The 72089-nt window shown below is 42.9% G+C and overlaps 1 pseudogene; it reads left to right on the forward strand.

Moving 5' to 3' along the window:
* The first annotated feature begins 6824 nt into the window (after nucleotides 1-6824).
* Nucleotides 6825-44062, forward strand: LOC123405121 (annotated as a pseudogene).
* The last annotated feature ends 28027 nt before the right edge of the window (nucleotides 44063-72089 follow it).

Here is a 72089-nt window from a genome sequence, read left to right on the forward strand (position 1 = left end):
CACCCCTGCAGGGTTATGATCTATTCGAATAGCCGCGTCCGCGGATATGGACTACTTGGAGACATATGTTGTTCATAGATAACTTCAATGGCTACTCATAAAATTGTCAAGATAAGCGTGAGTGTCGTGGACGGCATTTCCGTATGGAGACGGAATGATTCCACGATAGTGTATTGTTGTGGTGTTAGTGGACTCGTGTGCGAGAAATCAAGTTGTCAAAACTAATTTCAAAATGCAAGTTGTCTAGCCACGAGTGAAATGCTGGCTTTCCGCATGAAACCCCACAATACTCTTTGATACCTTGCATGAGTAGTTAGTTCTCCTAAAGTCTTGCTGAGTACCTTCGTACTCATGTTTGCTTAATAAATATTGCAGAGGTTGCTAATGACCCCAATGGAGGGTTCTTCGTAGACATCGACGACGACGAGTAGCTGGTGTCCCAGCTACGATCTGGCCCTACGTCGGCTCTGTAGTATAGTCAGGCCATGTGCCTTCTAGTTGCACTGTCTGTACCCAGACAGTTTACAACTCTTCCGCTGGCTTGTATTTGTATGACTACTATTATGGGTCGAGAGACCTTAATGTGTAATATTATGTGTGTGGCTCTTCCGAGCCTCTTGAATAAAGGTTGTATGTTTATGGTTATGTTGTGATGCCATCGATGTATCTATACATATCGGTATGCCATGCGTACGTGTGTCGTACTTGATATGTATGGGGTTCGATTACCTAGTCGTGAATTTTGGTAGCACTCCTTACAAGGAAATGCCCCTTTGTGATCCAACGAGCCTTGGTAGTTCGCTACTGCTCCGGACACATCGGTTGACCGGCATGTGTCCTTCTTAGCTATTGTGTCTGTCCCCTTTTGGGGAAATGTCACGCGATGTAATGGAGTCCCTGTAGCCTGTTCGCTGATGACCGACACCTGCTTTGTTGGGTCATGTATGCCTGTCCTTGTGCGGTACTGCCACTTTGGTTTATGACTAGTCATGTCGATCCGAGTTCTTTGACATGGGATTGCTAGCGACACTTTCGCATACGTGAGTCAAAAGACGCAAACGGTCCTGGCTAAGGTAAGGCTGCAGCCGTGGAGTTAACCGTGCGTGAGACCACAAAGGGATGCGATGTGTTACAGACTGGATTCCTATGGCTTAGGATCGGGGTCCCGACATAATTCTACCTAAAGGTTCTTGATGGTATAAACTACAAGATGCAAGTTTAGGGAACACACTTTAATATTGGTGAGACCAAGCACATCACACTACAAGAAAAACACTCATTTATGACAATAAATAGTGAGGGGGTTTTAATTGGTCATAGATCTATGACCAAATTTCAAAACTAGGTAATCGAGAGTCTGCGAGGGTCCAGACTCCATAATATCATGACCATTGGTGCCCATAAGGTCATAATCTTATTACAAAAATGGTCATTAAGCTTACTATCATTCTTGATGATCTTATTCTCAACTCGTCATGACCAAATTACAAGGTCATAATCCACTCGCTGGAGTTGACTAGATGACACATCGACAATTGTATCTATGTGTCGAGCATACTTGTCAATTTTTCCTATGTTTCGACAGCAAAGTACAAGTGTAGTAATGTATCCTAACTGGGTGATGAGGCCCACATATCACATGAGGGCCAAAATATAAAAGATTTCGTTTCTATTTGCTTTTGGGATGTGAATTTATTGTCATTATTGGGTTATCAGAGATGTCATACACGTCGAGGTTTTACTATAAGAAAAATGGACCGTGAATTCGTTGCTATACCATATATTGATTTGGTTTATTTGGTTACTTTTTTTATGAAAATGAAAAAGGGATGAAAAAAGGGAAAACAAATAGGTGAAGCTTGGGAGTTTGGATGAAGGGGTGGTGGGAGAAAACATAGTTTAAGATAAAACCTTAGGGTCTTTTTAAATAGTGTGGAGAAAGACATATACATATAGACATTCTTTTAATATTGAAACATTTTCAATCTTTTGAGTTTTCAAAATTGTTCAATACTTCTATTAAATTTTGTGATGTTTACTATGATTATTGAATCCAAATAAAACGATGCCCTTGACCTCATCACTTGTGCGCGCGAGGGCGGTTATGGGTCGAGGGACATGACGGCCAACTGTTGACGCTCTGAATTTTGTCAAAAAAGGTCATAATATGATACTAATGACGATTTTTTGACCAAAATGGTGGGTCATTATCGACCATATTTTTTGTAGTGGCACATAAAGTTTTTGGTATGTTTAACCACTAGCACCAAGATCACACAAAGCATTGCATTCATATTTATTTTTATAGTAGGTTCCTGATGACCCACAAGTATATGGGGTCAATTGTAGCATTTTTGATAAGTAAGAGTGTCGAATCCAATGAGGAGCAGAAGGAAATGACAAGTGGTTTTCAGCAAGGTAATGTGTGCAAGTGCTAAAATTGTAAGTAGCAGAGTAGTTTGATAGCAAGAAAATTTGTAACGAGCAAGTAACAAGAGTAGTAACAAAAGTGCAGAAAGGTTGCACAATCCTTTTGAGGGAAAGGATAGGCCAAAACGGTCTCTTATGATAAGCAAAGTGTTCTTGAGGGTACACGGGAATTTCATGTAGTCACTTTCATCATGTTGGCTTAATTTTTGTTCGCTACTTTGATAATTTGGTATGTGGGTGGACCGTTGCTTAGATGCTGTTCTTACTTGAACAAACCTCCTAATTATGATTAACCCTCTCGCAAGCATCCGCAACTACGAGAAAAGTACTAAGAATAAATTCTAACCATAGAATTAATCTTGTGGATCCAATCGGTCCCTTACGGAATAGCGCACCAATTAGGCTTTAAGCTTCTGTCATTCTCGCAACCCATCATCTAATAACTACTCCACAATGCACTCCCTTAGGCCCAAATATGGTGAAGTGTCATGTAGTCGACGTTCACATGACACCACTAAGGGAATCAGAACATACATATCATCAAAATATCGAACACATATCAAGTCACATGATTACTTGCAACATGATTTTTACCGTGACCTCAAGAACAAAAGTAACTACTCACAATTGATAATCATGCTTTGGATCAGAGGGGTATTAAATAGCATAATGGATCTGAACATATAATCTTCCACCTAATAAACCATATAGTAATCGACTACAAGATGTAATCAACACTACTAGTCACCCACAAGCACCAATCTATAGTTCCGGTATAAAGATAGAACACAAGATATGAACGAGGGTTTGAGAGGAGTTGTTGTGTTGAAGATGTTGATGAAGATAGCCCTCCCCAAGATGGGAGAGTTGTTGGTGATGATGAAGAAGATAATTTCCCCCTCCGGCAGGGAAGTTCCCCCGGCGGAATCGCTCTGCCGGAGGGCAAACGTGCTACTGCCCAAGTTCTTCCTCGAGACTGCAGCGCTTCTGTCAGGACCCCGATCCTAAGCCATAGGAATCCAACCTGTAACACATCGGATCTCTTTGCGGTCTCAAACACGGTTATCCCCACGGCTGCAGCCTTACCTTAGCCGGGACCGTTTGCGCCTTTTGACTCACGTATGCAATTGTGTCGCTAGCAATCCAATGACAAATAACCCGGATCAACATGTCTAGTCAAAAACCAAAGCGGCAGTTCTGCACAGGGACATGCATACTTGACCTAGCAAAGCAGGTGTCGATCACCAGCGAATGTAGACGAGTCGTAGCAAGCTACAAGGACTCCATTACATCGCGTGACATTTCCCCAAAGGGACAGACACATCAGCTAAGAAGGACACATGCCGGTCAAGCAATGTGTCCGGAGCAGTAGCCAACTACCATGGCTCGTTGGAATCAGAAAGGGGCATTTCGCTGTAAGGAGTGCTACTAAAGCCTACGGCTAGGTATTCGAACCCATACATATCAAGTACAACACACGTACGCATGGCATACCGATATGTATATATACATCGATGGCATCACAACATAACCATAAACATACAAAATTTATTTAGAAGGATCGAAAGAGCCACACACATAATATTACAAGGTAGGGGTCTCACGACCCATCATCACAAGTCATACACACAATTCTAACAAGCCAGCGGAAGATTTAAGACTGTTTGAATACAGACAGAGGGAAAGATAAAGGCACATGGCCTAACTATCTACAGACCCATCCTAGGGCCAGATCGTAACTGGGATACCAGCTACTCGTCGTCGTCGATGTCTAGGTAGAACCCTCCATTAGGGTCATTAACAACCTCTGCAACAATTTAATTAGCAAACGTCAGTTCAAAAGTACTCAGCAAGACTTTAGGAAATCTATCTACTCATGCAATGTATCAATAAGGAGTTGTGGGGTTTCATGCGGAAAGACAACATTGGACTCATGGCTAGACAACTTGCATTTTTAAATAGTTTTGACAACTTTGATTTCTCGCACACGAGTGCACTAACACCACAACAATACTCCATCGTGGAATCATTCCGCCCCCCAACGAAAATGCCATCCACGACACTCACGCTTATCTTGGCAATTTTATGAGTAGCCATTATAGTTATCTATGAACAACATATCCTTCCAAGTAGTCCATATCCGCGGACGCGGCTGTTCGAATAGATCATAACCCTACAGGGGTGTACTTCTTCACACATGCTCTCGCCACTTATCGCCATGTGCACGTCATGCACCTCAGCAACCTTGAAGCGGAAGCCCTGCGAGGGAGTCAGCCACGAACGTTAACCATGCTAATACTTAGTCCAGGTCTATCGCCTATCTGAGGGTAACCCGCATGAAAGTCCGTCCGAGGTTTCCGCCATGGCCCCAAACGATGTGCATAGGGTTCCCAAGCCCACCATCCGGGTGCCACTTGGTACACCGTGCCACTGCCTACTGCATCATAGCCCACCCCTAAGGTCAGCGCTACGCACGGCCTCCAGCATGACTATAAACACCAGAAACTACTTGCAACTCCTGGACCGAGTACTAAGCGATTAATAAGTCGAGCGGGGTCATATTTCAGGGCCCATCATGTGGTAGTATCTCGTCTTGGATTACATACATGGAACTCAGTTCCTAAGGACGGTTCCAATGAAACAACCCGCCATGTACTCCTACATAGCCTTTCGTCGGTACCTTTACCAAATCAGATTCAACACACCACCTTTAATAACTGAACACATTCTCACGATCCTGTTCATCACCCAGATGACAGACCATACTCAACTCTAAGCACAGCATGCATAGCAGGATAAGGCACATCATGGCTCAAGCATCTACCAGGTATGCTCGGTTGCAAGGTTCAGCTATTTACTGTGACAAGGACAGGTCATGCAAAGGAAGTGGGTACAACTAATGTGATAGAAGCAGTGAAAGCATTTCGACCTAATGCAAGAAACAAGAGCAGGAGCGAGAACATGGGTTTTATCGGGATGATCAAAATGGTTGCTTGCCTTGTTGCTCAGCAGAGGGGTGATATCCGTGAGTCGGATAATCAGACGTATCCGAAGGGGCGGAGCCTACCGGAATAACAACAATCAATCAATATCAAACATATGCAACAAAATGATGCATGAAATGCAATGTAGCATGGTTTAAGATGAACAACAGAACCGTATGGGGTGATCTTGATTTGAAATCATAATTCAAATATCATTTGAATTACAATTTATTACATTCTTTTAATTGATTTGACCTTATGTTGTTTCATAACTTTGTTTTTCATGCATGAAAATATCACCATTGGATTCCTTGAATATTTCTGACCCATTTACATATATTATTTGTCAAATTTGGAGTTATATTCAATTTTCTATGAATTTCCAAAGTTTTGAACTTATTCTGGAATTATTTTTAAACAGAAAAAGCTTTATTGCATCAGCATGACATCAGCAGGTCCAACTCGCCGTTGAAAGTCAAACCTGACCAGTGGGACCTACTGGTTAGTGAATCTGGCCAGTTTTTAGTTTAAATTTCACTTAATAGATTAATTATCAGGGATGGACCCACATGTCAGTGACTGTTTCAGTTTTTATTTAATTAATAATTTTTAATAATGCTAAACTTAATTAACCAGGGGCTGGCCCCACCTGTCATAGGCTTAGGGGGGATAGATCCACCGACGGAGAGGTCGTTCTCGCCGTCGGTGAGCCTCCGGCGACCACCAGAACGGCGGAGGGGCTCGGAAATGCCTCTCCGATGACCAAACTTCACGCGGAGAGCACCAGACGAATGACACTTCACCCGTGGCTCCATTTTTTGCATGTAGTCGGGGATGAAATCGCCGGAGATGATGCCGGCGACGAGCTTCGCGGCGGCCGAAGCTCGGGCATCATCGGGGTCATTGAAACAGGGGGCATCACGCGTGGGGCTAGGATCCTACAACACCTACGTGACGCACTGAAGCCATTAGTGCCCTCAGATGGACCAGCCGATCACCGGAGAGCTACCGGCGACGAGGTCCCGTGGAGGATCTCGTCGGTCTCCGGTGGAGTCGGGCTCTTTGGGGAAAGAACCCTAAGCTCACGAGGAGTGCATAGGCGTCGAGAGTGGGCTCGGGGATGGCCTGAGGAGGGAGAACGACGGTGGTGAAGCTCCGATGACCCGAGGAAGAAGACGACGGCTTCACAGTGTTCCAGGGCTTCTCGTCATCGAGTGACTAGCTGGAGAGCTTCAGGGGGTCACGGCGATGCTGATGCACGGCTCAGGTGAGAGGGAGAGGGACATGAGCGACGACGAGCTCAAGCTTGAGCTTGCGGTCATGGCGGTCGAGAGGGGGAGAGAGTACAGAGCGAATGGGGAGGGGATGAGCTCGGGGAGGCCTCGGGAGCTTATCCCCGACCACGCCAGCATGACGAGGCGGCCAGGCAGGCACGCAACTGCGTGGGCGTGCCGGATCGAGCGGTGGCCACCTCCTGCTCCGCCTGGCAGGAGGAAGACGACATTTAAGGTGGGCTGGGCTTTAGGTGAGTGTCAGGTAAGTCTTTTTCAGTTCTTCCCTTTTCTGTTTTCTGCTTTATTCTTTCTGTTATTTGTTTTGTTTTATTTTTGGCTCCAAACTATTCCTAAAATAGTTTGAATAATACTAGAGTGTTAGTTGGAATATTTCCAACCACTCATAAAGTTTTCAACATTTTTGGAAACTTTAAATTATTTGAAATTAAATCTATAATTGATTTCAGTAGCTTTTAACTTAAATTTAAAATGCCAAAAGTGGTTTTAAAATAAGTTTCATCTCTGATATCTTGTTTTTATATTTATCAGAAAAGATGAACTTTTCTTAATGCCATTTTGGGTTCATTGATTTGACATAAATTTTGAAATGCTTTTGAATGAGGGGTTGCTAGGGTTTTGCTTTGGTTTCCTTGCTTTGCTTTTGGGTTTTCATTTTATTTTCTTGGATGCATTGAAACAAAACATGAGCACAAGTTACTAAACCCTAATAGGGACCAGGGAGGTGACAACTCACCCCCACTCAAAAGAATCTCGTCCCGAGATTTGGAAGTCGTTGGGAAAAGCACGGGATACTCAAGTCGGAGACGATCCTCTCTTTCCCATGTTGCCTAATTTTCGGAATTATTTGACCATCGAACTTTAAGAAACTTGAGGTTTCGACGTCGAGTGGTACTCTCAGCTTGATCAAGAATACGCACAGGGTATTGTCGGTATGAAAGGTTATCTTGGAGATCAAGCATTTCGTGGTCCACTTCACGGATAGGATCCAAAAAGCAAAGCCTCAGTTGCGAGACGTGGAATACATCATGAACCTTGGAAAGATGCGGAGGAAGTTCCAACTGGGAGGCAACTTCTCCTCATTTGGCAAGAATGCGAAAAGGACCAATTTAACGAGGAGCCAACTTGCCCTTGATACCGAATCGATGGGTACCCTTCAAAGGTGTAACCCGAAGGTAGGCCTTCTCGTCAACTTCAAAGGTCACAACCTTATGATGACGATCATATTGGCTCTTTTGACGAGACTGGGCTGTCTTCAAGTGTTCACGAATAATGCGAACCTGCTGTTCTGCATCCTGGATCGTATCCGGGCCAAAGAGTTGCCTCTCTCCGGTTTCTGACCAATTAAGAGGTGTTTGACATCTTCGTCCATAGCGAACTTCAAAAGGAGCTTTGCTCAAGCTTGATTGATAACTATTGTTATAAGCAAATTCAGCGACTGGAAGGCACTTCTCCCAATTCATACCGAACGATATAACACAAGCTCGGAGCATATCTTCTAGGACTTGATTCACTCTTTCTACTTGACCACTTGATTGAGGATGGAAAGCAGTGCTAAAAGATAAGTGAGTCCCCATAGCATTCTGAAAACTATCCCAGAAGCGAGAAGTAAAGATACTTCCACGGTCTGAGTTAATCTCCAGAGGAACACCATGAAGAGACACTATTTGAGAGATATATAACTCTGCTAGCTGGCTAGCTGTTATACTCCACTAACTGGAAGAAAATGAGCTACTTTGGAAAGACGGTCAATGACCACAAAGATAGCATTATTTCCTTTCTTGGTTTTGGGAAATCCGGTGATGAAATCCATACTGACTTTATCCCATTTCCATTCGGGAATAGCTAAAGGTTGAAGGGTGCCACCAGGCCTTTGATGTTGTGCCTTAACTCGACGACAAACGTCGCAGTTAGCAACAAACTCAGCAATATCTCTCTCTGTCCTAGTCCACCAAAACATCTGGCGTAGGTCCTGATACATCTTAGTACTACCAGGATGAATGGTGAGAGGAGAATCATGAGCTTCCTTAAGGATTAACTGCCTTAGATGTGGATTCTTAGGAACCACTAAATGATTCTGGAAGAACACAACACCTTGATCATTCATGGAGAATTCATTAGCGTTTCCGCTAATAATATTCTCCATGATCCGTGATATATCCTTATCACGCTTCTGGCTAGCTATGATTTGATCCTTAAGATTACGCTTCGCCACCAGGGTAGAAAGGAATCCTTGAGGAACAATATGAAGATTTAACTTCCGAAATTCCTCATAGAGACGTGGTTGACCTCGTTGTAGCATCAAGTTGTTACAATAAGACTTAGGACTTAGTACATCAGCCATAACATTGGCCTTCCCCGGGGGGTAAGTTATCCCTAAGTCGTAATCCGTGATCAACTCAACCCACCGTCTTTGCCTGAGATTCAAATCCGGCTGGGTGAAGATATATTTCAGACTTTGGTGATCAGTGAAAATTTTGCAATGATTACCAAGAAGGTAATGTCGCCAGGTTTTAAGTGCATGGACTACAGTTGCAAGCTCATGATCATGTGTGGGATAATTATCCTCATGTGAATGCAACTTTCGAGATGCGTATGCAATCACATGACGATATTGCATGATAATGCAACCTAATCCTTGTCGCGAGGCGTCGCAGTAGATAACAAAGTCCTTAGAGAAATCTGGTGGTAACAACACAGGTGCGAAAGTCAGGCGTCTTTTCAGTTCCTGAAAACTATGCTCACACTGTGGTGTCCACTCGAACTTCTTATCTATCTTGAGGATTTCAGTTAGAGGCTTTGGAACCTTGGAGAAATTCTCGACAAAGCGGCGACACTAGCTCGCTAGACCAAGAAAACTCCTAACTTGCTTAACCGATTTAGGTTGAGTCCAATCAAGGACATCTGGAACTCTCTCGGGATTGACAGCAATACCCTTACCAGAGATTACGTGACCTAGATAGGTCATTTCTGGTAACCAAAATCCACATTTTTAAAACTTGGCATAAAGGCGATGCTCTCAAAGATTCATCAATACTAGCCTTAGATGATCGGCATGTTCTTGTTTGTTCTTCGAGTAGATGAGAATATCTTCGAGGTATACTACGAAGAATTTATCCAAATACTCCATGAAGATTGAATTCATCAAGCGAGAGAAAGTGGCTGGGGCATTGCTTAAACCGAAGGACATGACAGTGTACTCGTATTGTCCATAACGAGTGACAAAAGCCATTTTTGGAATGTCCCCGTTCTTGATCTTGATTTGATGGTATCCCAACCTCAGAACCATTTTTGAGAAGACTGAGGATCCAACGAGCTGATCATACAGATCGTTGATCCTGGGGAGAGGATATTTGTTCTTTATGGTGACCAGATTAACTGGTCGTTAATCTACAACCATCCGGTCCGTTCCGTCTATCTTCTTGACGAAGAGGACGGGACAAGCCCAAGGAGAAGAGCTAGGACGAACGAAACGTTTATTCAAGGCCTCATCTAGTTGCTTCTTAAGTTCGGCTAGCTCCAGGGGTGCCATCTTATAAGGCCTTCTGGCTATTGGAACAGTTCCCGGAACAAGATCTATCACAAACTCTACATCTCTGTCACGTGGAATTCCTGGCAGTTCCTCTGGAAAAACATCCGGGAAGTGACGGACTACCGAATGTCTTCAAGTTCCGGAAGAGGGTTGGCATTAAGGGAATAGAGTTGGCATTTGGCAACTCGAGTAGAGACATTGCCTGTCTCACCCAAGGGATGGGTAAGCTGAACATTTCTAGAATGAGTATCAATCTTGGCATAGTGAGCTGACATCCAGTCCATACCCAAGATGATATTGATATCCGAAGATTTCAAGGCTATCAAGGATGCTAGAAAAACAAGCCTGTCTACTAGAATTTCATTGTCATAGGTTATCCTGGAGGTTTTCCACTTACTACCAGGGGCTTGGACAACCCATGGGATTGACATATGATAGAAAGACATGTTATGCAACTGTGCATAACTTTCTGAAATGAAGGAATGAGATGACCTAGTGTCAAAAAGAACAGACGATGGGTGATGATTAACAAGGAGCGTACCCAGCATGACGTCGGGATCCTCTGCAGCTTCTTCTGCTGAAACATAGTTTACACGACCACGTGCAGGAGTTGGCTTCACATAGTAAGCTTTGCCCAACTTGCCTTGCCCAACGGACTTTCCGGGTTGCTTGGCACCCACATTCCGAGGACACTCTCGGGAGTAGTGCCCTGGTTCTCCACACTTGTAACAGATCACCTGATTCGCACGTGGTGCAGCATTGCTAGCTGGACCACCATAGGTTTTTGCTAGAGGGTTGGTCTAATTCGTCTGAGGTGCCACATCGGATGGCCTCAGAGCGTATCTTGGCGGCAGAGAACTATTTGGAACCCACAACCTACATTTTGGGAACGCGGAACCAGATGATGAGCCAAAGTCATGGGAGTGCTTCTTTGTGGCTTCATAGTTGGTATGACCAGTCTCGGCACTAATTGCCTTGTTGACCAGGGCTTGGAAGCTTGTACATTCGTGGAGGCACAAATCACGACGAAGCTCAGGGCTTAGACCCTTACGGAATCTTGCTTGCTTCTTGGCATCAGTAGACACCTACTCTGTTGCATAGTGGGCGAGGTTACCGAACTCGCGGCTATAGGCATCCACGGTCAACTTCCCCTGGGTGAATGCACAAAACTCCTCTCTCTTTCTGTCCATCAGGCCCTCTGGAATATGGTGCAGACGGAAGGATGCACTAAAGTCTACCCATGTGGCTGCTGGTTCAGCAGGACGCGTAGTTTCAAAGTTCTCCCACCACAGATTGGCAGGTCCTTCCAGAAAGTACGCCGCAAAGGTCACCTTGTCGGCCTCAGAAACATTTGCAGAGCGAATCTTGCGTCATATACTGCACAACCAATCATCAGCGTCGAGGGGATCGACGGATTGATGGAACTTTGGAGGATTCAGCTTCACAAAGTCATTGAGGGACACTGCAGCATTCCTAGGCCGACGAGCCATATTTTGCTCAATACACTCTAAGAGATGGTTGGTCTCCCTTTTGTTTCTCTCTGCCTCAAGCATAACTTCCGCCAGAGAGGGCGGGTGAGGTAGTTCCTCCTGCGACGCTTGACTACCCTCGCCTTGCTCATGAGCAGGGGCACGGTTCAACCTGGTGAACATCATCCTGGCAAACAAACTCACAGCTTAGACCAATATCAAAATCAATACTAACTATGGACTAACAATGCACTGAACACATGGAATGCGGAAATGAATATCTGAACAACATGGTAACAAGCAACTGCTATATATACACCATGGTTCATACACACCATTACATAGTTCAGTACAACCTTAACCAAAGAGCAAACTACTGAAAACATGAAACTACTCATCAGAGGCTTCCAAGCTTCCTATACATTATTTATCTATGCCTCTGGAAGTCATTTCACGACACAAGCATATTTCACAAGTCACACAGGACTGCGAAAGTACAGCTACTATCTTATTATCCTTCCACTCGCGGTTCAGGCATCCGCATAGAACATCTCATAAAGATTGCCTCCATGGCCTGGAAGCTCAACCATCGGATCAGGAAATACTCCAGTTTGAGACCCCTGGGATCCATGAGGACACGGGTGTGGCCTCGGTCCCCTGACTGGTGGTAGTAGAGGTCCCCGAAGAGAGGTGACTCCTCCTATAGCAGGCCAGTCAGCATGAGCCGGAAGATGGGTTCTAATAGGGTTCAGCATCTCCGTATCTCCATACCCTGTCTGGACTACAGGTGCCAGCTGCGTCAAAGCCGTCCATAGACGGGCACGTGTAGCATAGAGCTCCATACGAAGGGCACGAGCATCCTTGTCTCTATTCTCTAGCATCTCAACAGTGGACTGCAGCAGCAGATCCTCCATAGAGGAATCAAAGTAGACCCCACTAAGGTATCCTTCTTAACCTGGCTGAGAGGCAGGAACATAGCAGAACTCTGAATTCTGCAGCAGTGCATGTCTAGCCCTCATGATGGTCAGCATTGAATAGGCATCATCTTGTACTGCCATGTCAATAGTGAGGCCCAATCCGTAGGACCAATGGATCGGCTCCTCAGCTCCAGGGTAATCTGGGAATACGCTAACAGTGCAGAGGGGTACTGACTCTGATTAAAATCTCGGTACTGCTCCTCCACTGTGTACTCTGGGTACCAGCGGTAACCGGGTACTGACCTCATCCTCACTAGCATGGCCGTATGACACGGCACATCAATGCACCTAGTCAGACGAACCACCTGACGAGAAGGACGGCCAGGCATCTGAAAATAGAGAGTAATGCAAAAGCATTAGAGCTCTGAAGACAAAATTGGGCAGCATAACGACTGTAAATGCTCAAAAACAATTTTGAGAGAACCCATAAAAATAGGATAGCATAATCACTCAACTATCAAGTTCAATTCTCTGATCATCCAAACTTACTTCCTTTTCCTTGGGATAAAAGAAACCCGAAGTAACTCTCGACCCGTTGTCCTATATATAATCTACCGATCAGAAACACGAGCCTAAGAGAAGATAAGTAACCTAGTCCTTAATCCGCGTAGAAAAGGCGAGGATGACCATAATAGAATAACTTGAGAAGAGAAGCAAGAGTCTTACGTTCCCTTCCACAAACAATTCCCTTATATATAACTAAAGCAATTCTAGACTCAACTTCGACTAGTTTGGCTTGGTAATCCTACAGTCAGTCAGGCTCTGATACCAACGCTGTCGGGACCCCGATCCTAAGCCATAGGAATCCAGCCTGTAACAAATCGCATCTCTTTGCGGTCTCACGCACGGTTATCCCCACGGCTGCAGCCTTAACTTAGCCGGGACCGATTGCGCCTTTTGACTCACGTATGCAATTCTGTCACTAGCAATCCAATGACAAAGAACCCGGATCGACATGTCTAGTCATAAACCAAAGGGGTAGTTCCGCACACGGACATGCATACATGACCGAGCAAAGTAGGTGTCGATCCCCAGCGAATGTAGACAGGTCGTAGCAAGCTACAAGGACTCCATTACATCGCGTGACATTTCCCCAAAGGGACAGACACAACAGCTAAGAAGGACACATGCCGGTCAAGCAATGTGTCCGGAGCAGTAGCAAACTACCATGGCTCATTGGAATCACAAAGGGGCATTTCCCTGTAAGCAGTGCTACTAAAGCCTACGGCTAGGTATTCGAACCCCATACATATCAAGAACAACACATGTACGCATGGCATACCGATATGTATAGATACATCGATGGCATCACAACATAACCATAAACATACAAACTTTATTTAGAAGGCTCAGAAGAGCCACACACATAATATTACAAGATAGGGGTCTCACGACCCATCATCACAAGTCATACACACAATTCTAACAAGCCAGCGGAAGATTTAAAACTGTCTGAGTAGAAACAGAGGGAAAGATAAAGGCACATGGCCTGACTATCTACAGACCCATCATAGGGCCAGATCGTAGCTGGGATACCAGCTACTCGTCGTCGTCGATGTCTAGGTAGAACCCTCCACTAGGGTCATTAACAACCTCTGCAACAATTTAATTAGCAAGACTTTAGGAAATCTATCTACTCATGCAATGTATCAATAAGGAGTTGTGGGGTTCATGCGGAAAGCCAACATTTGACTCATGGCTAGACAACTTGCATTTTTAAATGGTTTTGACAACTTTGATTTCTCGCACACGAGTCCACTAACACCACAACAATACTCCATCGTGGAATCATTCTGTCCCCCTATGGAGATGCCGTCGACGACACTCATGCTTATCTTGGCAATTTTATGAGTAGCCATTATAGTTATCTATGAACAACATATGCTTCCAAGTAGTCCATATCAGCGGACGCGACTATTCGAATAGATCATAACCCTACAGGGGTGTACTTCTTCACACACGCTCTCGCCACTTATCGCCATGTGCACGTCATGCACCTAGGCAACCTTCAAGCGGAAGCCCAGCGAGGGAGTCGGCAAGGACCGTTAACCACGCTAATACTTAGTCCAGGTCTATCGCCTATCTGAGGGTAACCCGCACAGAAGTCCGGTCGAGGTTTCCACCACGGCCCCAAACGATGTGCGCAGGGTTCCTAAGCCCACCATCTGGGTGCCACTTGGTACACCGTGCCAATGCCTACCGCATCATAGCCCACCCCTAAGGTCAGCGCTACGCACGGCCTCCAGCATGACTATAAACACCAGAAACTACTTGCAACTCCTGGACCGAGTACTAAGCGATTAATAAGTCGAGCGGGGTCATATTTCAGGGCTCAGCATGTGGTAGTATCTCGTCTTAGATTACATACACGGAACTCAGTTCCTAAGGACAGTTCCAATGAAACAACCCGCCATGTACTCCTACATAGCCTTTCACCGATACCTTTACCAAATCAGATTCAACACACCACCTTTAATAACGGAACACATTCTCACGATCATGTTCATCACCCAGATGACAGACCATACTCAACTCTAAGCATAACATGCATAGCAGGATAAGGCACATCATGGCTCAAGCATCTACCAGGTATGCTCGGTTGCAAGGTTCAGCTATTTACTGTGACAAGGACAGGTCATGCAAAGGAAGTGGGTTATCCTAACGTGATAAAAGCAGTGAAACCATTTTGACCTAATGCAAGAAACAAGAGCAGTAGTGAGAACATGGGATTTATCGGGGTGATCAAAATTGTTGCTTGCCTTGTTGCTCAGCAAGGAGGTGATATCCGTCAGTCGGATAATCAGACGTATCCGGGGGGGCGGAGGCTACCGTAATAACAACAATCAATCAATATCAAACATATGCAACAAAATGATGCATGAAATGCAATGTAGCATGGTTTGAGATGAACAATAGAACCCTTTGGGGTAATCTTGCTTTGAAATCATAATTCAAATATCATTTGAATTATAATTTATTACATTCTTTTAATTGATTTGAACTGATGTTGTTTCATAACTTTGTTTTTTTGCATGAAAATAGCACCATTGGATTCCTTGAATTTTGTGATCCATTTACATATATTATTTTTCAAATTTGGAGTTATATTCAATTTTCTATGAATTTCCAAAGTTTTGAACTTATTCTGGAATTATTTTTAAACACAAAAAGCTTTATTGCATCAGCATGACATCAGCAGGTCCAACTGGCCGTTGAAAGTCAAACCTGACCAGTGGGACCCACTGGTCAGTGACTCTGGCCAGTTTTTAGTTCAAATTTCACTTAATAGATTAATTATCAGGGTTGGACCCACATGTCAGTGACTGTTTAAGTTCTTTATTTAATTAATTACTTTTATTAATCCTAAACTTAATTAACCAGGGGCTGGCCCCACCTGTCAAAGGCTCAGGGGATAGATCCACCAACGGCGAGGTCGTTCTCGCCAGCGGTTAGCCTCCGGTGACCACCAGAACGGTAGACGGGCTCAGAAATGCCTCTCCGATGACCAAACTTCACGCGGAGAGCACCAGACGAACGACAATTCACCCACGGATCCATTTTTGCACGTAGCCGGGGATGAAATGGCCGGAGATGAGCTTGGCAGCGGCCGAAGCTCGGGCATCATCGGGGTCATCGAAACAGGGGGGATCACGTGCGGGGCTAGGCTCCTACAACACCTACGCGACTCACTGAAGCCATTGGTGGCCTCAAATGGACCAGCCGATCACCGGAGAGCTACCGTCTACGAGGTCCCGCGGCGGATCTCGTCGGGCTCCAGTGGAATCGAGGTCTAGAGGAAGGGATCGAGGGAGAAATCCTAGGGATTAGAACCCTGAGCTCACGAGGAGTGCAGAGGCGTTGAGAGTGAACTCGGGGATGGCCTGAGGAGGGAGAACGACGGCGACGAAGCTCCGGTGACCCGAGGAAGAAGACGACGGCTTCACAGCGTTCCAGGGCTTCTCGGTGTCGAGCGACAAGCTGGAGAGCTTCAAGGGGTCACGGCGATGCTGATGCACGGCTCAGGTGAGAGGGAGAGGGACATGAGCGACGGCGATCTCAAGCTGGAGCTTGCGGTCATGGCGGCCGAGAGGGGGAGAGAGAAAGAGCAAATGGGGAGGGGATGAGCTCGGGAAGGCCTCGGGGAGCTTATCCCCGACCACGCCAGCGCGACGAGGCGGCCAGGCAGGCACGCAGCTACGTGGGCGCGCCGGATCAAGCGGCGGCCACCTCCTGCTCCGACTAGCAGGAGGAAGACGACAGTTAAGGTGGGCTGGGCTTCAGGTGAGCGTGAGGTAAGTCTTTTTCATTTCTTCCCTTTTCTGTTTTCTGCTTTATTCTTTCTGTTATTTGTTTTGTTTTATTTTTGGCTCCAAACTATTCCTAAAATAGTTTGAATAATACTAGAGTGTTAGTTGGAATATTTCCAACCAGTCATAAAGTTTTCAACATTTTTGGAAACTTTAAATTATTTGAAATCAAATATATAATTGATTTTAGTAGCTTTTAACTTAAATTAAAATGCCAAAAGTGGTTTTAAAATAAGTTTCATCTCTGATATCTTGTTTTCTATATTTATAAGAAAATATGAAGTTTTCTTAATGCCATTTTGGTTTCATTGATTTGACATCAATTTTGAAATGCTTTTGAATGAGGGGTTGCTAGGGTTTTGCTTTGGTTTCCTTTCATTTCATTTTCTTGGATGCATTGAAAGCAAACATGAGCACAAGTTACTAAACCCTAACAGGGAACAAGGATGTGACAGCTTCGTCTCGAATGTCCTCTCCTCCCTTTTTCTAGGTCAAAATGACTTATATACCAGAAGAGGGGCACCGGAGGTTGGATTAGGTTAGAACAACCCACCGGGCACGCCTGGGCTCCCTGGCTCGCCCAGGTGGGTTGTGCCCACCTGGTGGGCCCCCTCTGGTACTTATTTGCTCCAATATTCATAAAATATTCCGTAAAAAATCCTCGTAAAGTTTCAGCTCATTTGGAATTGTGCAGAATAGGTAGCGTGACGTAGCTTTTTCAGGTCCGGATTTCCAGCTGCCAGAATTCTCCCCCTTTGTGTATACCTTTCATATTACAAGAGAAAAGGCATTAGACTTACTCCAGAAAGCATTATTGTTAAATAAAACAACATAAATAACATTAGGTAAACATGATGCAAAATGGACGTATCAACTCCACCAGGCTTTGACCTCGCTTGTCCTCAAGCGAAAACCGAAATCGAGAAACATGCTTAGAGAGAGAGGTGTCGACAAAAACAAAAATATGGACATAGCAGCATCATGTAACTTATTATAACAGCAAAAAAACTTTTATCATAGGCTTCTCATGAACAAGTGACAATTCATCACAACACCGAAGTATAATTCATAAACTCTATTGGAAACCAACAAACTATGTTCTCAGTCAACTTTCACTACAGGAATCACCTTCTTTGCCGTCCGCCATCACAGACGGCAAAGACAATATCCCGGACGGCAAAGACAATACCACAGATGGCAAAGATTGCCACGGCCGGCAAAATTTCTGCGTCAGCCTACGACGGCATAGGACCTTCTTTGGCGTCTGCCCGCGCAAGGCGGACGGCAAAGCTCTTTGCTGTCAGCTTTCCTCAACAGCTGTCGGCAAAGCTCTTGAGACGGCAGCCGACACCCGTTGCCTCCGTTAGGGGTTAACGGAGCCTTTGCCGTCTGCCTCCCTGTCCATCTTTGCCGTCTGCCTCCCCGTCCATCTTTGTCGTCTGCCTTCTCCTCCCCTCCCCTCCCCCACCATCTTTGCCGTCTGCCTCCACGTCCATCTTTGCCGTTTGCCGGGTCCTCTCCTCCCCCTCTCTCCACTCTTTGCCGTCTGCCTCCTCCTCCCCCCTCCTCTGTTCCCTCTTCTTTGTCGTCTGCCCCCTGGAGGCTGACGGCAAAGAGACTATATGGCCAGCTGCTACTGCCCAGGTTGCACAGCTGGGCGACGGCAAAGAGCCTATATTGTCACATTTTTGTTTATTTTTTCTATTTCACATCACATATACATATAATTCATAGCACATATATGGTAAATAGGTCACAACACATATATGATATACATATAAAGCTCATCAATGCCATTTGTTCATCAACGTACATCCCATATATCATAAGAACCAACACATACAAAGTTTCATCCATATATACATACATATAGTTGCACATATATTGTTCATCCATATATACATATACATATAGTTCCACATTGTTCATCAACTCAAATAAAAACAAAAACTAAAGCACTCCAACGCCAGCTTCCATGCATGTAGTACATCCAATCTACAAAATGGGAATAAGAAAGTCAGAAGAAGAAGAAGAAGAACATATATATGACAAATAAGCTAAATTTAAGAAGAAAGAGAAGAATCAAGAAGAGACCAAGGAGAATAAAAACAAGAAGGAGGAGGAGGAGGAGTGGAAGGGGAAGGAGAAGGAGAAGGAGGAGGAGAAGAAGAAAAAAGAAGAGAAGAAGAAGGAGAAGAAGGAGGAGAAGAAGGAGAGAAGAAGAAGGAGAAGAAGGAGGGCTCCTTCTCCTTCTTCTCCTCCTTCTCCTTCTTCTTCTCTTCTTCTCCTCCTCCTTCTTCTTCTCCTTCTCCTTCTCTTCTTCTTCTCTTCTTCTTCTTCTTCTTCTTCATTCTCCTTCTTTTTGAGCTAAATGGGCTAATTATGTCATTTTAGAGGAAAACAAGCTAAGTATATAATATTCATGAGCTAACCAAGGTTCTTATGCCATTTTGAGCTTATTATGGTATTTTGGAGCTAAATGGGCTAATTATGTCATTGTTGGGTTAATTAAAGCAAGGATAATTTGAAAGAGAAGAAAGAGGAGGATGAGGAGAAGAAGAAGAAATCAAGAAGAAGGAGGAGGAGGAGGAGAAGGAGGAGGAGGAGAAGGACTAGAAGGTCCTTGGCCTTCTCCTCCTCCTCCTCCTCCTCCTTCTCCTTCTTCTCCTCTTCTTCTTCTCTTCTTCTTCTTCTATCTTTTCATTTTGCCTATTTCTTCTCCTCTTCTCCTCTTGTTGGAGCTAAATTACCTAATTATGTGTTTTTTGAGCTAAATGTTCCAATTATGGAATTTTAGAGGAAAACAAGCTAAGTATATAATATGCATGAGCTAACCAAGGTTCTTGTGCCATTTTGAGCTTATTATGGTATTTTGGAGCTAAATGGGCTAATTATGTCATTGTTGGGTTAATTAAAGCAAGGATAATATGAAACAGGAGAAGAAAGAGGAGGAGGAGGAGAAGAAGAAGAAATCAAGAAGAAGGAGGAGGAGGAGGAGAAGGATAGAATGTCCTTGGCCTTCTCCTCCTCCTCCTCCTCCTCCTCCTCCTCCTTCTCCTTCTTCTCTTCTTCTTCTTCTTCTTTCTTTTCATTTTTCCTATTTCTTCTCCTCTTGTTGGAGCTAAATTACCTAATTATGTCTTCTTGGAGCTAAATGGGATAATTATCTCATTTTAGAGGAAAACAAGCTAAGTTTGGAGGAGAAACTTACCGTAGTGGTCATCAAGGAGGAGAAACACCACGGTTGCTCGCGCCGGCTTCGTTTGGAGACGGTTGCCCTCGAGAAGGGTCGTGCGATGTCGCTCGGGAGTTATTCTGCAGAAAAGATATTTTGCAATGTCTCAGTTAGCATGATGACACTCAATTATTAATACTAGTTTATAATGAAACTCACCGTGCCAATCGAAGAGAAGACAGGCATCGGCGGAGGGACTTGACCGCTCTTCTCGCACATACCCTGAAGAGTGGGTCGTATTAGTTAGTATTGAAACAGACATTACACACATGATTTGGCTAATGTGGAAAAAAACATACCACAAAAAGCTCGTACAGGGCCCGTTGACCCGCCTCATTCCGGCCCCTCTCCTCCTCAAGCAATCGTGCCGTGGTCTGGTCCCACTCATAAAGAGCAGCCTGAAGAGCAGCCTGGTTTGCCAATCTCTCTTTCTCAAGAGCAGCCTGGTTTGCCGCTCTCTCTTTCTGAAGAGCAGCCTGAAAAACCATTCCTCGTTACCACAGTAATGATCTATGGTGACACACATAATGAAATGGATGAAAGTGTTCTTAGTCCGTACAACTATCCTCGATGGCAAGTTCGACTCGCCGTTGACGAGGCGTTATCTCAGGACATCTGCTCGATTGGCGCGCCTTGATCTCTGGAAGAGTGAGTGGACAATGTATTATCCCATCTCCAATGGCTATCGAGCCATGGGGCCTCCTGCCACCAGATATCATCACCAGCTCTGGATCCAAAGGTTCCTGGCTAGGGTTAAAGTCATCCCCTTTCGTAGCCTTCCCCGCGTACCTGTATGCCACGAGCTTCTGGTGGGATGATATGTTGGTGAAGTTACTGGGATCATCCAGGTCAGACTCACAGAATGCCTTCGCCTTCTTGTACGAGGCAGTATGGGCCATGCCATAAAGGTCGTACAAGTGTGGCATCTCAGTCTTATTGTGATGCGCCTAAAAGAGAGGAACAAAATATTAGCATCAAGAATGAATTGCATGAATCATGAAGAAAATCACATACCCAGTTTTGTCCAAACTGAAGTAAGTTGGCACTGCCTTGATGGTGTGGCACACCAACCATTTGGCTACGCCGATCCTTCGCATTCTCGGGGACGGCTCGCCACCTGCCTGTGCACCACTCATCAACCAACGCCTCCCAACAATCCATCTTATCCGCACACCATCTCGGGGGCACCTGTAAGTTATTAGAAAGAATTTTCAGTGCTACGCCTATGACTGAAATAAAGAAAACTACATAGAAGGACTTAAGAGTAGGTAATTACCTTCATGTATTGCTCCTTCTTCAGAAACATTCCACGGCAATCCTTCTTCTCCTTCTTAATACCACGTGTGGCATAGTAATCTCGAGTAGCCTGCGGTCGAGCCTCGTGGCGCAAGTTCTATAGTAACCGCCTACGCTCGACCTCGAGAACCCTGGCCGCCTCCTCCTCATATCCATCCTCATACCTATAGAAGGTCTGCAATCAAAAGTGAAAACACCGATTAGTACAATAATTAGGTATATTGTTAATTTTAGATTTTGTAAAAGGATAATTTACCCAAAAGCTCTTGATCACCATCTCGGCCCTCGTATGGCACAATACACCATCTATAATCTCCTCCGGCAGGGCCTGCGCAGCCTGGTAGTACTCCCAGGTAAATCCTAGTGTAGGAACCTGAACCTCACCAGGAAACATGACAAACCCCGGGAAATTTGTCCGGCAAAGCACACCAAGGACGGAGTTCGGCCTGCGGACTCCAAGAGGGTGTACCCATCCCCTGCAGTATGATAAGGTCAGTGCATTAGATATTTGAACAAACTTGAAGGCAAAAGCTAAAAAAGGGTAAATGTACTTACCTATCTCCTTCAGGTTTAATCACCGGCCTCTGCTCGCGGGTAGCTGGGGCGACCGGGAGACGTGTACTACCACGCTTGTACACGGTGGCCCCGTCCACCTGCACATCGCCCTCACTATGCGTGAGCTCATCCGGCCAAGGCACCCGGACCCTCGGTCCAATCCGGCAACTCGGTACGATCCGGCCAAGGCTCCAATCCGGGCCTCTCCACGTCGGGTGAATCCTCCGGAACCGTAGTCTCCTCCGGCTGCTCCTGGGCCGAATGCACCTCGACCCGAGGCAGCTCCTGGACCGGAGTCTCATGGGACAAATGCCCGTGAACACCAGGCTCCTGGACCGGAGTCCCCGTAGCCTCCTCCGCAAACGGGTCGACCATACTAGTCCTATGCTCGGGTGAATGAGCTAGTGGTGGTGGCGAGGACGGCTCAACAGTCCTCCTGGATCTTCCGCGGCCACCACCTCTCCCTGTACCCTTCCCCTTCCTCCCTACCCGACCAGCACCTCTCCCATTAGGCAATGCCGCCGACGAAGAAGAACCCCCGGCTGATGTCGAAAGACCGTCTACCAAGGCTCTACGGAGAGATAGGGGTGGAAGGGAAGTACCACCCCTCGTGCGGGACGCCTGGGAAGAACCCGTCGAGCGCTCTGGACCCGCGCCCACCATCTTTCAACACCTGCCATGATAAAGATTAAAATAAATTAGTACAACATAAAAAATTGAATGACTGACATGAATAATAATATGTACATGAATAATAAAGATTAAAATATATATAATTTAAGTTGTGAATCTTACAAACTAATAATCATCATCAATAAATGCATCATCATCATCACTATCACGCATGTCTACATGAATGACGTGCTCATCGGGTTCAACGGCGTGAAGTTGTGAAAGGCCTTCCTATAATCGTTGAAGCATTGACAGGTCATCCGCATCAGTAACTTCTACGAGTTCCAGGTCTTCCGGTTCCGGCTCAGGGCTAGAGTCGGATTCATTGTCGCTGTCTACTTCCATGTTCTTGGATGAAGCACGGCGGTTCTTGAAACGTTTCTTGGAAAGACGTGCTTCTTGGAAGAATTCTCCATCATATGTGTCTGGGTTAATGTGAGGTTCATAATCCGGTTCATTTGGGAGAGGTGGTCTGACATGTGGCAGCACTTCATAAACAACATACCAACCTTCCAGATTCTTATCCGTTTGGCATGCCCATGGTAGATAGAAAACTTGGGTCGCCTGTTGAGCCGTAATATAGACATCGGGAACATCTAAATGGGTGTTTAGATTGATTTCGACTAGTCCTATATGTTCATGAGTCCTTCTAGTCTTTTTTGGCTGGAACCAATAACATTTGAAGACTACGACGTTCGGTGGGTTTTCACCATAGAATTGAAGTTCATAAATTGCTTCAACTCTTCCATAATACTCGATAACACCTTCGCCGATAGCAGAGACACCACAATTTGTAGATTTCTGGTCGGGCATGGATAGCTCTTTGCCAAAGGTACGAAAGAGATACCCGTTGATGTTGTATTTCTCAAATGAACGGACATTATGGTCAAAACCATTAGCGACTTGTCTCAATTCGGCGTCCATAGACTCTGGATTAGCCTACAAGTTTAATACGAAACGGTTGTTGCATTAGCCGCAAGTTAGGCCAAGAATGAAATGGTCCATTATTGATAATTACCGTTTGTTTGAACCAAGAGATGAAACCGGGATAGCCGCCTCCTGTCTTTGACAGAAGCTCATACTCTTCGACGGAATCATTTTCGATCACCGCTCCATCCGAGAATTTGACGACGTAACGGCTGTTTGAAATATCCGGGAATAAGAGTAGTTCAAATGAATTAGAAGTTACGGGAAAATGTGCCGAGAACTCACTCGATGTACGGCCGCACTTCTGTTAGGTTGTTGAAGATATACAACGAAATGTTCCGCCATTCTTCGATATCCAACGTTATTGGTTTCGAAGCACCGGCTGGTGCGAGCTTCCCTTTGAATAGGCTGAGGATGGACCCACCTTTTTTAGGGTCTCCATCATTGTGCCGAGGCTTCGGATTATGCAAATGATGATTTTTGGCTTCGTAGTGTGCTGTCACAAAGTGTGCCACCTCCTCAGTAATGAATGCCTCAGCCATCGATGCTTCAATTCTACGCTTATTTTTACATTTAGCTCGAAGGGTCTTCTGCATCCTCTCAGTTGCATAGCACCAACGATCTTGCACGGGCCCACCCAATCTTGCCTCAGTCGGTAGATGTAAAATCAAATGCTGCATTGGATTAAAGAAGCCCGGTGGAAAGATCTTCTCTAACTTGCACAACAACTCCGGTGCAAACTCCTCCATGTCTTCTACCACGCCAGGCGACAATTCTTTCGCACAAAGAACACAGAAGAAATATCTCAACTCCGCCAGTACTAGCCATTCATCCTCAGGAATAAAGCCACGTAACATCACCGGCATTACCCGCTCTAGCCATATGTGCCAATCATGACTCTTGAGACCAAAGATTTTTAATTTTTCAAGACGCGCTCCCCTCTTTAGATTCGCTGCATACCCATCGGGGAACATCAAGTGCATTTTGACCCACAAGATAATTTCCCTTATAACTGGCCTTCCAAGATTGAACCAGGCCTTTGGCTTTGACCACTTCTGCTTTCCTTTGCCTTCTCGCATGTTTTGTAACGGTCTATGACATAGTGTCTCTTGATCGACTCTAGCCTTAATATTATCCTTTGTCTTCCCATCTATGTCGAACAATGTACCAAAAATAGCCTCTCCGATATTCTTTTCAGTGTGCATCATGTCGATATTGTGTGGAAGAAGGAGGTCTTTGAAGTAAGGCAGATCCCAGAAGCATGGCTTGTGAGTCCAGGCATGTTTTGAATTATACCCCTTGAAATAACCTGGACGCTCTGGATCAGGCTTGAGGGCGTTTAACTGATCCAGGGCTGTTGGCCTGTGAATGCAGGTGGTGCCAAGTTTTTGACAACTTTACCTTTGGTAAAGTTCTTCTTGTCTTTTCTGAACTGATGGTCAGGATCCAGGAACTGTGTATGCAAGTCAAAGCAAGAATACTTCCGACCCTCCTGCAACCAATGAAACTAAAGAGCTGCCTTGCATTGGGGGCACGGGAACCTTCCATGCACACACCATCCAGAGAATAGCGCATACGCTGGCAAGTCATGCATAGAGTACATGTACCACACATGCATTTTGAAGTTTTCTTTTCTAGCGGCATCGTATGTCTTGACCGCATTTTCCCAAGCTTCTTCCAATTCATCCTTAAGCGGTTGCAGGTACACATTCATATTCTTCCCCGGATAATTGGGCCCTGGAATTATCAACGTCAGAAATATGTTCTTTCTTTGCATAATCTGCCCGGGGGGGGGGGGAGATTGAGTGGAATGACAAATACAGGCCAACAACTGTATTGGGTTGCCGTCATGCCGAAGGGATTAAAACCATCCGTGGCGGCGCAGACTCAAGGATTCCTTGGATCTGCCGCTTTATCCTGATGCAATCCATCGAAATGTTTCCACGCTTCCCCATCCTATGTATGTACCATCATCTTATTCCCATCCACATCTAGTTCGGTTCTTTTGCCCAATTTGTGCCATGTCATCTGTCTGGCTGTCTCTTCGACCATGAAAAGACGTTGAAGTCTTGGTACGATTGGCATATACCGAAGAATACTAACTGCGATTTTGGTCTGCCTCTTCTCACCCATACCGTTGTCTACCACAAGATACATGCAAGACTCGCAATTGGGACAATAGTCCAAGTGTGCATACTCCTTCCTAAATAAGACACATCCTTTCTCACATGCATCTATCTTCTCATAGGGAATCTTAAGTACACGAAGTATTTTGTCCGTCTGGTACAGGTTTGCAGGCATGACATGGCCTTTGGGTAGGAAACGTCCAAATAGTGTCATCATCGCGTCGTAGCATTCTCTTCCCAAGTTGAACTGAGCCTTTAGAGCCATTACTTGTGCAATTGCATCCAGCTGACAGAGCTCAGTGTGCTCATGGAGAGGACGTTTTGAAGACTCCAACATTTCATAAAAGGCCTTTGCAGATTCCTCCATCTCTTCTTCCGAATCCCGAGCATCATCAAAGTCTTGCACCATGTCTTCGATCCCAGTACCATGCTCGTCCGTGCGATGACGGACCACCTCAGCTCTTGTGCGTTGTATAGACTCACCATGAAATGTCCACACCGTATAATTAGGCTTAAAACCCCTCCTCTGCAGGTGTTTAATCATTACAGCCTCTATCGTCTTTTTATAGTTGTCTCATCCAGGACAGGGGCAATAGTTTCTTTCCTGGCCATTTGCAAATGCGGCTTTCACAAATTCCTTTGTTTTTAAAAACCATTCTTTCGTCATCTCTTTCTGACTAGGGTGACCGGTATACATCCACGCACGATGACTCATCTTGCGTAGCTACTAAAGATAGAAGAAATATATTTACATATAATTTAGCATTTATATTCATCGGTTAATCAGGTTCGCCATTTTTATTACGTCCACGCAACCTACACGCTAATAGGTAAAGATAGGTCCTAATCCCACCCGAATATGTGTAGATTGGGTTCGTTTTCCCATGCTCTGCTCTGGATCCAACGCGAAATTTCGGCAGCACCTCCCCGCTGTTCTCCTGATACACGTCTCCGCAATAAACAGAGAGGATGTGCATCCGGAGAACAACAGGGAGGCACTGACGGAATTCCGCATCGGATCCAGAGCACAGCATACGGGAAAACAAACCCAATCTACACATACTCGGGCTGTCCATGGATAATGTTGGACAATTCGAAAGGATGGCGGTTATAAATATGCAAAGACATGCATATTTATAGATGTCGCCCTTTCGAACAGGAGACGCATACTGATAAATTAATTGAATTACCTAAATCTAGAAGGTTTCATCCGGAAACCGAGCCACAGTAAATGAAGGGGCGGGGAGGAGATGAAATTTGTACTGACCCACGAATGCAGTGGCGGAGCTCATACAACGCACGGGCAGGTCTTCGCACAGCAGACCTCACAGCGACGAGACAACTATCACATGTAAATCCACCCGATCAACACAAATATTCCAATTATGTCATTTTAGAGGAAAACAAGCTAAGTATATAATATTCATGAGCTAACCAAGGTTCTTGTGCCATTTTGAGCTTATTATGGTATGTTGGAGCTAAATGGGCTAATTATGTCATTGTTGGGTTAATTAAGGCAAGGATAATATGAAAGAGGAGAAGAAAGAGGAGGAGGAGGAGGAGAAGAAGAAATCAAGAAGAAGGAGGAGGAGGAGGAGAAGGAGGTGAAGGATAGAAGGTCCTTGGCCTTCTCCTCCTCCTCCTCCTCCTCCTTCTTCTTCTCTTCTTCTTCTTCTTCTTCTTCTTCTTCTTTCTTTTCATTTTGCCTATTTCTTCTCCTCTTCTCCTCTTGTTGGAGCTAAATTACCTAATTATGTCTTTTTTGAGCTAAATGGGCTAATTATCCCATTTTAGAGGAAAACAAGCTAAGTATATAATATTAATGAGCTAACCAAGGTTCTTATGCCATTTTGAGCTTATTATGGTATTTTGGAGCTAAGTGGACTAATTATGTCATTGTTGGGGAAATTACCCTGCTGCATGGACATGCACCTACCACGCAAAGTTCGCAGGTCCAGAAGTTGCCCTTTTGGTCCAGAGGACTTTCCAGGTTACCTATACTACTTTTCAATTTATATAAAACTTTTCGATATTTTCTACATTTGAGGATGGCAATATTATTTAAGTTGTCCTGTTTTGCTCCGGTACCAATAAATATAGACGATACATTATTGTGACAGATTTGATTTCAACAAAAGAACATGGGATCTTCTTTGAAGTAGTCTTGAACCTAAGCAATAATGATTGGCGAATAAACTAACATAATCTACCACTAAATCTACTAATTAACTAACAGAATCTACCACTAAAACTACTAATTAATTCCAGAAAACTAAATACCAAACATGTGATCTTCTTTTTGTCTTCTCCTCCTCCTATTCTTCTTCTTCTTCTTCTTCTCCTCCTCCTCCTCTTCTCCTCTTATCCTCCTCCTCCTCTTCTTCTTCTTCCTATTCTTTCTAGTAAGCTAACTAACTAACTAACCTAACTAACCAAGCTAACTAAACCTATCGCTTAACCTAGATAGCACTAAACAGCAAAAAAATAACAAAAACAGAATCTACCACTATAACAAAAACAGAATATACCACTAAGTAACTAAAAAAGAATCTAGCTACCACTAAATACCAAACAATAAAAAATCAACTTCTTCTTCTTTTTTCTCTTTTTGTCCTTCTTATTTTTTTCTTATTCTCTTCTTCTCTTCTTCTTCTCTTCTTCTTCTCTTCTTCTTTACTTCTTCTCCTTCTTATTTTTTTCTTATCTTCTTCTTCTTTTTCTTCTTCTTCTCCTTCTTATTTTTTTCTTCTCCTCTTCTTCTTCTTTTTCTCCTCCTCCTCCTCCTCCTCCTCCTCCTCCTCTTCTTCTTCTCCTCTTCTTGTCCTCCTCCTCCTCCTCTTCTCCACTTCTCCTCCTAACTAAATCTACTAACCTAACTAAAACTACTAACCTAACTAAGTCTACTAACCTAACTAAAACTACTAACCTAACTAAATCTACCACTAAAACTACTAACAATAACAACTACTAAAACTACTAAAAAATAATAAAACTAGTAAAAAATAATGCGGGTGGGGGGGTGGGGGTGGGGGTGTGGGGGCTCACCGAGAGGGGCGGCTGTGGAGGTGTCGGGGTGGCGTGGGTGGCGGGGCGGCGCCGGGGGCGCCAGGTTCGGCGGCGCGACGGTGGTGGGGCAGCGGCAGCGGCAGCGGGGGCGAGGTGGGGGGAGAGAGAGAGAGGGGTGGCGGCAGGGGCGACAGGGCCGACAGGGGCGGCAGTGGGGCGCGACAGGGGCGGCGACACGACGGGGGTGGCGGCGCGACGGTGGTCCTGGCGGCCGTTACAGAGAGAGGAGTGCGCGGGGTGGGGAGAGAGAGCGAGGGCGAGCGGGGATGAGCCGTTACAGAGAGAGAAGGGCGGGGTGGGGGGAAGGAGCCGTTATCGGAGTTAGCGCTTTGCCGTCTGGCAGCGGACGGCAAAGCGTCTAGACTCTTTGCCGTCTGCCTCCGGACTCTTTGTCGTCCGCTAGGAGACGGCAAAGGTCCGACTCCTGTTTGACCTGGCCACCCCGCGGTCAGGTGGGCCTATCGACATCTTTGCCGTCTGCCTCTGGACTATTTGCCGTCCGCTAGCAGACGGCAAAGAGGTGACAGATGGCAAAAAGACTGTATGCCATCAGCCAGTACTGTGCCGTCTATTTTGCTGAAGTTGACGGCAAAGAAAATCTTTGCCATCAGCTAGTAGACGGCAAAGACTAGGCAGATGGCAAAATACTCATTTCCAGTAGTGTTTGCAACTACAATTCATCATCTTTTCAGGAAGGGTCATATATCGGAGCCTTTAGGCAAGTCCACATACTCAACCATCATTTAGGCTTCTATGATTGCTAACACTCACCACGTACACATGAGCAAAATGTTTCAACCAGACACATAAAAAGATAGGGGCTTATAGTTTCGCCTCCCAATGAATTCACCTCAAGGGTGATGTCAACAATAATAACTAATGCTACCCATATTCAACCGGATATATGTGCCTAGATCTTTCCTCACCACATGATGCTTGCCAAAGGATAAAATAAAAAGGAATAGAGAGAAAAACTTTCACTCTTGCATGAAAGTAAATACACAAAAGTAAAAGATAGGCCCTTCGCAGAGGGAATCAGAGGTTTCCATATGCTTTTTGTTTGTATGCTCAACCCCTTAGTGCAAGAGAACGTCACGTTACATTGCCCCTTGTGATGGCAACCTTTATTATGCAGTCTATCGCTTTTACTCTTCACCATCACAAGTTCGTACAACACCCAATTTTCCCTTACACTGAATGATCTTACACTTTTAGAAGCAATTTTTATTGCCCTTTTTGCACCGATGACAACTTAGTTGAATGATCTCAATCCATAGGTAGGTATGGTTGACTCTCAAACAAGAATTGGGTTTAAGGGTTTTGGATGCACAAGTAGTATATCTACTTAGTGCGGAGTTTTTGTCTAGCAAAGATAGGGGCAAGCACCAAATGTTGAAGTATCCATGACAATATAACTTCTATGTGAATATGAACAAACATAATTCATTAAGTTGTCTTCCTTGTCAACCTCAACAATTCTGGCATATAATATTTTGATCGGTGCTCAGAATGACAAAAGATTTCCAGGATAGTGTATTTGCATGTGAATCTTCTCTTCCATTATTAATTCTTTCATGAGTTGCATCATTTAACAATGCTATGTTTCTCAATCTACAATAAAATTTTCTACTTATACTTTTCCTTGTGTAATGTCATCACTTTCCATAAGCTTAGCATATGATCTTTTTCATTTATTTCCTTTCTGTTTATTCAAACAAGAAAGTACAGAAGGCAAAACTCAAACTAAATTTTATTATATATCTCGCACATGATTGCATAGATTGATCACTAAGCAAGCTCATGGAAAGAAAGGATCGAACTAAACTTTTATTCATCTAAAGCAAAAGATGACCATGGATTGAACTAAGAAAAGTAAAGGCAGAAGATAGTGGAAATCATACGATACCGGGGCACCTCCCCCATGCTTGGAGAAAGCCAAGGGGAGTGCCCATACCCGATACTCAATTTTCTTTTGGTGATGAAGAAGGAGGTGGTGGTGATGAAGTAGAAGCAATATTGTCCTCCGGTTGACATTGAAAAGGCTCACCATCATCAGAGGAAGAGTGAGTCTCTCGGATCCTGCAACTGGGAGCCAAATTCATACCTTTAAACCTTGCCTCATATTCAAAGAATTGGCTTTGAAGGTCATGGATCTAACTATGGAGGAAGTTGATTTCCTTGTTGAGGGGGAAGACGATGTCCTTCATGGACTTGCCATCCACCTTGAGATCACGGGTGTAGTCCGCGATCATGAGGTGATTGGCATTGAGCCCACGTTCCACCATCCCCTTGCACCAGAAGACTTCCTGCTCCATAGCTTCAAGCCTAGCCTCCACGGATCCAGTCCCCTTGGGTCTGTGCACATCCGCACATCACGGATGTGCAGCACCCCATCACACATCTGGATAGCTTGAGGGTGCTGCATTATTTCCCACAGGTATGGGTTGATGACGTTGTCGAAGAACTTGTCCTTGGAGGAGCTTGAAGCGGCCATGGTGGATTCGATCTGACAGAAAACAACAAGAAAAGAAAAAAGGAGATTTCTCCATGATACGGAGGTTAACAGGTTCGGGGGTTATATAAAGATTTTTTATTTTGTGGAACAAGTAGAACGGAAGATAAACAGAGTCTGAAAGTACCCAAAGTGGGCACAACCCACCGGGGCGCGCCTGGCGTCCCAGGCGCGCCCTGATGTATCATGCCCACTAGGGTCACTTTCCTGGAAGTTTCTTGTTTTCCTAATTTTTTTAATATTCCAAAATTGAAAAAAATATTTTTGCGGATTTTTCGGTGTCCGTTTACGTACCATATCACGTACCTCCCTTTTTTCATGATTCTGGAGTGTTCCGGAAGGTTTCTTTTATGTGTTCTTCCGGTGTCATAGTTTGGATAATATTGCTTTCAACACTAATGGACATACCTTATATATAATGTTTTATTCGTTGCCCATTGACAATGTTTGGGTTAGTACCATCGGCATTATTTATTTTGATACTCCAGATCGATAGACCTCCTCGATAACATAGGGTCCTTCCCATTTGGAGAGGAGTTTTCCTGCAAAGAATCTAAAACGAGAGTTGTAAAAAAGAACATATTCTCCAACTTTGAACTCACGCTTTTGGATTCTTTTGTTATGCCATCTTTTAACTTTTTCCTTACATAACTTTGCATTTTCATAAGCTTGGGTTCTTCATTCATCTAATGAGCTAATATCAAATAACCTCTTTTCACTAACAAGTTTGAAATCCTAGTTGAGTTCTTTGATTGCCGAATATGCTTTATGTTCTAACTCAAGAGGCAAATGACAAGCTTTTCCATAAACCATTTTATAAGAAGACATACCCATAGGATTTTTATATGTTGTTCTATAAGCCCAAAGTGCATCATATAATTTCTTAGACCAATTCTTCGTGGACCTATTGCCAGTCTTTTGTAAGATTATTTTTATTTCTCTATTGCTAAGTTCAACTTGACCACTAGACTGAGGATGATAAGGTGATGCAATTCTATGGTTAACATCATAATTAGCAAGCATTTTACGGAAAGCACCATGAATAAAGTGTGAACCACCACCAGTCATGAAATATCTAGAGACTCCAAACCTTGGGAAAATAACTTCCTTAAGCATTTTAATAGAGGTGTTGTGATCAGCACTACTAGTTGGAACAACTTCTACCCACTTAGTAACATAATCAACATCAACCAAAATATGTGTATACCATTAGAGGAAGGAAAAGGTCCCATGAAATCAAATCCCCAAACATGAGATGGTTCAACAACAAGTGAATAATTCATAGGCATTTCTTGAGGATTACCAATATTACCTATTCTTTGACATTCATCACAAGATGAGACAAACTTACGGGCATCCTTGAAGAGAGTAGGCCAATGAAAACCAAATTGCAATACCTTATGAGCAGTTCTGTCTCGTGCGCGATGCCCTCCATAAGCTTCGGAGTGACATTTCCATAGGATTTGTTCATGTTCATGCTCAGGTACACAATGTCTAATGATAGCATCTACTGGGTCATCCCAAAAGTAATGTCTTAAATCATAGAAGAATTTTTCTTTTGTTGGTATGGGAAGCTAGGTGGTATGTATTTAGCAACAATATAATTAGCATAATGAGCATACCAAGGTGTACTATTAGAAACATTTATTGCAGCTAATTGTTCATCAGGAAAGCTATGATTAATAGGTTGTGGGTCATCAAGAATATTTTCAAGCCTATACAAGTTATCAGCTACGGGGTTCTCGGCTCCTTTCCTATGACTAATATGCAAATCATATTCTTGTAACAGAAGAACCCACCTAATGAGTCTAGGTTTAGCATCTTTCTTTTCCATAAGATATTTAATAGTGGCATGATCGGTGTGTACAATAACTTTAGAATCAACAATGTGAGATCTGAATTTATCACAAGCAAACACTACTTCTAAGAATTCTTTTTCAGTATTAGCATAATTTCATTGAGAATTGTCCAGAGTTTTACTAGCATAATGGATAACATTCAATTTATGGTCAACTCCTTGTCCTAGAACACCACCAACATCATAATCACTAGCATCACACATAATCACAAAAGGCAAGTTCCAATCAGGTGGTTGAACAACAAGTGCCGTAATTAAGGCTTTCTTTAGTGTTTCGAAGGCTTCCAAAAAATCATCATCAAACACAAAAGGAATGTCCTTTTGCAAAAGATTTGTAAGAGGCCTAGAAATTTTAGAAAAGTCTTTGATAAACCTCCTATAGGAACCAGCATGACGAAGGAAACTACGAATACCTTTGATATCTTTAGGACATGGCATTTTCTCAATTGCATCAACATTGGCTTTGTCCACCTCAATGCCTCTTTCAGAAATTTTATGGCCCAAAACAATACATTCGTTAACCATAAAGTGGCACTTCTCCCAGTTCAAGACAAGATTTGTTTGTTCAAGATCATCAAGAGTATATCCAATAGTAGCTCGGTGCATCCTTAGAACTTTCAATAATCTTTCTTCTTCATGTTCTAAAAGGTCAGCACTAATAATAACATGATATATCTTTTTCTCATCAAGATAAGCATCTTTCAAAGTGTGTGGCAATTGTTTACATTCAAGCACAGGATCACGTTTAGGTGGAGGGGGCCTCCTAGAGTTTCAATAGGCAAATTGTGTTTAAGCAGAGGTTGTTGTTCAAAAAAGATTCTATCTATTTCATTTCTTTCACGCATATGCAAATCATTTTCATGGTGTAGCAAGGATCAGTAGGAGTTACAACAATAGAAGCAAGACCTATAATTTCATCCTTAATAGGCAAATGTTTCTTATGTGGTTGTCTACTAAACTTGAAGAAGTTAAATTCATGAGATTCATCACCAAAGCAAACACCGACAGTCTGTTTCTTACAATCTATTTTGGCCTTGATGGTGTTCAAGAAATCTCTACCAAAGATAGTGGGACAAAAGTCATCTTGTGGGGAGCCAAGCACAAGAAAATCAGTAGGGTATTTTACCTTCCCACACAAGACTTCAACATATATCATAATCCCAATTGGTGATATAGTATTTCTATTGGCAAGTTTAATAGTAACATTTATGTCTTCTATTTCAGCAGGTGCTATTTCATTCTTAATTTCTTCATATAAGGAAAAAGGAATAGCACTCACACTAGCACCTAGGTCACATAACCCGTTATAAGAGTAATCAACTATCTTAATTGAGACAACAGGCATGCCAACAACTGGTCTATGTTTATCTTTTTTATCCGGTTTGGCAATTCTAGAAGCTTCATCAGAGAAGTAAATAACATGCCCATAGATATTATGGACCAAGAGATCTTTAATCATAGCAACACTAGGTTCAACTCTGATTTGTTTAGCGGGTTTTGGTGTTCTAACATAACTTTTGTTAACCATAGTTGAAGCTTTAGTATGTTCCTTCATCCTAACAGGGAAAGGTGGTTTTTCAATATAAGCACTCGGAACAACTGAATCAACATTGTAAATGATAGTTTCTTCTTTATATTTTACCATTTCTGTAATTTATTCTTTAATAGGTGGTTGATATGTAAACCAATTCTCCTTAGGGAGATCAACATGAGTAGAAAAAGATTCACAAAAGGAAGCTACTATCTCAGAGTCAAGTCCATATTTAGTGCTAAACTTTTGAAAAGCGTCGGTATTCATAAAAGATTTAACACAGTCAAACTTAGGTTCAATACCTGACACTTTACCTTCATCTAGTTCCCAATCTTCAAAGTTGCCTTTTATTCTTTCTAAAAGATCCCACCGGAATTCAATAGTCTTTTTCATAAAAGAACCAATACAAGAAGTATCGAGCATAGATTGATCATTACGAGAAAGCCGAGCATAAAATTTTTGAATAATAATTTCTCTTGAGGGCTCATGATTGGGGCATGAATATAACATTGACTAAAGCCTCCCCCAAGATAGACCGATATTTCTCCTTCATGAGGCCAAAAATTATATATATAATTCCGACCACGATGAACTAGATGCATAAGATAAATTTCTTGATGGAATTCCAATTTCAACCGATTCCAGTTCCAAGATCCAATATCATCGCATAGCCTATACCATGTCAATGATTTTCCCTTCAAAGATAAAGGGAAAACTTTCTTCTTAGCTTCATCTCCGAGTAAAACAATCCACAAAATTCATCCAAATATATCAAGTGCATATCAGGATGTTCGGTTCCATCTCCTGCATAAGGATTAGCTCGCAGTTTTTCTACCATACCCGAAGGAGTTTCATATTCATTATTTTCAGTAGGTGCAATATGTTGACGGGCAACTAATTGTGATTCCGGTCGGGGTGGAGATACCCCGAACAAACCCCTCGAAGGATTGTTTTCCATAGTAGCAAGTGACAATAAATTTCAGCACATAGTAATATTGTTTCCTTACCAATTTCCACATACCAAGAGCGCTTCACTCCCCGGCAATGGTGCGAGAAATTAGCCTTGATGACCCACAAGTATATGGGGTCAATTGTAGCCTTTTCAAAAAGTAACAGTGTCGAACCCAACGAGGAGCAGAAGGAAATGACAAGTGGTTTTCAGCAAGGTAACGTGTGCAAGTGCTAAAATTGTAAGTAGCGGAGTAGTTTGGTAGCAAGATAATTTGTAAAGAGCAAGTAACAAAATTAGTAACAAAAATGAAGCAAGGTAGCCCAATCCTTTTGAGGCAAAGGACAGTCCAAAACGGTCTCTTATGATAAGTAAAGTGTTCTTGAGGGTACACGAGAATTTCATCTAGTCACTTTCATCATGTTGGCTTAATTCGTGTTCGCTAATTTGATAATTTGGTATGTGGGTGGACCGGTACTTAGGTGTTGTTCTTACTTGAAAAAACCTCCTACTTATGATTAACCCTCTCGCAAGCATCCGCAAGTACGAGAAAAGTATTAAGAATAAATTCTAACCATATTATTAAACTTTTCGATCCAATCGGTCCCTTACGGAATAGCTCAAAAACTATGGTTTAAGCTTCTGTCACTCTCGCAACCCATCATCTAATAACAACTCCAAAATGCATTCCGTTAGGACCAAATATGGTGAAGTGTCATGTAGTGGACGTTCACATGCACCACTAAGGGAATCACAACATACGTATCATCAAAATATCGAACACATATCAAGTTCACATGATTACTTGCAACATGATTTCTCCCGTGACCTCAGGAACAAAAATAACTACTCACAAATGATAATCATGCTCCATATCAAAGGGGTATTAAATAGTATAATGGATCTGAACATATAGATCTTCCACCAAATAAACCATATAGTAATCAACTACAAGAAGTAATCAACACTACTAGGCACCCACAAGCACCGATATATAGTTCCGGTACAAAGATTGAACAAAAGAGATGAACTAGGCTTTCAGAGGAGTTGGTGTTGTTGAATATGTTGATGAACATATCCCTCCCCAAGATGACAGAGTTGTTGGTGACGATGACGACGATGATTTCCCCCTCCGAGAGGGAAGTTCCCCCGGCGGAATCGCTCCGCCGGTAGGCAAAAGTGCTCCTTCCCAAGTTCGGCCTCGAGACGGCGGCGCTTCATCCCGAAATTCCTCTCCTCCTTTTTTCTAGGTCAAAATGACTTATAAACCAGAAGAGGGGCACCGGAGGTGGGCCCGGGTGAGCACAACCCACCGGGGCACGCCTGGGATCCGTGGCTCGCCCGGGTGGATTGAGCCAACCTGGTGGGCCCCCTCTGGTACTTAGTTTGTCAAATATTCCTCAAATATTCCATAAAAATGCCTCGTAAAGTTTCAGCTCATTTGGAGTTGTGGAGAATCGGTAGCGTGACATAGCTTTTTCAGGTCCATATTTCCAGCTACCAGAATTCTCCCCCTTTGTGTATACCTTGCATATTATGAGAGAAAAGGCATTAGAATTACTCCAAAAAGCATTACTATTAAATAAACAACATATATAACAGTACGTAAACATGATGCAAAATCGACGTATCACTTCCCACTCATCATGCAATTTTCAAGGAATAGAAACTTCAAGTTCAAGTTTCTCATCATAAGCTTTCATCATAGCTTCTACAATATGGTCGGTAAGAGCTTTGTTTTGTTCATAAGCATTGGGTGAGCTAATAATGCATTGCAGCAAGGAAATACATTCTACTATGGTGCATTTTCATAATTAAAGTCCTTACAATCCAAGATAGTGGGCACATCACTAGCTAAAGTTTTGAGATCTCCAAACCTGCCTTTTTCAATTTTAGCATCAAAATTATCATCCTCCAAGCAAACGGGGTGCTCCTCAACTAGTGTTGAGTTATCTCTAGTCCCTTTATCATTTATATTCAGAGAGGTAAACAAAGGTTCAATAGGATAAACACCAATCATTTTAATCTCTTCATCATTATTCGCAATAGGGAAAAAATCCGGTTTAGCGGCCATCCTATTTACTAGAGTAGTTTGCTTGTCGGAAATTTTTCCTAGTAATTTTACCAGTGTGAGCAACTTGTGGTTGGAGATTAGATACTTCCGTATTGACTTAATCAAGTTGTTTACTAATAGCATTTAGCAAAGTTGAATGTTCTTTAATTTCAAAATCAAAGAATTTATTGTGCTCATATTGTGAAGTCATAGAAGTTTTCATAGAATTTTATATTTCGACCATCCTTTGGTAGTAAGAGATATTGTAGAACCTATCTTGAGACATGGTGACCGAGCAAGCAAAGTAACGGGCAAGACAAGTAAACTAGCAACGATAAGTAAACTAGCAACAAGCAAAGGTAAATATTTTTGGTTTTTTAATTTTTATGTGACAAAAATATAATAACAAAAAAAAATAAGAACAAATGAATGAAAATTCGTGAGAAGCTACTTGATAGTTGGTGATGGTATTCCCCGGCAACGGCGCCATAAATCCTTCGTGATGACTGTGATCTGCAGTGGGTTTTTCATGAAGAGGAACAGGTTATCGCAGCACAACGCGCGTAAGTATTTCCCTCAGTTATGAAACCAAGTTTTTTCGAACCAATAGGAATACCAATCCTCAACCGTCTTCACCGACTGCACACAAAGAAACAAATAACTTGCACCCAATACGGGCAAGAGGGTTGTCAACCCCTTGATCTCGTTATTTGCAAGCAAATGAGGTGTGTAGATAATTGTTGATAATTGTAAATTGAAAAATAAAATAGAACACAAATAATGGCAGCAAGGTAGTAGTAGCGTTTGTAAATATACTAGTAAACATGTACGTGCAAATGCAGGTCCCGACTGATATACAAATATATGTTAAAATTAACATGAATAAAAAGATAGTCATTAAGAGGATCTCCAAGTTCAGCAACCACAAGCAAAAACTTAGAATGAACAAAACACTTGACTTCATCGAAAATCAAACACTTGCCTTCTTATTCATTTAAGATCTATATGCCTTGTTTGATCGAAATTTGACAAAAAACGGGCTGAATTAAATTTAATGGCCTTTTCAAATGTATATAAACTTTACCTAGAATTATCAGTATTATATTAGATAGAAAAAATGGCATCATGTAGGCATGGGTACTCGATATGTTCAAAAACCAAATAATCTCACCCACACTTAATCAGGTCTCACATTAGAAATCGTCACATAAATATAAAGAAAGAGATTTGTGGTTTGATCTGCCCTCTCTTCCTTCTTAAACCAAATAGTCCAATCCACACGTCACCCTAGTGCAAATATATGTTCAAATTAACATGAATAGAAAGATAGTTTGGTCGCAAGTAAAATATTACAATTCAAGAAAACATTTTTGGGTAACATCACATGCATGGAGACAAAAAATACTCTATTATCTTAGCATTTTCTAATACTGCTAATCGTTGCTCGTGCAACATCCGGAATATTGTGTGCAGCTTCATTGTCAATGTAACTGAGCAAGTGCACCAAAAATCGCTTCCTTAGCCGGTCCCCATCCTGAATGACGACAGTAAATTATTATCTTTCAAGTTTGTGTGTAGTAGAATGTTAGAATGTGACACAAGAAATACTAACCTTGCAAATCGGTGGATTTAGATCTTTCCCATTCCATGAGAGCATAAAACTAAAAGCATGCCAACCAGACAAGTTCCTGCAGATAAATTCATTGTCATTATCTAGAGCGTTGCATAAACTACATCAGTACAGGCAAAAACATATCACAGTACTCTACTCCATATATTACTTACTTAGCTACATCAGTGATATTCCTTAGCACTACAAAAACATCATATCTCTCCAATTAGGCAAATTTACTTAGCCAAGCACATTTCATCAAATTTATGTAAAGCTAACAGGCAAACTTGAGAATCTATAACTATAAACACAACAATATTAGTACAGCAGGTCACGCATGTTTCTGAATGTTGCACCTGTATTTACGTATCCTGATTCAGTTAACAATAAACTAAGAACACTAATAATAAAGAGTGCATATATATATGAAAAGATAGAGAGCAGAACTCTACTACACAGTAGTAACCAGTATAAGATTGAAATTAAATAAAACCATCTTAGTTCAAATAAGAAGTTTGATTAAAACTAACAGCAAACATGATGAATAAATTCACACAACGCAGCAGCTGTTGTCATAGCAAGGTTATACTGGCATGTCTACATTCCATGTGAAAACTTTGGAATCATCTGCTTCCATGATGGTTGTTCTATCAACTCTTCGGAATCATCTGCTTCCATGATGGTTGTTCTAGCAAGGTAAGACAAAAGATGGTTGTTATATCAACGTCCATGATTCCAATTCAAACTGACATCTGGATGACGCTCTTATGTTTATTCTTGTTTTTCTATCAACTCTTCGGAATCATCTGGCATCGCCGCACACCAATTTCTTCTATTTCTTCATATTTGTACTTTGCACATGCCCCGTTTTATGTATTGGCACATATTTAGATAAAGGACTTGTTGGATCTGCTGTTGGCCACTACTGACATATATAGAGAGAATGCTTACATAACTCCGGAATTTCTTGTGCAAATGTATGCCTATGGAACACCAATGATTTGTACAACTGACCATGACCAAGCAATTCCATGCCTTTCATGAACTATTTCAACGTCAGTGGTTCAGGAAATATTTCTGGTTGCCAAGGACGCAGAGGATAATCACATACAGAATTTATTTTGAGATGTATTTAGAATGACACTTAAGCCTTCAAAGAGTTTCTCCCACTTCTATGATTGTTCTTATAGCAACTGAGTCCAACTGGATTTGTGGATCCATCCATTGTAAGAAATTTGTGCTTGTAATTAAGCCTTTTAGATTAAGGCGAATACACCATACGCTGCCTTTCAGATTAAGGCGAAGACAATCAGCGAAATCCACACAGAGGCTGTAAAAAACTTTGAATTACGTCCAAGGGCCACAGCAAACATGAGGAATGGTCGTAATGCACCAGGTGGGACTCTTTCGCCTGGAGGTTTTTCAGTGAACCGGCAAGGAAAATGAGGTATGATGCGTGGGATGCCTGGATCTAGAAAAATGCCTCGGATGCCTGGGTTACATAATGATAACTGGGAAGTTCAGCGTTCTAAATCAATGCCAAGAGGCGATCCGCTTCGCAATCAGGGTCCGTTGATTAATAAGATTTCGTCATCTATTAACAAGCCATCACCCATCAACCCCAGGCTTCTGCCTCAAGGCACTGGAGCACTGATTGGCAAGAGTGCGCTCTTGGGAACCGGTGGTCCACCATCCCGCCCTCCCACCCTTACTGCCAGCCCCACTCCTTTAGCATCTCAAACCACATCGTCACCAAAACCATCAAGTGGGACTCCAGCTTCTGTACATGTTCCTGACAAAGCAACCAGTTCTGCCAAGGTGGTCTCTGCTGGTCTACAGAAGAAGACAACATCTCTTCTTGACGATTATTTTGGTATTCGTATTTTGGATGAAGCACAACAATGTATAGAGGAGTTGCAGTGTCCTGATTACCACCCTGAGATTGTTAAAGAAGCTATCAATCTTGCTCTGGATAAAGGTGCCAGTTTTGTTGACCCTCTTGTTAAGCTTCTGGAGCATCTGTACACCAAGAAAACTTTCAAGACTGAAGATCTGGAAAATGGTTGCTTGCTATATGGGTCGCTGTTGGAAGATATTGGTATTGACCTTCTTAAAGCTCCAACGCAGTTTGGTGAAGTGGTTGCTCATCTGATTCTGTCGTGTCACCCGCCCCCGCACTGTCGCATTAGCCCGCCGTCGGTTCTGCTTCCGCACCCCCTGCTCGGCGCGTCGCTGCTCTCCCCGCCGGTCTCCACGCCCGCATCCCTCTCCCTCCCCGTCGGGGCTCCATTCCCTCCCCGTCGGGGCTCCTCTCCCTCCCCATCGGCCACCCTCTCCGCCTCTCCACCACCGCCGCGCCCCGCGCGACGCAGGACGTCCTCTCCCTCCCCGACACCCCCCCGGACCTCCTCTTCCTCCCCGCCATAGTCGGGTAGCATCAGTAGGACTGGTTGTTTTTCTAGCATCTGTACTTTTTCTTGCGGGGTATTAGCATCAGTACTTTCAATTGTTCTAATTGCAATTTAGAAAAGGTATTGCTATGTTCTCAAATGGCCTTGTTCGATTCCTTAATATTTGAAGGGGTTTGGAGGGGATTGAGAGTGATTAAACCCCCTACAAGTCAAAATCCGCCTAAGGAACATGTGGTAAATAATGCTTTGGCTCAAAATCCACCTAGGGAACAGGTGGTAAATAATGTTTTGGCTCAACTCCAGCCCCAGTTGACCAAGTAATATGCTCTAGCTACAAAGCAATCAATCATAATTAGCATACATAATTATAGAGAAAAATTAGGGAAGAAGGAGGAGGTCTTGTGGCTTGGTTGATGCCTAAGCACCAGTGGTAAATAATGCTTTGGCTCCTAAGCACCAGTCATAGATAATGCTTTGTCTCAACTCCAGCCCTAGTTGTACCTGCAGTTCTTTATAAGAAAATTTTGATTCCAGGAATCTGGACAGTTTCTTTGATTACTGACTGAGTTACTGCTAAATTTGGCAGGTTGGCACACTTGCTTTATTTGCAAGCAGCCGTCATCCTATCAATGCTTCTGATGTCCAGATGTATCTGTGTGTGTCTCTTGCCTGACCAAAGCACAATTTGCAAGCTTGACGGAAACAAAGGGATTCCACATCAATAGTCTAAGGAAGGATAATGGTCACAATAGAGAGGAATAATGATTTTAATTCATCAAGAATATTTTGATTTGGCAACTACACTGATTTATTTTCAAGTATGGTACTAAATAATTTTGAGTCAAGGTAACATCTGTCTCATTTTTTGACATTATTTAATAGTTATTCTTTGGCTATGGCATTTGGCCCCTCGAGTTTCTTTCCTTTTTACTCAATTCTTACTTCTCAGTATAGATATTCTCTATTTTCTAGGAGAAGGTGGATTTTGAAAAACTGAGTTATGAATATTTTTTCAAGCGTTACTCGAAGGCACTTAATAGAAAAGAGTGCCTGAAATTGGATGAACTTGAAAAGGCTTACAATTTTTTGAATAGTAGCACAAAATTCACTGAAGTGTCAGATTTGAAGAATTCTGAGGATGACAGTAATTTATTCTTGAAAGGAAAAACTCGGACCATGAACTCCAAGTCCAGTACTTTCAAAAGGAGTTCTGACGGAAACAGGGAATCGTTTGCTGCTCTTGTTCCTGCTAACATTAATTTGATCTATTTGAGGAGATCTTTAGCTAAGAAGTTGCTAAATCGGCCAGAGACATTTGAAAGTAAACTAGTTGGCTGTTTTGTTCGATTGAAATTAAAGTATCAAGTCGATCAAGGAGAATGGCGCATGCTTGGAAGAGTGACTGGTAATGTTCTACTTTAAGCATTCCCTTGTTTTAGTTCTTTTCAGACCTATACCATCTTCTGCTAAGTAAATAAGTAAGTAACAAGAACAAATTCCATACACACATCAAGCTAATATTTGCTGATGATAATAGGCATTGGGACATCCTCCGAAGAATATAGCATCATGTATAGTGTCCTACTTCGTAGAACCGTAGTGTCTCTTTGCTCAATTACTTATATGAAATATAATTGGTTCTTTTCTCACAGACTGTCTGCTACTTTATGGTGGCCTGAGATTTGAAGCCGTAGAGGGGATTCTAAAGGCAATGGAGGACACCTTCTTCCGCAAAGAAATATTCAACTCCATGACGAAAACCCTAGAAGCAAACCCAGCAGGTCAGGCCATATTGAGTTCACATGATGCTATAGTCGAAGCATGCAACAGCCTCTTGATATAACAGCTCTTGGTCAGCTCCACTTCTCAGGTGCTGTGTCTAGTGAAAGGCAGCGTATGGTGTATTCTCTATAGCTTAGGTGTTTCACCGCAGAGGAACTGGGATGTGAGCAACAACCAGTTTTGAGCTGTATATTTTTGCGAGGTTACATGAGTGTTGATTATTGTTTCGAGGAAACGAAGAAGCCATGGATTTTGGTCTCTCGGCAACGGCGGCCTAACTCTCGCTAGAGCCTGGGAATGAACAAGGCCTTTTCTTCTTCTTCTGTTAAATGGGATGTTTTTGTGTCTCCTCCAATGTTATTATTTCTTTTCAGTTCTTACACAATTTGTAACAATATAGTGTGGTTTTGGAGTATTCTGTCGGTTACAATATATTGTGTCAGCATTGTAGGAGTCGAAAACTAAATCTAAGATTATTTTGGCTTATTATTGTCAGCCTCATTTCTTGGTTCTGATGGTTTGATTTTGTTTTTTTTTGCGTTGGTAATTGGTCATTAGATGATCTTTGAATATGCGTTTCTGAATGCCCTTTGAAGATATTTTGAATATGTTTGCAAGTTGAATGTGTGCGAGTTTGATTGTGAAATTAGTCCAGTTCTTGTTTCTGTGTTCATAATACATTTCCTAGATCAATCACACATCTGTTGCTCGTAAATTGAACCTGTTTGATGGCCATGCACATACGAATTGATTCGTTTTGCTGGTTGTTGATAATTAAGTCGAATTTAGCGTTAAGCATGATGAAGGTTTGACCATTGAATCTTAAAGATGACACAAATTCAAAAATCTGGTTGAGGAAAAGCACACCCTCTGTTTTCTAAATATACGAGACATTTTGGCAGTTTGAGATGGTACCTGGCAAAAATGGATCTCTTCCTTTTTGGGGTAGTTTGGAAGGATTTATTTCGATCGACCTTCCCCTATGTTTCTGAAAGGATTCCCATTTTTGTTCGAAAGGATCTCTCACTCTTTGGACCCTCGGGTTGACACCATCCGCACCCTCTAGCAATCACAAGGTGATCAATCCCATGGGCTTGGAAAAAAGAAGCTGCGTTACTCATCAGTACATTTTTGTTTTGTTATAATTGAAAACAGATGTAATTAATCCGATGGATTTAACAAGGTGATCAATCCGATGGCTTTAACATCCCACTTCTAAGTACACATTTGAAGTAATCATAAAGAGATGTAATTTTCTAAAATCATGATACACAAAAAAGTGTGTTTTGTGAAATTACTTGTTAAGTGTAGTTTCTTGATACTTTACCAGTAAAGTGTACTATTGAGAAATGTGGCTTCTGCAAATAAACCATACGCTCAAGAACGAGCAGAATATGTAGACATTCTTTCGTAGCGTAATATCCTTGTCTACATAAATTCCAACTTTTTAAACAGAGTCTCAGTTTCTTTGTCAAAGGCATTTATATTGCCCATTCCACTTACTGTCATGCATGATGTCATCCACAGCGACAACAAACAAATTATTCATCCTGCTGTTGGGAAGGAAGTTTGCATTAAAAGATAGTTTTGCAACCTATATATTGTTAGACCTACTCCATCAGATACTAACAACCTAACAGACAATGCACACAATACTTGGTTCTTTATAAAGTTGACCACAAGCTATCATCTAATCCCTCCGTCCCACAATATAAGAACATTTTTCAAGCTATTGTTATTGCGGAAGAAAAACACTCCATAACACCAGGAGAACTGATATGTAGTTCTAATGATTTATCACTTGCGTCTAAGAAATGGCATGAACTTACGGTGGATAAAATGATTTATCACAGAGGGGAGTGGGGTGATGCATCAGCAGGATGGAGGCAGCTAGGGTTCCAAACATGAAAGCAAGAGGAGAAGTGAGTTTCCACCGGTTGAAGGCTCATCACATGGTGGGACCCAAGTGCCCAGGATGAAACAGATGATCATCACAGTAACAAAAACCTCACTCGCTTGCTCAAACTGTATGGTCCAGATGGTTAATGTTCGCTCAATCGGCTCAAAGTGCCTCTCACAGAGATGGCCTCAGGAGGCACCCAACAAGCTTGGCATGAACTTGGAGGAGATATCTACTGGGAAGTAAGAAATGAAACGAAACCAATTGTAAAACTAATGTTTACAATTAAAAGATGCACATCAAAACGGAGCCAAACTGATCTATCAAAAGCTAAAATAATCATGTTTTGACTCAAGCAAATCTATTTGCCAAGTTGACTTCAGGTAGCATGCAAGCATCGGGATACTTGCATAATCTAGATAGAGCTACAAAGGTCTGTGGTCTTGAGCCTTTGAAGGCAGAAAATACAGGCTCACACAAGAAATTCAAATGTGTAATATATCATCTAATTTGTCATGTGCAAACCGATTGGAAATATTAATAAAACTATCATGTGTAGAGTTTGATCAATCTGACTATGAACATAAGTCATTAACTATCTTGCTAGACAACAATTTATACTTCCCTAGTGTCACGTCGGCCAAATTGTCTTCAAGTAATGTGCAAGCATCGGGATACTTGCATAATCCAAATGGAGCTACAAAGGTCTATGGTCTTAAGCCTTTGAGGGCATAAAATATATGCCCATAGTTTTTGTCAAAAAGATGCAAGTTTGCATTTTGCATTGGAAAAGGTATTTTATCCTTGATACAAACAATATATGCCTCGACACAACGGTATACACATGGAACAGGGGAGAGCAACAAGAAGTCAAGAAAGCCAAAGCTGCAAGCACCCCAACTCTATCTGGGTGGAACACAGCAACACAGGCCGGCCGTGAAACACAATACAGTAAATTTCAGTCAGAGCCTAATTTATCTAATACGGCCGAGAGAACAAGGGAAAGGAAGGGAGGGAAAGAGAAAGGGATAGGGGCCATGGAGCAGGACATACCTCACCTTGCCGCCGTCTGGTGTGGAACCGCCGTCGCCGTTGTCCCTTCCTTCGTGGTGGGCGTCGGGAGGAGGCGTGGAAAGCGGGGGGAGGAGGAGGCACGGCGAGCGGGGGGGGGGGGGGGGGCAGGGCCGAGCGGGGGGAGCGGGGGCGAGCGGCGCGTCCTGGCGAGCGAGGTGAGCGAGGGTGAGCAGGCCAATGGCGCGGCGCGGCGAGCATGGGGAGCTGGGTAATAGCCTTGTTGTTGTGGCATTGGCAATGCTCGGGAATAGTTCCTTGGTGAGAAATTACTCCCTCTTTCATGGTCACGACGATTCCGAATGCCACAACCACCAAAGCCGTTGCTGTTACCACTACCAGGTCGGGCATTATTGTTCCGGTGGACTCTGCCACTACCGTCGTTATATCTGTATCCGTCATCACCACTCCCGGTGGCATTGTTATAGCTACTACCACCACCACGACCGCTGCCGTTCCAATTGTTACCGCCAAACACCCTCCTATTATGGTCAACACCACTGCCACCAATGGCGCCGCTATGAACACCAGAGTTCAAGTTCCTGCCACCACTAAGACCCCCATCGTTCAAGTTACCATCACCACCACTACTGTTGTTCCCATCACTTCTATAATTACCGATGCTATGAGTACTCACATTGCCACCGCTGCCCCCTCCACTGTTCCCACCGTTACCGCCACCATGCCAAACTAAAATTTGCTGGCTAGTGCTGCCGTTCCTCGGCGACGAGGCCATGGTGGTGGTGGCACTGGGAGTATGAGAGGTTGAGGCGGGGCCTGAGCTTGTGCTTGGTGCAGTGGAGATCGGAGTAGAAACCTGCTATAGCTGCTGCGGCGGCGGCACAATCGAATCCTCCTGATTTCGTCCACAGATTCATTCATCAGACACACACAAAATTCATCACGCAGTGTTGTGCAAACAAAACAGAACACGAGAATAGGTTTCCCAGATGCATCAACACAGTACACATGTGAAACTTGATGGGGGGAGATTCAGTTACCAGGGCGGAGGGGGCAGATCCATCGGAGAGGGAGTCCGAGGAGGCGGACTTGGGCCAGGCCCGTGCGGCCGAGTCCGCGGGCACCGAATAGGAATCGTCGCTACCGGCGGCGGCAGAATGTTCCACGCCGTCTTCCTCGTCGGGAGGCGCACCGCGGCGTGGCGAGCGGACCGAGCGGGGGGAGCCGGTGCGAGCAGACCGAACGACGGGGGGGGGGGGGGGGGGGGAGGGGAGCGGCGGTGCGAGCGAGGGTTAGGTGGGCAATTAGCGCTAACCGAGCGTGCGAGCGGACCGAGCGCCGCGCGAGGGGGGGGGGGAGCTGCGGTGCGAGAGAGGGGAGCTGGTGCGAGCGAGGGTTAGGTGGGCAATTAGTGCTAACCAAAGCTTCGTTAGTTTCGTTAACAACGTTTTTAGAGCGTTGATTTAGAGATTAGACCGCTGAGATGCCGAGTTGGATCTTCCCTCTCGTGCTTTTATTAGTAGAGATAAGTGAATACACCCGGGGGGCGTAGTGTTCTCAAGTAGCATCTCTCATGGCAAAGGATGGTGGGTAACCAAATTATTGTTGGGCAATTGAAAGAACAGTGAATAATTATGCCATTTTCACGGCAATGCTCATGTGTATATAGGCATCACATCCATAAACAAATAGGTCGACTCCTTCCTGCACCTGTTACTATTACTCCACTTCAAGAGCGTTGATGTCTACTACACAATCTTCTTCTTGTAGACTCGTGTTGGGCCTCCAAGCGCAGAGTTCTGTAGGACAGTAGCGAATTTACCTCAAGTGGATGACCTATGTTTTATCAATCAGTGGGAGGTGTAGGATGAAGATGGTCTCTCTCAAGCAACCCTGCAATCAAATACAAGAAATCTCTTGTGTCCCCAACACACCCAATACAATGGAAAATTATATATGTGCACTAGTTCGGCGACGAGATGGTGATACAAGTGTAATTTGGATGGTAGATATAGGTTTTTCTAATCTGAAAATATAAAAACAGCAAGGTAACTAATGATATAAGTGAGCACAACCGGTATTGTAATGCTTAGAAACAAGGCATAGGGTTCATACTTTCACTAGTGCAAGTTCTCTCAATAATACTAACATAGTTGAATCATATAAACATACCTCTCGTGCGACAAAGAGTTCACTCCAAAGTGACAAATAGCGGAGAGCTAACGAAGAAATTATTGTAGGGTACGAAACCACCTCAAACTTATATTTTCCGATCAATCTTATGAGCTATCCCTATAAGTGTCACGAACAGCCCTAGAGTTCATCCAAAAATAACACCTTAAGACACGCATCAACCAAAACCCTAATGTCACCTAGATACTCCAGTGTCACCACAAGTACCCATGGGCATGATTATAAGACATACATCATGTAATTTCAGATTCATCATGTTCAATCCAACACGAAGAACTTCAAAGAGTGCCCCAAAGTTTCTACCGGAAAGTCAAGACGAAAACATGTGCCAACCCCTATGCATAGATTCCCAAGGTCACGGAACCCACAAGTTGATCACCAAAACGTACATCAAGTGGATCAGTAGAACATCACATTGTTACCATGGATATCCCATCACAAGACATACATCAAGTGTTCTCAAATCCTTAAATACACAATCCGATAAGAAAACTTCAAAGAGAAAAATAAATGCATCACAAGAAGATAGAGAGGGGGAAACTCCATATGATTCATCTATATTAATAAAGCTCATGATACATCAAGATCGTGTCATCACAAGAACACGAGAGAGAAAGAGATCAAACACAAAGCTACTTGTACATACCGCCGGGATGATAAAGATGGCCTCCGGTGATGGTTTCCCACTCCGACAGGGTGCCGGAATGGGCTCCCGATGGGTTTTTCGTGGCTGTGGAGGATTGCGGCGGCAGAACTCCGGATCTAGGTTTCTTTCTCGGGGAGTTGGTATTTATAGGAATTTTTGGCGTAGGTCTCACGTCAAGGCGGTGCTCGAGGAGTTCTCAAGCCAGACGGGCGCGACCTAGTGGGGTGCTCATGCCTAGCAAGCTTGTCACCTCCTGATCCACTACCTGGCCCAGCTCTTTGCTCTAGTATTTTTTATATTTTCCAAAAATATTCTCCAAAAATTCTTTAGCCCATTCCGAGAAATTTTATTTCTGCAGAAAAACGACACCATGGTAGTTCTGCTGAAAACAGCATCAGTCTGGGTTAGTTCTAATAAAATCAGACCAAAATCATATAAAATTATTGTAAACATCGCATGAATACTTCATAAATTATTGACACGTTCGAGACGTATCAAGCGCCTCGATGCTTGCGTTTCGATGTATTAAGTAAAAACAGAGTAATGCTTGGAGAACAATGACATGATGTAAACAAAGTAAACTCAACTAATATGAATAAACCCCATCGTCTTATCCATAGTAGCAGCAACACAAAGATGCATTTTCTCCCCTTCTGTCACTAGGATATAGAAATTTGCCAGGTTGAACCTACTACAACGTAGCACTCCCACTGAAGAAATATTAATCTAGTTGGCCAAACTATCTCAATAGATCGAAGAGCATTACGAAGCTATGATGATCATGCAATTAAGAATCATAATAATCAGAGCTGACTCAAATACTTTTCATGAATAATCAGAACATAAACCCACAATTCATCGGATCCCAACGAACACACCATACATAGTGATTACATGGGATAGATCAAAGCGAAGATGCGATGAACATGGTATTGAAGATCATAGGAGAGAGAGAGAGATTGCCATCTAGGTACTGCCTACGGACACGTAAGTTTGTGGTGAACTACTCACACATCATGGTGAGGGCAGCAAGGTTGATGTAGAGGCCCTCTGTGATTGATCTCCCCTCCGACAGATCATCAGAATGCAGGTTTAGATGGCCTCCCGTCGGAACAGAGACTTGCGGCGATGGAAAAAGTGTTTCGGGAGCGCTCTTAGGGTTTTTGGAATATTTGTGAATTTATAGGCCACATAGGGACGTCGGGAGGCATCCAGGGGGGCACAAGCCATCAGGACGAGACCAAGCCCTAGGTCGCGCCCTGTTGGCTTATGCCTCCCTCGTGTGGCCTCTCGTCCACTTCCGATGCTTGCAGGTCTTCATATAGTTCAGAAAAAATCATATTAATGTTTTGTGGCATTTGGACTTCGTTTGGTCGGGCAAACCTGCAAAGCAAAAAAACAGGAGAAATCAGGAACTGGCACTGGGCACTGGGTCAATAGGTTAGTTCTCAAAAATATTATAAATTGGTATATAAATGCCCAAAAATTATCCTAGAATGATAATATATCATCATGGAACAATCAAAAATTATAGATACATTGGAGAAGTATCAGTGAGGTAGCCCACTTATAAATCGGATCCTGAGATACGAGGCACGAGTAAAACACACTCGACTATGCTACCAGTAACACACATCGGGAAAGCTAAACACTCCCACGCTAAGACATAGCAAACCTAGGCTCGACCACAACACCATCAAGAGGAAAAACGACGCTGAGTGTCATCGCCTCCGAGTCCACTAGACAAAGGTCTTCACCTGGAGCCCTCACACGTGGAGAAGAACATCAAGGATGTCTTCTGGAAAAGCATGACACCCATGGTTGTCGCCGTAAAAAAATCCCAAAAAATCTTTTAAAAAGCCAGAAAATGTTGTGTGAAAAAATAAAAAATAAAAATCTAAAAAACATCCAAAGCGGTGCCACAGAGCGGCCCATGGGAGGCTTCAGAAAAAGTGTTCCTCACATAGTTACTTCTCGAGTGAGCGAAGGCGAATCCGGAGGGAGCGATATTTAATGGGCCACAGACTACTGTTGGTCGTTGTAGGCTCCACTTCTTCAATAGGCGTCTACGTAGCAACTAGTTGACGAGCGCTCGCTACTCCCGACACGACGGAATGTTTAGTGAGTGCTGAGCTCGTGACAAGTGTCACGTGCGGAGCGAACAAGGAACGGGCCCTGGCTTTTCCTTTCCGTTTTCTGGTTTTGTATGTTTTGTAGCTAGCATCTTGAATATTTTTGTTTTTCATTTTCCCTTTGTGTGTTATATAAAACGCAAAGATGCTACTAGACGTTGAACAGGTACCCGACAACGTGTTTGTCATGCAACATGCTAACGGCGCCTCCGACGGTCCAGCCCCTCCTCGCATTCGGCTCAGTTAGCATTCATATACATCTTGAAGGGGGGCATAACTCGAAGTGTGTGTTTGTCTTGTAGCATGTTTGTTGTGCAGCGTGTTTGTTATGCAGTGTGCAAACGGTGTCTCTAGCGGCTCAACCCGTGCTCGTCTTCGGCTCGGTTAGCATTCATATACATCTTTAAGGGGGGCATAGGTTAAAGTGCATGTTTTTCGTGCAGCATGTTTGTCGTGCAGCATGCTGCTACTTCCTGAACTTGCGTTTGTTTTTTCGTTTGAAGAAGAAAGGGTGATGCAGCAAAGTAGAGATAAGTATTTCCCTCAGTTTGAGAACCAAGGTATCAATCCAGTAGGATTATAAATATGAGGCACCAATGCACATGCGCAAAAACAAACAAACTTGCACCCAAGGCGATAAAGGGGTTGTCAATCCCTTCACGATTACTTGCAAGGTGAGATCTGATAGTGATAAAAGGTAAAGATAAATAAAAGTGCAGCAAGGTAGTTTTGGTATTTTTGTATGTAGATCTGAATATATAATGTGTAAAATAGACCTGGGGGCCATACGGTGGGTGAACGAATTAGAGTCGAGCAATTTATAGAATTGCGCAAAGTCATGACCATATCTAAGGCAATGATCATACATATAGGCATCACGTCCGAGACATGTAGACCAATACTTTCTGCATCTTCAATTATTACTCCACACATCGACCGATATCCAGCATGCATCTAGTGTATTAAGTTCATAACAAACAGAGTAACGCCTTAAGCAAGATGACATGGTGTAGAGGGATAATCTCAAACCAATGATGAAAACCCCAGCTTTTTACCCTTGATGGCAACAACATGATGCGTGCCTCGCTACCCCTTCTGTCACTGGGTGAGGTCACCACACGGTATGAACAAAAATCCAAGCACTTCTCCCATTGCAAGAATCATAGATCTAGTTGGCCAAACAAAACCCACAACTCGAAGAGAATTACAAGGATATGAAATCATGCATAGGAGAGATCCGAAGAAACTCAAATAAGATTCATAGATAGTCTGATCATAAATAGACAATTCATCGGATCTCGACAAACACACCGCAAAAGAAGATTACATCGGATAGATCTCCATGAAGATCATGGAGAACTTTTTATTGAAGATCCAAGAGAGAGAAGAAGCCATCTAGCTACTAGATATGGACCCGTAGGTCTATGGTGAACTACTCACGCATCATCGGAGAGGTCATGGTGTTGATGAAGAAGCCCTCCGTATCCGAATCCGCCCTCCGGCTGGGCACCAGAACGTGCCCCAAATGTGATCTTTCGGAGACAGAAGCTTGTGGCGGCGGAAAAGTATTTTCGATGATCTCTTGATTTTTTCTGGGATTTTAGGGAATATATAGGCGCAAAACCTAGGGCAGAGGAGGTCCAGGGGGTCCACAAGCCCGTGAGGCCCGGCCTCCCCCCTGGCCGGGGCTAGGGAGCTTGTGGGGTCCCTGGGGACCCCCTGCCTTGGTTCTCAAGTCTCCCGATTTTCTTCTGTTCTGGAAAAAATCTTTTCGGGGATTTTATTCCGTTTGGACTCCATTTCAAATCTTCCTATGAAAAGGGTCAAAAACACAGAAAAAACAGGAACTGGCACTTGGCACTGAGTTAATAAGTTAGTCCCAAAAAAGATATAAAAGGCATACAAAACATCCAAAGTTTGACTAGATAATAGCATGAAACCATAAAAAATTATAGATACGTTGGAGACGTATCAACGCCTTTTTAAGCCATTCATGTATAGCACGAATTTGGGCGGTTCTTTCTTTACTCTCATTCATAGAAACACGCATAGATTTCAAAGTTTCAGCCATATTAATCTTGGGAGGAACACATCTCAATTTGAAAGCATCAGTATCAAGAGACATTCTATCAACAGTCCTAGCCAAGTCATCAATTTTAAGCAGTTTTTCTTCTATAGATGCATTGAAAATCTTTTGTGAAGTAATAAACTCTTTAATATTACCCTCAAGATCAAAGGGTATTTTATTATAATTTCCATGAGCATTGTTGTAGGAATTGCCAAAATTATTAGAGGGATTACTAGGAAAAGGTCTAGGATTAAAGTTACCTCTATAAGCATTGTTGTTACCAAAATTATTCCTACCAACAAAATTAACATCCAAATTTTCATTGCAATTCTCAATCAAGGAAGATAAAGGCATATCATTTGGCTCTAGAGGATCACTTTTTCTAGCAAACAACTTCATTAGCTCATCCATCTTAGCACTCAAAGAGTTAATTTCTTCTATAGCATGCACTTTTTTACTAGTAGGTGACCTTTCAGTGTACCATTGAGAATAATTTGTCATGATATTATCTAGGAGTTTTGTAGCTTCTCCTAGTGTGATTTCCATAAAAGTTCCACTAGAGGCGGAATCTAAGATATTTCTATAAGCAAAATTCAAACCAGCATAGGAAATTTGTATAATCATCCAAAGACTTAGGCCATGAGCGGGACAATTTCTAATCATCAATTTCATTGTCTCCCAAGATTGTGCAACATGTTCATGATCTAGTTTCTTAAAATTCATGATATCATTACGGAGAGAGATAATCTTAACAGGTGGAAAATACTTGGAAATAAAGGCATCTTTACACTTGTTCCATGAATCAATACTATTTTTGGGTAAAGATGAAAACCAAGTTTTTGCTCGATCTCGTAATGAGAACGGAAATAGCTTCAATTTGATCATATCATTATCTCCATCTTTCTTCTTTTGCATATCGCATAACGCAATAAATGTATTAAGATGGGATGCGGCATCTTCACTAGGAAGGCCTGAAAATTGCTCTTTCATAACAAGATTCAACAAGGCAACATTAATTTCATATGAATCCGCACTAGTGGCGGGAGCAATTGGAGTACTAATAAAATCATTGTTATTAGTATTATAGAAGTCACACAATTTAGTGTTTTGAGACATGGTGACTTAGCAAGCAGACAAGCACACAAGCAAACAGAAAGCAAGCAAAAGAAAGGGCGAACAAAAAAGGAAAATAAAGAAAGGCAAATATTTTTGTAAATTTTGTTTTACAAGTGGCGTAGAGGAAAACGAGAGGAAAATGGAAAATAATGTAAATGCAAGAAATGAGTTTGCGATAGGTACTTGGTAGATATGCTTCACTTGAATAATCCCCGGCAACGGCGCGAGAAATTCTTCCTGCTACTTCTTGAGCTTGCGTTGGTTTTTCCCTTGAAGAAGAAAGGGTGATGCAACAAAGTAGGGATAAGTATTTCCCTCAGTTTGAGAACCAAGGTATCTATCCAGTCGGAGTATCGAGATGAGGCACCAATGCACCTGCGCAAAAACAAACAAACTTGCACCCAACGCAATAAAGGGGTTGTCAATCCCTTCACGATTACTTGCAACGTGAGATCTGATAGTGATAAAAGGTAAATATAAATAAAAGTGCAACAAGGTATTTTTGGTATTTTTGTATGTAGATCTGAATATATAATCACTACTGGAATCCACTTCTTTGCCGTCAGCAAGATCTTTGTCGTCTCCTGGCTGATGGCGAAGAACATCTTTGCCGTCAGTTGACGCAAGGCACACGACAAAGGGCTGACTGATGGAAAAAAAACTATTTTCCATGTGTCGGCCCTTTGCCGTCTAACAGCGGACGGCAAAGAGACCCACGGCAGACAGCAAAGAGGATGGGTGGGTCCCATGCCTGCCGTGTCCGTCATCCGGGGGCCTTTGATGTCCGGGGGCCTTTGCCGTCCACCGAGGGGCCCTTTCCCGTCGGGGGGCGGACGGCAAAGGGGTCGCCCCTATAATGGCCGTCAACCCCCTCCTCGCTCACTGTCTCTCTCTCCCCCCGGCCAGTGTCTCTCTCCCCTCACACCACTCGCCCCACAACCCTCCCTCCTTGCATCCCTCCCCTCCACCTTGCAGCCCTCCTCCACCACCCCCCGCAACTACCCCCTCCCCACTGCGACCCACCCTCGCAGCGACCCACCCCCGCGGCGACCCACCCCCCGCGGCAACCCACCCCCGCGGCAACCCGCCCCCACGGCGACCCCCTCCCCTCGGCGACCCCCTCCCCGCGGCAACCCCCACCGTCACTTCGGCCCTCCTCCACCACCACCACACAGTGAGTTCGTTTTCTTTCATTTTTATCATTTTTTCATTTCATTGCATCTGTTAGTTTAGGTTACTGTTGGTGTTAATTAGGTTAATGTTAGTTTAGGTTAATTAGGTTAGGTTAGTTAGGACGAGAAAAAAGAATGTTAGTTTAGGTTAATTAGGTTAATGTTAGTTTAGGTTAATTAGTTTAGGTTAATTAGGTTAATGTTAGTTTAGGTTAATTAGGAGGAGAAAAAAGAATAATAATAATGAAAAGAAGGAAGAGGACAAGAGGAGAAGAGGAGAAGAAAGAGGAAAAATGAAAAGAAGGAAGAAGAAGAAGAAGAGAAGAGGAGAGGAAAAATGAAAAGAAGGAAGCAGAAGAAGAAGAAGGAGAAGGAGAAGGAGAAGAAGCTCGTTCTCCATCTTCTCCTCCTTCTTCTCCTTCTTCTTGTCCTTCTTCTTTTCTTATTCTTCTCCTCTTCCTTCTCCTTCTCCTCCTCCTTCTCCTCCTCCTCCTTCTTCTTCTTATTTTTCTTCTCCTTCTTCTTCTCTTCTTGCTTCTTCTCTTTCTTCTTCTACGTAGGTTATTTTCCCCAACAAAGACATATTTAGCTAATTATCCACCTAAATGATATAATTAGCCAATTTAGCTCCAATATGGCTTAATAAGCATGTTTAGCTCCAAAATGACATCTTTAACCCAAGTGAGCTCCGAAACGACCTATAGTTAGCTAGGCTTCCACCTAAATGAAATAATTAGCTTAGTTAGCTTCAAAATGACCTATTTAATAAAAAATGACCTATAGTTAGCTAAGTTTTCTCCTAAATGACATAATAAGGCTAACTTAGCTCCAAGATGACCTATTCCCCCTAACTTACGTATTAAATGGCCTATAATTAGCTTAGCTAGATCCAAAATGGCTTAATAAGCATAGTTTGCTCCGGAATGACACATTTTACCCAAGCTAGCTCCGAAATGACCTATAGTTAGCTAGTCTTCCACCTAAATGACATAATTAGCTTAGTTAGTTCCAAAATGGTCTATTTAATAAAACATGACCTATACTTAGCTAATTATCCTCGAAATGACATAGTTAGTTCCATAAAGGCATTCTTATCTAATTTAGCCCGAAGAAGGGGACAAGAGGAGAAGAAAGAGGAAAAATGAAAAGAAGGAAGAAGTAGAAAAGAGAAGAAAGAGAAGAAGAAGGAGAAGGAGGAAGAAGGAGAAGGAGAAGGAGGAGAAGCTCCTTCTCCTCCTCCTTCTCCTTCTTCTTTTCTTCTTCTTCTCCTCTTTCCCTCTCCTTCTCGTCCTCCTTCTCCTCCTCCTCCTCCTCCTTCTTCTTCTTCTTTTTCTTGTCCTTCTTCCTATCTTCTTGCTTCTTCTCTTTCTTCTTCTACGTAGGTTATTTTCCCCAACAAAGACATACTTAGCTAATTATCCAGCTAAATGATATAATTAGCCAATTTAGCTCCAATATGGCTTAATAAGCATAGTTAGCTCCAAAATGACATATTTAACCCAAGTGAGCTCCAGAACGACTTATAGTTAGCTAGGTTTCCACCTAAATTACTTAATTAGCTTAGTTAGCTCCAAAATGACCTATTTAATAAAAAATGACCTATAGTTAGCTAAGTTCTCTCCTAAATGACATAATAAGGATAACTTAGCTCCAAGATGACCTATTCCCCCTAACTTAGGTATTAAATGGCCTATAATTAGCGTAGCTAGATCCAAAATCGCATAATACGCATAGTTTGCTCCGGAATGACACATTTTACCCAAGCTATCTCCGAAATGACCTATAGTTAGCGAGGCTTCCACCTAAATGACATAATTAGCTTAGTTAGCTCCAAAATGGTCTATTTAATAAAACATGACCTATACTTAGCTAATTATCCTCGAAATGACATAATTAGCTCCAAAAAGGCATTCTTAGCTAATTTAGCCCGAAGAAGGGGACAAGAGGAGAACAAAGAGGAAAAATGAAAAGAAGGAAGAAGAAGAAGAAAAGAAGAAGAAGAGAAGAAGAAGAAGGAGAAGGAGGAAGAAGAAGGAGAAGGAGAAGGAGGAGAAGCTCCTTATCCTTCTTCTCCTTCTTCTTCTTGTCCTTCTTCTTTTCATCTTCTTCTCCTCTTCCTTCTCCTTCTCCTCCTCCTTCTCCTCCTTCTTCTTCTTCTTCTTATTCTTTTTCTTCTTCTCTTCTTGCTTGTTCTATTTCTTCTTCTACGTAGGTTATTTTCCCCAACAAATACATACTTAGCTAATTATCCACCTAAATGATATAATCAGCCAATTTAGCACCAATATGGCTTAATAAGCATAGTTAGCTCCAAAATAACATATTTAACCCAAGTGAGCTCCGAAATGACCTATATTAGCTAGGCTTCCACCTAAATGACATAATTAGCTTAGTTAGCTCCAAAATGACCTATTTAATAAAAATGACCTATAGTTAGCTAAGTTCTCTCCTAAATGACATAATAAGGCTTACGTAGCTCCAAGATGACCTATTCCCCCTAACTTAGGTATAAAAAGGCCTATAATTAGCTTAGCTAGATCCAAAATGGCTTAATAAGCATAGTTTGCTCCGGAATGATATATTTTAACCAAGTAGCTCCGAAATGACATATAGTTAGCTAGGCTTCCACCTAAATGACATAATTAGTGTAGTTAGCTCTAAACTGGTCTATTCAATAAAACATGACCTATACTTAGCTAATTATCCTCGAAATGACATAATTAGCTCCAAAAAGGCATTATTAGCTAATTTAGCCCGAACAAGGGGACAAGAGGAGAAGAAAGAGGAAAAATGAAAAGATGGAAGAAGAAGAAGAAGAGAGGAAGAAGGAGGAGGAAGAAGAAGGAGAAGGAGAAGGAGGAGAAGCTCCTTCTCCTCTTTCTTCTCCTTCTTCTTGTGCTTCTTCTTTTATTCTTCTTCTCCTCTTCCTTCTCCTTCTCCTCCTCCTTCTCCTCCTCCTCCTTCTTCCTCTTCTTATTCTTCTCCTTCTTCTTCTCTTCTTGTTTCTTCTCTTCTTGCTTCTTCTCTTTCTTCTTCTATGTAGGTTATTTTCCCCAACAAAGACATACTTAGCTAATTATCCACCTAAATGATATAATTAGCCAATTTAGATCCAATATGGCTTAATAAGCATAGTTAGCTCCAAAATGACATATTTAACCCAAGTGAGCTCTGAAACGACATATAGTTAGCTAGGCTTCCAGCTAAATGACATAATTCGCTTAGTTAGCTCCAAAATTACCTATTTAATAAAAAATGACCTATAGTTACCTAAGTTCTCTCCTAAATGACATAATAAGGTGTAATGCCCCAAGTGTGTAGCCTTCCAGTTTTGGAACCTTCTTCATGTGGGTCCACCGTGTCAATGTCATGAGAGCTTTGAATGCATGTGATTTCATGTGATGCCACTTGTTATTCTTCCTTGCATGCATGCATGCCATATCATATCATTCCATGTGTCATGTTTTGTTGCTTTGTGGTCAGATAATTTTATGTGATGCTTGTGATCTTATGTGGTGATGTGAGAGGTGAAGATTGTGTGGAGAGTGCATGTGATAGTAGGAGTTGAACCTTGTGATTTCTTAGGTTTCAAACCATCTTCTCCCCCCTCTCTATTTCACCTCAACATCAAGATTCACTTGGTCCTTTTCTGTTTTTAAAATGTCCCTCATTCAGCTCTTGTTTCAGGTTTATTTGTGATGTGAAATTGCTTCTTTGAAAACATGTTTTAAAGGTGCATATAATTACAAAACAGATCAACCTAATGTTCTTTTGTAAAATATTTACTTGCTCCTAAACTCTTGTTTCTATTTTTATTAAATAGGTCTTGATTTTTCATGTCCATGGATGTGCTAGTGTTATTTTTAGCACTTGTAGATTTCCTTGTGCATTTCTTTCCTTCTCTGTTTTTTTCTGTAAATAGGAAAGCCATGGAATTCTTTTCCTCTATGTTGCGCCCCGTGTGGGCTTACTCCCACATGCCAGCCCATCACTCCTCCTCTCCCCGAGCCAAGCCCACTCCCGCGTCCCTCCTTCCTCCTCTGACGCAGTCTACAGCCCCACGTGCCTTCTTTCTGTCAACTCGCACAGAGAGAGTTGCCGCCGTGAGGGCACAACCGTCGTGATCCCCCCATATAATTGGACGTCCGTGCCTCCCCTCTCCTCGGGTTCCCCCTCTCTCCCATCCGCCGTTGCCGCTCCATTCCCCATCTCTCTTTCTTCGCTCCCGATAAGTCTCTGCAGTTCCAACAGAGAGAAGAGAGAAGCTCGGCGGCGTCTACCCCCCCGCATCCACCGTCGAGCGGCGCAACCTCCATGTCCAGGGGCACAGGGGAGGTGCCCGCGCACCATTCCCGACCTGGGTGAGGCCGGGGAACATCTACAACAACGGCCAGGAGCTCGTCAACGCCTCTACTCTGGTGAACTTCTTCTTCTTCCTCGGGTCTACGTCGTCGTGCAACAGCCGATCGTCTACTTCCCCTTCGACATCTCCTCCAAGCTCTGCGGCTTCCTCTTCCTGCCCTATGTGAGGACCCCTCCTTCCTCCCTCCTTCTCTTCGACTAGATGGGCAAGTGCTTGCCGGAGATTTCTCTGTCACGAAGTAGACCGTGGTGACATGTGTGTTGCTGTGTTCTTGGGAGCGTGCTCATGTAGTAGCGCGGCAGCATGTAGGCTAGTGTGGCGTAGCAGTCGCGCAGTAGGAGTAGGTGGTGTTCCCACATGGTGCAGCAGTAGCAGCAGGGCAGCACGGCCTCGTTCCTGTCGCCGGCGACCCTGTGTGCAAGCAGAGCACCAGGTGTTGTTGCTAGTGTACCTAGATTTACTCCCCCATTCTGTCAAACTCCTGTATAGTAGTGAAGTGGTGTGTGTCTGTGTGTGTACACCAGAGGTGTAGGGTTCGATCCCTAGTAGATGCATTCCCCCCTTTTTGCATTATATTTCCTGGCAACAGTTGATTGCCGCAGCTGAGAAGCTTACCTACTCTGTTCCCCTATTCTGTCGAGTAAAAGGTCCCTAGCAGGGTGGTAGGGTGCACGGTGGTGTACCAGGGGGATCTAGGGTTCGATTCCCCCTCAACCCCTTTTATTTTTTTGATGCCTTGTTGCTAGTTTTGCTTCTTGTGTTTGCTAGATGTGGGCTATGGTGTTTAAATAGCAGGTGGAATTTATTTATTGTTTTTCTCCTCTCAAGTGCAGCTTGTGTAGCTTAGTGTTATAGCTAGTTGTGATGAATGTGATGGTGTAGATTGTGTAGTGTGTGTATGTGAGTAGTTGCCATGTTTAGGAGTTTAACTTGTGTATATATGTTCTAGTGGATAAGAGTGCAGGATATAGGTGTGATGTGGAGGTGGCCTGGTGCATGCATGAGTATGTGTGTGGAAGAGTCCCCCCCCCTCACCACATATCATGTGTGTGAGTGTGTCCTAACTAGTGTGAATGTTTGTGGGTGGGTGTGTGACCATGCGTGTGTGTCTCACCCATGTCATGGCAAGATATTACTTGGGGAGCACATGTGCAAGATAACATGTGTAGAGTAGAAGCATTTATGTGAGTTTAGTTAGTTGTGACATCTATTAGTTGTGTAGATTGTTTCCTTTTGTTATGCTTGTGGTGTCATGATGATGTATTGGTGTGCCAAGGAACATGGGCATGAGTTCTACCCCTCATGTACCCCATTGAGGTTGGGAACTTATGCTTGTGCTTGTAGGTGTAGTTCTAGTGAATAGCACATGTGATGATGCACTATTCACTAGACATGATTCTTTGTAGATTTTCTTTCCTACTTTGTGCCCACTTGTTCCAAGCAAGTGCATATGTTTTATATGTGGTTTTGTGGTAGAAAGATCCGAGCAATACATTGGTGAAGTCATTTTTGCCATTGGAACAATTTCTGAAAATGACATATTTCAGTTTTGTTCCATGTCTAGAGCTTGGTTCCATGTGATGTGGTGAGCCCAAGGGTGTGTTTCTTGGTTGTGGTAGTAGAGGGTGACCCCCTCTACCACATGTTGGTTTCAGTTCATGTTTAGGTATCCATATGTACAAGTTGTGCCCATTCAAAATAGGCATGTGGCTGAAATTCCAGATTAGTGAAAATCTGAGATTTTCACTGTGTGAGAATCTGTTTATTTTTTCTTGTCCTATTGATGAGCTTGTGCAGCTCAATGTGTTGTGATTTAGCCTTAGCTTTCAACTAGAAAGTTGAAGCTTATATGTTTTTTTAGCTCCCTGTAAATTTTAATTCTATTTGGAGTCCTGTAGATATTGTTTTGGCTACTATCAAAATGCTTCAGAGCATAAACAGATAGTGAGAATCTGGATTTTTCACCAAGTCCCTGGAATCTGATATTTTTGGGCAAGTTTGCAGCTGTGTAACTTTCTGTGTTTAACTCCTTCGTGTGATATTTTTGCTTGTGCTTGTAGTACTCTTGGATAGCTACAGCCACATATCTTATTTGGCATGTTTAGGTGGTTGTAGGTGCTTTGCATGTAGCTCACTAAGTGCTACGATGCAGTTTATGGCAGATTTTGTAGTTTTGTCATTTCGATGATTGTGAGTGCTTAGTTGATGGTGTGGTGTTCTTCTTTGCTACACCCCATCCATGTTGGATTGTTTTATGTCTTGGCTACCTAGAAATACCAGAGTTGGGCCATTGGAGTATGTTGTGATGAATTTGGCACGTAGGGCTTCATTTCTTGTTTCGTTGATTCCCGTTGATCCGTAGCTCCGATTGTAATGTTCTTTCTATGGTTTTGCATCATTTTCACGAGACGCATCTGATCATGTCATTATAATGCATGTCAATATAGATTAGGATGCAGTTCTGTCCAGGAACATGTATTCACTTCTCATGCTTGTGCTAGTGATAGAAGTAGTGATGCCTGCTCATATTCATCTCATGCATCATGGGCTTGTTTCATCTTGAGGTGCTGTTTCTCATTGGATGTTATTCCTATGTTGGGTAGCACCGAAATCGGAGAACGAGTTCGTGGATTCGGGAGAGTTCGTGCAGGACGAACAAGAACCGTTCCAAGCTGAGGATATCACAGGCAAGATGACATGACCTTGATTCCATCTCTAGACTTGTTATGCTAGATTACGTTTCTTCCATCATATGCTCGCTGCCTACCACTTAAATAATTGCCCCCTGATAAGCCATGAAACCAAACACTTATCCCTACCTAGCAAATCTTGAATGGCTAAGTAGGCTTTGCTCAGCTACTAATGTTAGCGTTGCTAGATGCAAATGCTTTGTCTCATGTGATAACATGAGTTTGATATCATTATGTTAAATCTGTTATTCAATTAATGCATATATACTTGGTAAATAACGAAAGGCCTGGCCTTTTGACGGTTGTTTTGGTCCTTTATTGCCGCCATAGTTACCGGCTACCGGTGTTTGATTCCATATTGATCGCTCCTAACATGTTAGGGGTTGTTATGGGGACCCCCTCGATAAATCGCGTAGTGTTAGGACTTGTCCGACAGGACCCAACATTGGTGTTAATTTTCTAATCACTTAATAATAATCTCCATAGGGAATAGATACCCCGAGGAATTAATCAACAACCCGGGCCAGTGCTCCTCATGAGTGTTGGTCCAAACTGGGCAGACTATGGGGCCACCACAGGGCAACCTGAGGTTTGGTATACCTATAGTGTGACTCATCCGTTGTGTCCAGAGACTGAGATACACAGCTCTTATCAGGGTCGTCGACACGACGGGAGGTCCTGCTAGTCTTCTCTTACCTTAGCGATATATCTTGCGTATAGGAATCTCGGTGAAGCTTTGTGGTTTTCCCCTAAGGAATCCGACTAGATCACGATATTCGTGATAGAGGATTACTTTGCGGCCCATGTACGTTTGTGATGGACTAGTTGGAGCACCCATGCAGGGTTTAATCTTTCAGAAAGCCGTCCCGCGGTTATGTGTAAACTTGGAATATTTTGTTAACAACCGGTAATAGATAACTTAAACATAAGCTAATAAAATTGCCAGCTGTGTGCGTAACCATGGCTGTCCCCTCCGAAGATCTATCTTCGATCGGGCACATGGTGGGGTTATGTTTGACGTAAGTAGGTGTTCAGGATCACTTAGTGGTCATTTGTTATCGACCGCTAGTATAAACCACCTTCATACATGTTCTACGTAAGTTAGCCACTATATTAAGCTTAGGATGCTGCAACCTAAACACTCCACCTTTCCAACCTAATAACTTGACTAGTTCTGGCACCGAGGTCATAGATTGCTGAGTCCCCGTGACTCACAGATTCCTTCACAACACCAATAGGTTCAGGTACCCCCGACACAGGTGATCCCGACGGCACGCAACTGGCGTGGCAGTACGATGAGGAGAACGACCGCCTGTACGTGAACTATCCAGGAGATTGAGGCGTGGTCGTGATCATGGGCCAGCATGCAGGGTAGAATAGTCATTTCTCATGTTTTGTAGTCCGTAGCGGAACTACCTTGTTTGGATGCGTGATGTACTCTCATATATTAATGAGATGACAGATGAATCCCTTATTGTCATTCCTCTATTGTTTATGTATGTGCTATGTTACCATGTTTGCGAAACGCTTAGATGTGCTTCTTTCCAATTCGGGGCCTCGATCCCCAGATCGGACAGGAGCGTATCTTAGTCGTTACATAAGGCTTACTTAGCTCCAAGGTGACCTATTGCCCCTAACTTTTGTATGAAATGGCCTATAATTAGCTTAGCTAGATCCAAAATGGCTTCATAAGCATAGTTTGCTCCCGAATGACATATTTTACCGAAGTAGCTCCGAATTGACCTATACTTAGCTAGGCTTCCACCTAAATGACATAATTAGCTTAGTTAGCTCCAAAATGGTCTATTTAATAAAACATGACCTATACTTAGCTAATTATCCTCGAAATGACATAATTAGCTCCAAAAAGGCATTCTTAGCTAATTTAGCCCGAAGAAGGGGACAAGAGGAGAAGAAAGAGTAAAAATAAAAAGAAAGAAGAAGAAGAAGAAGAGAAGAAGAAGGAGAAGGAGGAAGAAGAAGGAGAAGGAGAAGGAGGAGAAGCTCCTTCTCCTTCTTTTCCTCCTTCTTCTCCTTCTTCTTGTCCTTCTTCTTTTCTTCTTCTTCTCTTCTTCCTTCTCCTTCTCCTCCTCCTTCTCCTCCTCCTCCTTCTTCTTCTTATTTTTCTTCTCCTTCTTCTTCTCTTCTTGCTTCTTCTCTTCTTGCTTCTTCTCTTTCTTCTTCTACGTAGGTTATTTTCCCCAAGAAAGACATACTTAGCTAATTATCCACCTAAATGATATAATTAGCTAATTTAGCTCCAATATGGCTTAATGAGCATAATTAGCTCCAAAATGACATATTGAAACCAAGTGAGCTTCGAAATGACCTATAGTTAGCTAGGCTTCCACCTAAATGACATAATTAGCTTAGTTAGCTCCAAAATGACCTATTTAATAAAAAAAATGACCTATACTTAGCTAAGTTCTCTCCTAAATGACATAATAAGGCTAACTTAGCTCCAAGATGACCTATTCCCCCTAACTTACGTATTAAATGGCCTATAATTAGCTTAGCTAGATCCAAAATGGCTTAATAAGCATAGTTTGCTCCGGAATGACACATTTTACCCAAGCTAGCTCCGAAATGACTTATAGTTAGCTAGGCTTGCACCTATATGACATAATTATCTTAGTTAGCTCCAAAATGGTCTATTTAATAAAACATGACCTATACTTAGCTAATTATCCTCGAAATGACATAATTAGCTCCAAAAAGGCATTATTAGCTAACTTAGCCCGAAGAAGGGGACAAGAGGAAAAGAAAGAGGAAAAATGAAAAGAAGGAAGAAGAATAAGAAGAGAAGAAGAAGAGAAGAAGAAGGAGAAGGAGGAAGAAGAAGGAGAAGGAGAAGGAGGAGAAGCTCCTTCTCCTTCTTCTCCTCGTCCTTCTCCTTCTTCTTGTACTTCTTCTTTTCTTCTTCTTCTCCTATTCCTTCTCCTTCTCCTCCTCCTTCTCCTCCTCCTTCTTCTTCTTCTTTTTCTTCTCCTTCTTCTTCTCTTCTTGCTTCTTCTCTTTCTTCTTCTACGTAGGTTATTTTCCCCAACGAAGACATACTTAGCTAATTATCCTCCAAAATGACATAATTAGAATTGTTAGGTATAAACATCATAAGAAACTTGGTTAGCTCATTAAAATGACTAATTTAGCTCCAACATGACATAATAAGGTCAAAATGGATTAATAATCATAGTTGGCTACAAAATGACATATTTTATCCAAGTTAGCTCTAGAATGACCTATACTTAGCTAAGTTCTCTCCTAAATGACATAATAAGGCTATGTAGCTCCAAGATGACATATTCCACCTAACTTAGATATTAAATGGCCTATACTTAGCTAAGTTCTCTTCGAAATAACCTATATATACTTCTTCATCTAGTATTATTCTTCTAACTTTTTTATTTGTCATTTTGCAGATTACATTCACTTCACGGGAAGCTTGGATTATATTGATGGAATGCTTGAAGATGAATTTTTGTACCATGGATTCACGGAAGCTTGTATTGAAACTATTGTAGTATATGGATATATATGAAACTTTGTATGCATGTGGATGAAACTGGTGTAATATATGGTTTGGTACGGATGCAACTTGCATAATATGTATGTACTATGGATGAAAGTTATTTTAATATGGTTATGAGTACGGAAACAAACTTATTTTTGTCAAATATATATATATCCTGATTATTGTGAAAATTGCTGGATATCATAAGAAATAAAATAAAAGGGGTTGGTTCCCCCCTTTGCCATCTGCCCCCACATGGCAATGGGGGGAGGGCAGACGGCAAAGAGGGGAGATAGAGGGGCTTAGTTCCTCCCCTTGCCGTCAGCCACCTCATGGAAAAGGGGGGGGGCAGGCAGACGGCAAAGAGACGAGGCCTACCGTTAACACTTAACAGGACCATTTGTATATCTGCCGTCCCATTTAATTTTCCGTATGCCCCCACGTGGCAAAGATTGTCTTCACCGGATTTTTTTTTGACATCTACTTTGCCGTCTGCTGACCGACGTCAAAGCCTTTGTCGTCCGTGGTTCCACCCTTTGCCGTCAGCCATGGCAGACGGCAAAATTATAAATTCTAGTAGTAAATGTGTAAAATAGACCTGGGGCCATAGTCTTCACTAGAGGCTTCTCTCATGATAGCAAGTATCACGGTGGGTGAACGAATTACTGTCGAGCAGTAGATAGAATCGCGCAATGTCATGACCATATCTAAGGCAATGATCATACATATAAGCATTACGTTCGAGACAAATAGACGATACTTTCTCCATCTACTACTATTACTCCACACATCGACCGCTATCCAGCATGCATCTAGTGTATTAAGTTCATAAAAAATAGAGTAACGCCTTAAGCAAGATGACATGATGTAGAGGGATAAATTCATGCAATATGATATAACCCACATCTTTTTACCCTTGACGGCAACATGATGCGTGCCTCGCTACCGCTTCTGTCACTAGGTGAGGATACCGCACAGTATGAACCCAAAACCAAGCACTTCTCCTATTGCAAGAATTATAGATCAAGTTGGCCAAACGAAACCCATAACTCGAAGAGAATTACAAGGATACGAAATCATGCATATAAGAAATCAGATGAGACTCAAAATATTCATAGATAATCTGATCATAAATCCACAATTCATCGGATCTCGACAAACACACCGCAAAAGAAAGTTACATCGGATATATGTCCACGAAGATCATGGAGAACTTTTTATTGAAGATCCAAGAGAGAGAAAAAGCCATCTAGCTACTAGCTATGGACCAAAAGGTCTCTGTTGAACTACTCACGCATCATCAGAGAGGCAATGGTGTTTATGAAGAAGCCTTCCGTGTCCGAATCCCCCTCCGACAGGGCACCATATCGGGTCCCAGATGGGATCTCGCGGAGACACAAGCTTGCGGCGGCACAAAAGTATTTTCGTGGCCCTCTCTATTGGTTTCGTGATTTTAGGGAATTTGTAGGCAAAAGAGGTAGGGCAAAGGAGGCAAGGGGGTCCCACGAGCCTGCTAGGCGCCCCCCTGGGGTGCGCCTAGGGGGCTCGTGACCTCCCACGAGAGTCCCCGCCTTGGTTCTCAAGTCTTCTAGGTATCTTCTGTTAAGGAAAAAAATCATCCCGCAGGTTTTATTCTGTTTGGACTCCGTTTAATATTCTTTTCGGAAAAAGGTCAAAAACACGGAAAAAACAGAAACTGGCACTAGGCACTGGGTTAATAGGTTAGTCCCAAAAATGATATATAATGGCATATAAATGCATATAAGACATCCCAAGTTGATAATATAATAGCATGGAACAATCCAAAATTATAGATACGTTGGAGATGTATCACAAGCAAACAGTGCCTCCGGTGGCGCAACCCCTGCTTGCCTTTGGCTCGGTTAGCATTCATATACATCTTGAGGGGGACATAGGTCAAAGTGCGAGTTTGGCATGCAGTGTGTTTGTCGTGTAGCTTGTTGGTCGTGCAGTTTGGAAACGACGCCTCCGCACTACTAGAAAAAAGCTATTAGTGGCGCACCTATTTTGCCTATTAATGGCGCACTATAGGTGCACCACTATTATCACGCCACTACTAATAAATAGTAATGGCACACTCCTGGTGCGCCACTGTTAATATACATAACAGTTGCGCACCACCTGGTGCGCCATTAGTAGGCCCAGAAGTGCGCCACTACTATGGGTTTACTACTGGCGCACTTGTAGATGGTGCGCCACTACTATTAATATTAGGATTTTTTAGCACATTGTAGCACATCATGATCATCATCGTCATCATCATCATCATTGTAACTTGTGCACTTTTAGATGGTGCACAGGTTACAAAACACATTGTAGCACATCATCATCATCATCGTCAACTCTAACACATGGTAGCACATCATCACATCATCTCGGAAATAGCTAATAATCATCATAGTCATTACCACCAATACTAATTAATACATTCTAGCACATCATCACATCATCACATTGTAGCACATCATCACATTGTAGCACATAATAACACATTGAACCTAGGACCTACTCCTCTGCTTAGGTAGAATATCAAAAAACAAGATAGGCCCTGACTCTCCATTATGGAGAATGGAGATAATCTTGTCTCCAATTCTTGGCCTATGCACAATGTTGCTTCCAAGTAGCTCTCTAGGATAGACCATACATTTTTTCCAATCTTTGGTTGTCATGACTTCATCGGTTTTAGAAATACGGTATGGACAGGAGTACATCAGATACCTAGGATTACCTAGCCGCGCTGGTCGTATCATCATAACATGAACGCTACCTCTTGGTAACATCAGGTGAGGCACACAATCTTCTGGGATTTTCTGTTGAAAAACGTAGTATTAGCTTTGTAGCTAGCAATGTATTTTAGTTTTACAACGATTTGTGCAAAAGATGCATGGATGTCGTAATAGTAGAAAATCTTGTCATGCAATCTCCATGCATGTTACCATAGTTCACCACATGCACTAGTGGCACATATTGACCATAATGTGGGGAAGTTTACTGATTGGTATTGTACTTCTGAAGATCAATGATAAAATGGACAAGACGATGTATCTCTTGACAAGTTAATTCTGCTTCATCGTTGTAGTAATAGGTTCTGTCTACCATTTTCCATACATTTTTTGAAGAATGAAAATAAGCTGTCAATGGAAATAAGTTGTCAACTATTTTTAAATAAACAATATAAATTACTTAATAAATGTGGTTGAGGAACTCACATAATGGTAGAACTGGAGGCGTGTGCACATCGACCCAGATGTCGATATTACCTTCAATTTCATCTTCCGGACGAATATCAAAGGTGATAAGCATATTGGCTCAAATGCATAAGCCTTGCATAGTGCTACCCAAGTTTTGCATTCAAAATAGGAGTAGGTGTCTGCATTGTACAATTTTACCGCAAAAGTATAACCATGCTCGGTCCTCAAGTGAACTATCTTTACCTCCCTAGTTTCTTCAGTACTGAAACCAATCTTATCCAACGCATAATGTCTTGCATGGCAAGGGATACGCTAGTAGAATAGTAAAAAAAATTATAAGTTGAAGCAAAAGAAGTCATGCTTAATTACGGAAAAAGACTTGTTGTTGTGACTTACTGTATCGATTTGGAAGTCCCCATCCAGCAAGATGCTGAAGCGCCTATCATCAACTAGGAAAGGAGTGTCGAAAAGGCCGTGCTTGTCTTGGCAGTATTCACACATAACGTATTCGTCGTGAGACGACAATTCCTAAAACAGAGAAAATTTGGGCATGCCATTTACTAAAAAGTGGACATATGGAGCGCCTGAAATTTGCCGGAACGGAAATGAATCAACATTCTGGCAAACAAGCAAAGTTACCAAACATGAAGAGCACTCTTTCGGTGCAAGGGAAGTGTCAAAAAGGAAAAGCATGAATGAACAAGAATAAAGAACATCAGCATTCTACTTTCATCTTTGTCAGATAATAATTGGTTTGGATAATAATTGGCAAACATCATATAATAGGAGGGGAATGTGAGGATTAAACAACTCCATTACAAGTTAACAACAGCACCTACTTAGTTCTCTACAACAACGAGAAAATGCATTTGTTTCATATCATCGGCACATGAGTAACAAAGATGAAACGATTCACCTACATCTTAACTGTCTTTTGCCTGGTAACCATGCTTCAAACTGAAGTGTCATGTTTCATCTTAAGGCAACCAAATAGCATAACTAGAATCAGCAGTTCAAAAGCACTAAAGCACACCATATATAATCATGTCATTTCAAATAGTTTCTAGTTATGTTGTTTTAAACTGATGTTTGGTGTGTTTTTGCTATTTGAAGCTATTCTGATGCAGTTCAAATATAATCATGTCACTTCAAATAGCTTCAAATAACATCAAAATAGCAAGGTTCATCTTAAGGCACACCAAATACAATCATTGTTCAAAAAAACTAAAACACACCAAATATAATGATCAGTTCAAGGCTTCCAGGGACAACAGTCAATGGTCCTTCACATGACACGTGAGCTTCTGTCACCAGCATCTCTTAAACTGTGGGATCACATGCCCTACACTTTGGTTATGACTGTAAAGTTAATTCCTTTGCGAAGTTGCCGGAACAGAGGCTTTACGCTAATAATCATCTGGACATGATGAAGCTAAACTCTAATGGATGCACATTCTGAAGGACCGATAAAGTGAGAATAGAAAATTCGATTGTGGGTTTTTCTCGGGGTAACACATGAACAAGAGACCACCATCTATGTTCAATCTATGTTGAAAAATGCGGGGGAGGGAGGGGGCGAACCTCGGGGTAAACCTTGCAGCCAAAGGAGGGGAACGCGGCGCAGGTGGAGGGGGAGGCGGCGGCGCCCTTGTCGTCGCCCATCATCGGGGGTTCCTAGCAGCGGTGGGGAGAGGCAGGGAGTGGGGAGGGCACAGTGCGAAGCGGACGGTGGCGCAGCAGTGAGGGGGGAGCAGGGGGTTTAGTCAGCGGTGGCAGGTGCGATGGGAGGGGCGGGCGTTGGGAGGGGCGGCCGGGGGGAGGAGAGCGGGAGTTTCTGGATTTGGATCGGAAGGGAGAGCCACGAGGGGAGGGGAGCGGGAGTTTTTTTTCAGTTCTGGTTATCAATGGCGCACCCACATAAGAATGCGCCATTGGTAACCAGGATTACTAATGGCGCACCTGGGAAGAATGCGCCATTAGTAGTTTTAAAAAAAATGGAAAAAAATTAGTACTGGCGCACCGTTGATGTGGTGGGCCATTACTAGTTAAAACTAGTAATGGCGCACTTCCCACGTTGCGCCACTGGTAAGTGTAGGAAAGGGTGGGGGGCCAGGTCAAAGATAGTTATGGCGCACCAGACACAGGGTGCGCCATTAGTGTTATGGACACTAATGGCGCACCTGTATCTGGTGCACCACTGCTATATAGAAGTGGCGCACCACATGCATGGTGCGCCATTAGTGTCCATATTAGCTATAGGCTTTTTTGTAGTAGTGCCGGCGGCGCAACCCTGCTCCCTTCGGCTCGGTAAGCATTCATATACATCACTACTGGAATCTGCTGGTTTGCCGACAGCCAGAGCTGATGGCAATGGCCTGTTTAACGGACGGCGACGGCTTTGCCGTCAGTGTGCGGTCAGCAAAGAAGCCGGCCATGATTTTATCGGCAATCACTGATACATCTCCAACGTATCTATAA

Source organism: Hordeum vulgare, chromosome 6H (genome assembly GCF_904849725.1).
Source record: "Hordeum vulgare subsp. vulgare chromosome 6H, MorexV3_pseudomolecules_assembly, whole genome shotgun sequence".
Classification (NCBI taxonomy): Eukaryota; Viridiplantae; Streptophyta; class Magnoliopsida; order Poales; family Poaceae; genus Hordeum; species Hordeum vulgare.